The 72,089-nt window shown below is 45.7% G+C and overlaps 1 protein-coding gene across 4 annotated transcripts; it reads right to left on the bottom strand.

The window, feature by feature from the left end:
- Window positions 1-23,072: 23,072 nt before the first annotated feature.
- Window positions 23,073-29,829, bottom strand: diras2 (DIRAS family GTPase 2). Of its 4 annotated transcripts, none has more exons than XM_085984629.1 (2): window positions 29,407-29,829; window positions 23,073-24,940 (listed from the first exon to the last, which is right to left on the bottom strand). In XM_085984629.1, the coding sequence occupies exon 2, from the start codon at window positions 24,913-24,915 to the stop codon at window positions 24,319-24,321; it is 597 nt and encodes a 198-aa protein (XP_085840755.1). In that variant the 5' UTR covers window positions 24,916-24,940; window positions 29,407-29,829; the 3' UTR covers window positions 23,073-24,318. The 4 variants fall into 4 exon arrangements, with proteins under 4 accessions (XP_085840755.1, XP_085840767.1, XP_085840764.1 ...); XM_085984641.1 differs by lacking the exon at window positions 29,407-29,829 and adding an exon at window positions 26,880-26,904; XM_085984638.1 differs by lacking the exon at window positions 29,407-29,829 and adding an exon at window positions 26,095-26,859.
- Between the last annotated feature and the right edge of the window lie 42,260 nt (window positions 29,830-72,089).

Below are 72,089 nucleotides of genomic sequence, written 5' to 3'. Positions count from 1 at the left end.
GTACTGCATTCCATCTTCTGTAGGTTGTTAGCCTGGCCTATACACCTCACTGAAAGTGCCTGTGATTCTCCAGCAGTTTCCTGCAGCTGGACTGCAATGATCACCATTAATAAGTGCATTTAAGTGAATCAGTCAGGGTACTTGAAGACTAAGCATTTCTTGGCTGAAGTTACCATATTCAATCGATAAATGAGACACCTTCCAGAGACATTAATATGCTAAACAATATAGTTGTTCCTCAGATTATCAAATGATAGTGGTAATTTTACTACAATATCAGCATTGTTATATTGAGTTACATGACAAGTGAGCAGAATATTGTAATTTTTTTAACGTAAATAAAGTTTCACTATAACCAAATTCTGCTGTGCATATGTGTGCAATTTTTGATCAATAATTTGATGAGTGATGTTAGTTTTTGGTGCTATGCCATTCTGAAATTTTCCTTACAGCTGCACTGAATGTGCTTAAAATTATGCAGTTTCAGCCTATTTCTGCAGAATTGTTATAATGAACCTATGTTCAAGAGATGGTTTCATATTGATTTTGCTCTGTGATAGATGTAATATAGGCACAGCTGGCATGAGTCCACTTTCATTCCATTTTAAAAAATGTTCAGTGGTACAAGAAACTGTCTTTTGCTTTTTTTTAACTGACAGAAAAAAACATTGTCTGTTAGCTCTTTCCTGTCAGTAGAAAATACACTTGTTGCAGGAGGTTGACGAATCACATACCATGCCTGTGTTTTTAGAGTGTATGGGAGAGAAATTGGCTAACCCCCGAAAATCGGCGTGGGGATCGCGGTATGCAATTAACCCACGCCCGTTCATTACGTTGCAGGCAGCACATTAAATTGGTGCTGTTTTAAACGAGTGTTGCATGCAGCCAGCACTGTCCGCACTGTTCATTGGCTGCACGCATCAGCAGGGGGCCCAATATCGCAAGTGGTTAGTGCTACTTAAAGGCAGCCTGCACCTCCTAAAGGGGAAGTGCATTGTGGCTGCTTGAAGTAGTGGGAGTTTTTTCAAAAGTCAATCTGGGCTGTGCTACTTTGAGCAATAGCTAAACATGCGAGAAAGCGAGTAGCAAGGTTTCAGACAATGGATGTCTTGGTGGGAGAGGTGAAAAGAAGATAAGTCCTGTATCTGTATGGGGGAGGGGATGCAGGAGGCCCTCCAGGCATATGCTCAGGAGGCAGTGGGAACAAATAGTGGCGGAGGTCAATGTCAGGAATGTTGTCCAAGAACATGGATGCAGAGCAGGAAGAAGTTTAACTATCTGACACGAGTTGTCAAGGTGAGTGAGTTCACCTTCAAATGGCATACCTTTACCAACTGCACCACTAACCTCAGACACTCCTCAATTCACCACACCCCCATCACCCACCTACTAACAATCTCTATTAATCAGTACTCAACCCTAAAATTCATATGCTTTACCTCACCCTCACACATTTAGCACTGTTGCAAGTCTTGCACTCACAACTCACAGTCACACAGCTATTCAATCATGACAGCCACACAACCCAAACATATTGAAGGACACTCACTGACACATTTCCTTCTTTCTTGTAGGAGAAGGAGGCGCATAACAGTAGGCAGCAGGAAAGAACTGGAAGAGGACAAGCACTCCTGCATGTTTCAACCCTCATGGAGGAGGCAGTGCTGGCCATCAGGGGCATCACTGAGACTGTGACCACCGGTGGAGTTGGAGGGATTGATGATGAGGGTATGTGCATACCTAACCCTCCTTCTCTCAACCCACTTCTCTCTTGTCCCACAATCTCTTCTGACTCACAAACTGCAGGTGGTGTAAGCATGCACTTCTTACATTCTCCTCTCTCCTCACCACAACCCAACCCTTGTCCCTTTTTCATTTCAGATACCCAAGAACTGGAACCTTTCCAGTCAGTGGAGGAAGAGGAAGAAGACAGTGAAAATGAAGAGATACCGTTACTTGATATTACACTCACAGCCAGCAGGTGAGACTCTGGGCACAGGTGTGCAGGAGCCAGGGCGGGGGGAAAGGATAGCACAGGCGCCAGCTTGTCTGTGGGCAAGGTCGCACATTAGTCCTGCTGCAGAGGAGTCAGATGAGGACTTCAATGGGCCATGCTAGGCTGATGGGTGTACATACGGTGCACTAGAAAGCCTGCGCTCAATGTAAGGAGCAGGGAGGAGTCCAACACCAACTTGGCACAGGGTTTTGCACAGAGCTTGGAGCCCATCCTTTCCAACATGGAATAGGTGGTTATCTCTATCAGCACAACTGTGGAACCCACCATGATGCAGTATCTGATGGCTCGTGTCACAGCTTCCATTGCAGCACATAGAGCTTTCATCAAAGGTGTGAGGGCTGCACTCATTTTCTGGTGGTTTTTATTTTTATGTTGTTGGAAGGAAGATGATGTGATGGTCAGTGATAGAGGAAAGGTAAGTAGCGTGGGACTGTTGGTGATTGGGGAGGTGTGGTTAAGGTTACTTGTATTGCTTATGATTTATTTGATCATGTAGAGATGGGCATAAAGCAGCTGTATACATTGTAGCCTCATATTTTGTGTTCCTTCACTTCCTGTTGCAGTTCTTTCTCCTCCTCCTCCTTCTCTTCCTCATGCTCCTGCTCCACAGCTTCTCACCTGATAGATGGTGGCAAAGGCTGTTCCCTCATAATGGCGAGGCGGTGCAGCATGCAGCATACCACCACAAATCTTGATACCCACTCAGCTGAGTACCACAGGGCTCCTCCAGGGCAGTTCAGGCAGCTTGAGGACACCGATGGTGTGCTCTAGAATATTCCTTGTGGCAGCATGGCTCTCATTGTATGTCTGCTGTGCAGTTCAGGAAAATGGCTGAGTTCACATGAGGCACACGATGTGCATGGAGTCAATGGCACCAGTGGAGTCATGGGGAAGCCTGCAATCTGTGCAAACCCTCATGCTCGCTCTGCTTCCTTGTCTCTGGCAAGAGGGAATGAGATGAAGCTGTCTCTCTGTGTACAGAGAGCCTCAGTGACCTCCGTTATGCAGCAGTGTAGTGCAAATTGCGTGAAGTTGCTTATATCTGCAGAAGCAGCCTGGAAGGAGCCAGATGCATAATAGTTAAGAGCCACGGTCATCATGACAGCTACTGACAATGTTGTGCCTACCCTTCTTTGAGGTTGCAGTTGTGGTTGCAAGATTTGGCAAATTTCAGTCACAACTTTTTTTTGTGAAGTGAAGACGTACCGGGCCATATATTCCGCTCAGAGGCTTCCCGTGGACGGAAGCCCCCGAACTGCAAAAAAGAACCGCACCGACCTTAATGCTCTGGGCCCACGTAAACTTCCGATTTAATCCTGAGGACTCCTGGGCAGCATATGACATCACGCCGCCCAGGAGCGCAGCGTGCGTGGAGCCTAGGGCTTCGAGCGTAGGGGAGACCCGCCCACAAAAGTTATATTTTCATAAGCCACGCCCCCGATTTTTTTCAACTCTTCAGAAGCATTGGAAATTGAAAGTAACTGCAAAACTCAATGGTAAGTTGTTTCTTTATAGTTTTTTGAATCTTTTGTAAACTTTTAGAAACTTTTAAAGACTTTTGCATGGATTTGAAGAATCTTAAATAGTTTTAAAGAGATTTGAAGCAATTTAAAGAGTTTTAAAAGCCCTGAAAACATTTTTTTCATTCATTTTAATGAATCAGCAAAGTGAAATGGAAGGACTGAGCACAATTCGCATGATTAAGAGAGCTCAGAATTTCAGTGACGATGACATCAGTACACTCCTCAATGTGGTTGAGGCAAAGCACCCACGGATCCTTGGGAATGAGAAGTCCAGGGCGCCACACAAAGGACAGATGACAGCTTGGTCAGAAGTTGCCCAGGCTGTCAGCGCAAACTCCACCATTCCACAGACAGCGGAACAATGCCATTACTTTGACTCCTGCAGAACCGCCCTTACCTGCTCCCAGCACAGAAACAGTGCAGGCCCATGAGGCAGCAGCTCCGCCAGTCCTGATGCAAGCAAACGTTGCTTTTCAGCAGCAGCGGCAGCAGCAGCAACCCTGTCACGAGGCAATTGCTGAAGGGCAAGAGATGGCACACAGGGGCCTTTCAATTGGCAGCAGAGGGCTCCGGTCACAGAGATGGGGAAAGCGCAGGAGACAGTAGGCTGTCACCTTTTGCACAATCCACCTCCTTTGACTCACAGGCACAGATGCGAGGGGGCAAATCGTTCAATTCTTTAATGTTTTGTTTTATTTAAATGTTAAATGTTGTCATTGCTTTTTTTATTGAAATATATATTTGTGACTGAAAGTGTATGTAACCGTTTCATTTAAAAAGTACAGCCTCTAGTCACTTTGAAAAAAATTTCAACTTTTTTATTTGCAAAAATATTTAAAATGACAACTGTTTGAAAATTAGAAAATAGCTAGTTTCCATCTTGAATGTCTTTATTGCACTAAAAAAACAAAAATGTCACTTTAAACTGTTTACAAATTTTATTCAAAAGAATTATGTTTGCGAATGTTTGAAAAGTAGAAAATAGCTAGTTAACATTTAAAAGTTAAAAACTAAGAACATCAAAACAGAACCTCAAAAGTCTTTGATGCTGCAATAAAAGTTGACTGTTTCATTTTAAATTGTGTCTGTTCCTTTCTTTGCCTTGCTGGGGGAGGGGGAGTTACAAGTCGACACTATCATCACCTCGTGAAGGCGTTGGCTACTAGTAGTTCCCGAGCAGCTTTACTTTTGGCAGCACTTGGCTCCTCCCCATCAGGCCTGGCCTCAGGCACATTGGCATCATCCATGTTCTCCATTTCAGAAGGGAGCTCCTCTGCAGGGTTAAGGGTCAGTCCTTCCCTCAGGACAAAGTTATGCAAAGCACAAGAGGCCACCACAATCCTTGCCACTTTCAGAGGAGAATACTGCAAGGTCCCCCCTGACCTGTCCAGGCACCGGAAGCGTGATTTCAGAACTTCGATTGTCCTCTCCACCACTTGCCGTGTGGACACGTGTGCCTGGTTGTATCTCTCCTGAGCCTCATTATTGGTCTTGCGGTAGGGAGTCATCAGCCATGGTCTTAGCGGGTAGCCCTTGTCGCCCAATATCCATGAGGATCCTGGAGGCAATGTGCTGAGGGTGTCATATAAGTCCGAGTTACGGAGGATGAAGGAGTCATGAGCACTTCCCTGGTGATCTGCATTCACGTTTAAGATCCTGAGGTACGCATCACAGACTATTATGACATACAATGAATGAAACCCCTTCCTGTTGATGTATGTCACAGGTGCATCCAGTGGTACCTTCAATGCAACCTGGGTTCCATTGATGGCCCCAATCACTTTGGGGAATCCAGCAATGCTATAAAATGCAAAGGCCATCTCCTTTTGATGGCAAGTGGACAAGTTAAAGTCTATGAACTCTGAAGCCCTACGGAAAATGGCATCTGTGACCTGGTGAATGCAGGCCAACGCAGCACTCTGGGAGATGTTGGAAATGTCACCGGTGCCTGCCTGAAATGACCCACTTGCAAAGACGTTCAATGCTGTGGTTACCTTCATGTTCACTGATAAGGCAGTGCAGTTCTTCGAGTGTGTTTGAAGGTCCTCCATTAACATGTCACATAGTCGGCCGATTGCCTCTTTACTGAAGCGCAGCCTCCTCGCACACAACTCCTCCGACAGCATCTCAAATGACAGCCTCTCCCTGTACACTCTCTGGGGTGGGTAGTAGTTCCTCCTGATCAGGAGACGATGATGGTTCCTCAGTCTTCTTTGTTGTTCCCTGGCGTTTCCAATTCTCTGATGCACAATCGCACCGAAGATCAGGGCAACATCATTATGTTTCTCCCTCACAGGCTTCCTCTTTAAACAGATGAAGTACTTGTAAGGAAAAAATGGAAAGAGTTGTAAAAGTAATTTTAATAAAGTTAATGGCTAGAAAATCACATTGGGCTATGGTGGTGTAAGAATTCGCAATAATTTACAGTTCTGAAGATCAATTATTTTTGATTAAAGAATCCCTGGGCGTTGTGCTTTTAAATTTCCAGGGATAAAAATGGCTGTCGCACCACATGGCCGAAGACAAAGGACTTGGAAAGTAGTTTTCTGTGTCTGGAAGTAAGGTTCAATGGAGCTGCAAATAAAAGGGGTGTCCCCACCCCCCCCTGCAGCAGGACAATCGATGCCTGTACCACAGGACAATGCTTTGTTTACAAAGCAATTGAATGCTATTAGCATTTGTTTGTATATCGAGTGGATACATCTAAACTGCAGAAGAGACTTTTGTACCTTGAATGGGAAACGTTTAACAATTGAATGGGTCTAAATCACCTAGCATTCTGGACAACAGAGCAGTTGTATTTCCCTTTTGTTTCAGCCCAGGGAGCTCCGGAAGACACATTAACCCAGTCTAACCACTTTGAGTTAGCCAATCACAGCTTTCTCTTGTGTATTGGACCCTTTGGGCGGGGAATTTTGCACACAGCCCTTGCAGGGCAGAACGGCAGGACCTGACCAGGTATAAAGATAGCTGCTGAGAAGCTATCGCTCTCTCTTACTTCGTTGGACCACAGGTGAGCAGAGTGTTCTGACTCCTCAACAAGGCAACCTAGCAGGAGTTAAGGGGTGGTGATTTAAGGGAATATCTAAGATTGTTTAAATAACATTGTAGCCATTGTATCCCTCGTTTTCGCCATCTGTAACCCCCTGTTATATAGTTTTACTGTAATTACTGTGTTCGTGTGGTATAGTTTATTCTTTTGATTGTAGTTTATTTAGGTAATAAAACTTGATTTTTTTTCTCTCATCCAAACCACTTGTTCCATTTTAATATCATTAATTATAAGTTCCTCCACTCAGAACTAAAGGAGGGGTAGCGATTCGGACCCGCTGTTTTAAAATTGGTTTTATTGGAATTGGTCTGAGTGCAGGCAAAGGCTGCAAGACCAGGAAAATGACTTTAAACCAGTTTAAAGAAGCCCCCAACCCTTACAATGGTGAGTCAGGCAGGAGTGGAGGCAGTTTTTGATTTAATAGGTGGTCTGGATCTGGAGAAAGCATCAGCTCTTGTTTCTCTCGTTGTTTTCAGTATGTGGGTAGCCCTGCGGATGTTAGCAGCAGCGTGTAGGCTGACCTATCGGGGTATAGGTGGCTGGGTTAGGAAGGGTGTGAAGAGAGAGCAGGAGGAAAGGTTTAGGGAAGCAAAGGCAGCTTATAAGCTGGCCTGCGCCCTAAGGTTTGAGGAAGCAGATCATGGCCCCTGTAGGGCAGAGATAGAAAGCCTTAACATGGCTTTAAATGCATCAAAGGGGATGATTTGTCTGATCAGCCCAAAGGCAGGTCAGCTGGACTTTACTGGCAGCCCAAGTAGAACCATCCCACAGGCAGCACCCAGAACAGTGCTGGATTGGGAATTAGAAACCCCAAGACCGCAGCCCACAGCTCCGAGTCTTGAGGAGCTCTGGCAGCGAGGAGGGGTGGACAATGGGGTGGTAGAAGAACACCAGCAGGTCCCGCTAGGCAGGCGGGGACTAGGACCAGTGTACCCCCTCCAACAACGGAGGTACGGTCTGCCCGTGAGGAGTGAGCCTGAGAATAGGAATCCTCAGCCCACAGCAAGTTCGAGTTCACAGGCAAGCACTGTGGCTTGTGTGGGGGGAGGAGCCATTCATGTTCAGAGTAAGCTGTTTAAGCAGGGGAACAGGGAAGGAGAGTTCTGGGACCCCTGTAGAGCAGGCCCAGTAGCAGAAATCCAGGACAAGGGAGGCACACAGGGGATAGTTTTGGCCCCAGAAAAAAGGCAGGTCCAAAATTCCCCAGTTAAAGCCACCTGGGTGAGGGAACATGAGTTTGCTGACCATGCAAGTTTAAGTTCACCGCCTGTAAAGACAGGCACTGTGGCCTGTTTAAAGGGACCAGCTTCCCAGCCAGCCTCTAGAATGGTTCCCCCCATGATGTGGGGCCCTGGGGGGGGTGGTGCAGGGATAGCAATTCCTCTTGCAGGGGAGCTGGTGACAGGTTTTGGACATGTGGGAGAAGGTTCCCAGCCAGCAGCAATCTGCGACAGTGCCAGAGATTAGCCTGGTCGTCCGGAGACGGGCGGCATCTGTATTATAGCTATGTGTGTGAATATAGCGTGCTTTTAAGGTGTATTTTAAGTTTTGTTGATATAACTAGTTTTAAGTTTAAGTTTGAAGAGTTTAAGTTTACATGTGTGCCGAATGTTTGTATTTTTGGTCCGAGGTCGAGGGACCCGACCATGTCTCCACCTAAGGCAGCAGGTCAGTGAGACCTGGCTGCATGTCCCTTTTAAGTTTTTGCAGGAGATTGGAAAATGAAGCAGCAATGTTCGCCCAGCCCGAGCTGGGCATCGAATGAAGATACGGATATGGAATGTTGGGGATCACCTCGCCACTGGACGAATCCAGGAGGCCCTGCAGCGATATTCGGGAAAAAACGGACAGGATCCGGAGGAACTTGCCTACTCCTCCTACGGGGAGGAGATGGCCCCAGCTGGGTGGGGCACGGCCCCCAACCCAGCACTATCCTGACCGAAGTTCACTTGCGGGAGACCTCGCTGTTGAGGAGTCACGATGGGGAAGCGCGGGCGCCTTGTGATAGGGACGCATTCCCCGGGGGTGGGTGGTGATGACCCGGGAAAAATCGTATAGAGGAGGGGGAGACCCAAGAGTCGCGTGGGTGCGGTCGGGGGAGGGAGGATCTCACCCGGGGGCCCACGGGCAAAGAGGATAAGTGTGGCTGGGAAGGATGAGTGGGTGGCCGGATCAGTGTGGGGCCAGGGAGAGCCGCCACACAGGCACCCATCATTTTCTGCAGCCAGTCGAGGGAAGACGGGAGGGGGAGGGACTGGGAGTCATGAGATCCCATACTCCCCGGTCTCGGTCTGTGCCAAGGTAATTTTAAATGTGAGGGGTACCCCGCCTCCACAAAGGGACAAGGGAACGGTTCGGGGCTGGCGGAGCAGGCTGGTCGGTAAATCCATTCTGCCTGTTTTAAAGTTTAAGACGATCAAATGGGGGTGGAAGGTACTTTTACTGCCCGAGTGGGAGGAGCAATGCCCACTCGAATTTCGTGACCCATCATCGGCACGTAATGATCAGGGTTCATTTAAGCATGTTGTTTAATGATTTTTTGTATTTCGTGTTGCAGCCCCAAGTTGAGCAGTGGCGTTGGATCCTCTCCGTGCTTGGGACCAGTTTGTGACAACTCCAAGTTGAGCAGAGGCGTAGGACCCTCTCCGTGCTTGGGATCACTTTGATTACATTGTGTAACTAAGATTGCAAGATTTTGTAATAAGTTATGATGTAAAAAAAAGTGATTGTAAATTTGATTTACATTGTATAATTTTACAAGCGTGTAGGGGTATGAGACCCCTTATTGAAAACTGAAGTATCTGTAAGATGCCTACCGTACCATGGTTTTTTTCTTGAATTTAAGGGGAATAGATGGGATGGGGATCAGTGGCAGATAGCTATTAGGTAAATACAGGGGATGGTTGTTTGTGAGGGGTCAGAAATTATTGCTCATTTCTTCAAGAGGATACTACAAGTAAGCTGGAAGTATCCAAGGGCCGACTGTAAGAATTCGCAATAATTTACAGTTCTGAAGATCAATTATTTTTGATTAAAGAATCCCTGGGCGTTGTGCTTTTAAATTTCCAGGGATAAAAATGGCTGTCGCACCACATGGCCGAAGACAAAGGACTTGGAAAGTAGTTTTCTGTGTCTGGAAGTAAGGTTCAATGGAGCTGCAAATAAAAGGGGTGTCCCCACCCCCCCTGCAGCAGAACAATCGATGCCTGTACCACAGGACAATGCTTTATTTACAAAGCAATTGAATGCTATTAGCATTTGTTTGTATAGCGAGTGGATACATCTAAACTGCAGAAGAGACTTTTGTACCTTGAATGGGAAATGTTTAACAATTGAATGGGTTTAAATCACCTAGCATTCTGGACAATAGAGCAGTTGTATTTCCCTTTTGTTTCAGCCCAGGGAGCTCCGGAAGACACATTAACCCAGTCTAACCACTCTGAGTTAGCCAATCACAGCTTTCTCTTGTGTATTGGACCCTTTGGGCGGGGAATTTTGCACACAGCCCTTGCAGGGCAGAACAGCAGGACCTGACCAGGTATAAAGATAGCTGCTGAGAAGCTATCTCTCTCTCTTACTTCGCTGGACCACAGGTGAGCAGAGTGTTCTGACTCCTCAACAAGGCAACCTAACAGGAGTTAAGGGGTGGTGATTTAAGGGTATTGCTAAGATTGTTTAAATAACATTGTAGCCATTGTATCCCTCATTTTCACCGTCTGTAACCCCCTGTTATATAGTTTTACTGTAATTACTGTGTTCGTGTGGTATAGTTTATTCTTTTGATTGTAGTTTATTTAGGTAATAAAACTTGATTTTTTTCTCTCATCCAAACCACTTGTTCCGTTTTAATATCATTAATTATAAGTTCCTCCACTCAGAACTAAAGGAGGGGTAGCGATTCGGAACCACTGTTTTAAAATTGGTTTTATTGGAATTGGTCTGAGTGCAGGCAAAGGCTGCAAGACCAGGAAAATTACTTTAAACCAGCTTAAAGAAGCCCCCAACCCTTACAGTGGGAAACCTGCGGTATCGGATTGGGAACACGTCATACCCGCCTGATGAATAGCACGGCCCGAGATGATTTTCTAAGAACTTTAACATTTTCACAAAATCATACATCCAATTTTTAAAGGGCGTGGAAAAGTTGACATATAACTAATTGATATTTTCTGGCATCATTTTTAAAAACTTTAGTAAATGTTAAATAATTCATTTTTAAACAGTCATTTTCACATTTAAGAAAATGAAATCTAATTCAATAGAATGATTACCTTGTGTGGTGTATGTGCCTTTAAGAGCCCCAGGTGTGCTGTAATGCCGGTAATTGCCACTTGGGCTATATAAGCCTGTATATTGTGTATATCCATTAGAACCCCCCCCAAAACTTTGCTTAGTAAATACCTATGAACCAACTCCTGTCTTCAGTGTCTTCATCAACACACGGACACTACAGTGGCGATGAAGTGGAAACGGGCTTACCTGCAATTCGGCAGTACCTGAAGGACATCGATTCCTCGGGCGTCCAGAAGACTCAAGGAAGTGAGAGAAGCTGTGGTTTCACCAGCTGGCCAAGCTGGTGGCAGGTACTGCGCTAATCCTTCCTGGGCGTCAGGCTGGGGCTCCAGCGGCTGGCTCTACAGCTGAGACAGGCAGCAAAATCGGAGGCAATCAATAACGGACTGGGAGGGAGCACTCGGGAGACGGCCGGCGCGGCAAGCAGGTCAGCGTTCAGACTTCCGGCGGGAACGAGTCTCCAACAGTAAATAAAAAAAAAGAGAACGGAAACCGCAGTAAACAGCGTTGTTATCGGCAGCAGCGGCGGGAAGCGCCATATCTTTGCTACAGAAAAGAAAAAAAAAGCGCGGGAAGCACCATATCTTTTCTGAAATGCCTAAGTCTGGCAATATTGATGCTTTTGATAGCGAAATAGAGGATTGGACCACATACGTGGAAAGAGTAGAGGTATATTGCACTGCAAATGGAATAGAAGATGAAAAAAAAGCTTCAGTACTTCTGAACTTAATGGGCGCAAAGACATACGGGCTGTTACGAAATTTAATCACTCCAGCCAAACCAAAGGACAAGAATTTTAAAGAAATTGTTGATACCCTGCATGAGCACTTAAACCCAACACTGCTGCTGATAGTGGAATGATTCAAGTTCTTCAAGAGAAATCAACACAAGAATGAAAGTAACGCTGATTACCTAACCGAATTAAGAAAGCTATCAAAGTACTGCCGATTCGAGGCAGGACTATCAGATTATCTTCGAGACAAATTAGTTTGCGGTCTCTTAAGTGAAGGAACACAAAAAAGACTGCTTTCTGAAAAAGATTTAACATTGGACAAAGCTTTCAGTGTGGCTGTATCATACGAAGCAGCAGCAAAAGGAGCTGCAGAGATAAAACAAAAGACACAGGACTTCGGCACCCATGAAATGACACAGGGTTTCGAAAGATGTTATCGCTGCGGCAGATCCACCCATAACCAGAGGGACTGCTGGTTCAAGGACAAAGCATGCAGGCAATGCGGAAAGATTGGACACATTGCACGGGTATGCCGATCTGGACAAGATAAATCCACTGACAGAAAAAAAAAAATCAATAAAGAAAAGTACAGGAAGGTACAAATGATGACGGACAGTAGCTCCGAAGACCAGAAGAGCGATAGCGACTTCGAAAACAAGAGACTAAGCTGTCTCAAATTACATAATGTACTTGCCAAAGATGATTACCAAACCATTTGGGTTACCCTCACAATAGCAGGGTCCCCAGTTAAAATGGAGCTAGATACAGGATCAGCTCTAACCGTAATAAATCGACGGGATTACGAGAGGCTATTTTCGCATATACCTCTAAAAGACACATCCATTATCTTAAAAACATATACGGGGCAGAAAGTATAACCCAAAGGAAAAATAAGGGTGCCTGTTGTATACAACGGCAAAGAAATACAAAAGTTGTATTTATACATTCTACAAGATGGTGGTCCACCGTTGTTGGGACGTGAATGGATCAGGAAGATACGTTTAGACTGGCACTCCATTCAGGCACTGACGGTGGCCAGTAAGGAAAAAAACAATGATGACATCATACCTGAACGATTAAAAGACATCTTGGCCAACGCCAAAGAAGTGTTTCAAGAGAAACTAGGAACCTTGAAAGGCATCACCACCTCAATAAAAGTGGAAGATGCAGCAATTCCCCAATTTTTTAAGGCAAGACCGGTGCCATACGCAATACGTCCAGCAGTCGAGGCAGAGCTGGAGAATTTGGAAAAAGCAGGTGTATTATCCAAAATAGATTGGAGCGAATGGGCAACACCCATCGTTCCAGTCATGAAAAAAGCATTGAATAAAGGTAATTCTGAAGAACAGAGAAAAATTCGCATCTGTGGTGACTTCAAGATGACTGTAAACCCGGTCCTTCACACAGTACAGTATCCTCTTCTGAGGATAGAAGATATTTTTGCCTCACTATCCGGAGGGAAACGTTTCACCAAAATTGACTTGGCACAGGCATATCTACAGATGGAGGTTGAGGAGGCCTCTAAAAAGTATCTCACGATAAACACACACAAAGGCCTGTACCAGTACAATCGACTGGTTTTTGGAGTAGCATCAGCTCCAGCTATCTGGCAAAGAGCTATGGAGCAAGTCCTGCAAGGGATTCCGGGGACTCAATGCTACCTAGACGACATCCTTGTAACAGGAGAAAACGACAACGAGCACCTTGCCAATTTGGAGCAGGTGCTCACTAGGCTGAAAGAACGGGGCCTACGAGCAAATCGCCCCAAGTGCGAATTTTTCCAAAATCAGATATCATATTGTGGCCACATAATTAATAACGAAGGGTTGCATAAGTCACCTGAAAAAATTGAAGCGGTTATAAAAGCCCCAGCACCTGAAAATGTTTCACAATTAAGGTCGTTCCTGGGATTAATAAATTACTATCATAAATTTTTACTGAACTTATCAACTCTTCTATACCCTCTTAATGAATTTCTACAAACAGGAGTGATTTGGAAATGGAACGAAGACTGTAAACGTGCCTTCCATAAATGCAAAGACTTAATCACATCCGAAGAAGTTTTGGCTCATTACAACCCATCACTGCCAATCAGACTGGCGTGCGATGCATCCCCTTACGGCATAGGAGCAGTATTATCCCATAAATTCCCTGATGGCTCAGAACGGCCGATAGCTTTTGCGTCACGCTCATTAAACTCAGCTGAGCGTAACTATGCCCAAATCGACAGGGAAGCACTCAGCCCGGTATGGGGAGTGAAGAAATTCAACCATTACCTACACGGACAAAAATTTACCTTGTTGACTGAGCATCAACCCCTCATCTCCATATTCAACCCTAAAAAAGGTGTTCCCATTATGACAGCGCAAAGGCTACAGAGGTGGTCCCTTTTTCTAGGGGCACACCAATACAACATAGAATACAAAGGGTCAAAACAGCATGGGAATGCTGACGGTTTATCGCGCCTACCGTTGCCAATGGTAGAAGAGGCACCTACAGTAGACCCAGTAGAGATGTTCCACTCTACCATAGTGGAATGTCTACCAGTGACAAATTCTGCCATTGAAAGGGAGACGAGAAATGACCCGACTCTCTCACGGGTCTACAATTTAACAGTAAAGGGATGGCCAGCACATGGCGAACCACTGTTGCCAGCATTCTCGCAAAGAAGAGAACAGCTGTCAGTGTGCCGAGGAACCTTGATGTGTGGATCCAGAGTGGTGATTCCACCCAAACTCCAGGATAAAGTGCTAAAGGAGCTTCACGAGGGGCATCTGGGTGGAGTGAAAATGAAGAACCTAGCTAGGGCATTTGTATGGTGGCCAGGTATCGATGGAGACATCGAAGAAATGACCAAGAGCTGCCTAGGATGCCAGAAGGTCCAAAACGCTCCACCACAAGCCCCTCTACATCCATGGGAGTGGCCCTCATCTCCCTGGCAAAGGGTGCACATCGACTTTGCTGGTCCATTTATGGACTCAATGTTCTTAATCGCGGTTGATGCACACTCCAAGTGGCCGGAGGTAATAAAGATGTCCTCCACCACCACGGATAAAACCATCACAGTACTAAGGACCATATTTGCCAGGAATGGGCTGTCGGAACAGATATGTTCTGATAATGGACCGCAATTTGTGTCCAAAGAATTCAGAAAGTTCTTAAAAAACAATGGGGTTAAGCACTACACATCCGCCCCATACCATCCCGCCACCAATGGATTGGCTGAAAGGTTTGTCCAGACCTTCAAGAAGGCCATAAAGGCCATGGATAATGAAGACATAAAACTTCAGCACAAGGTGGATAACTTCTTATTTGCATACAGGAATGCAACACATATGGTTACCAACCAAACTCCCGCCATGATGTTCTTCAATAGAAACCTAAGATGCCGGCTGGATTTGGTCAAGCCCAACATCAGAAGGGACGTGGAGAACCGGCAGTTTCAAGGCATGAATGAAAGGCCAACTAGAACCTTCCAGATAGGTCAACAAGTTTTGGCCCGGGACTACCGTACCGAGAAATGGCAGCCTGGAACTATCTGCACACGACTAGGACCACTGATGTATACCGTGGACATCGGAGAAAGCATAATAAGGCGCCATGCTGACCAAATCATAAAGTCATCTGAAAAGGGACAACCTACACCACAACTCTATACATCTAACGATGAAGTAGAGATACTCATATCTACCTCCGATCCGGTGATACTGGAACCTGATGAACCCGACACTGGCATTCAAGCCGAATCAGCCTTGCCAGAAGAACCTACTACACCACCAGAAACTACTACACCCCCGAGGCGTTATCCGGCCCAAGTCAGGAAGCCTCCTGAGAGACTAACTTATAATTGATTAACTACAGCAATGTATATTATTTTGCTTATAACATGTAATTAATAATTACTTAAAATATGATGTACTGGTTAGCTAAAAGGGGAGGAATTGTGGTGTATGTGCCTTTAAGAGCCCCAGGTGTGCTGTAATGCCGGTAATTGCCACTCGGGCTATATAAGCCTGTATATTGTGTATATCCGTTAGAACCCCCCCCAGACTTTGCTTAGTAAATACCTATGAACCAACTCCTGTCTTCAGTGTCTTTATCAACACATGGACACTACACCTTGCACACAGCAAGAGTTGCTCTTTATATTAACTACACTACTCAAAACAAGATCCAAAGCCAATAAAGTTTTTAACAAATTAAAGTTGCTAAAAACTTACTTCAGGCTTTCTACAAAGAACTTTGCTCACTTTCACAATTAAAAATGTTCTGTTTCCAAGCCCACTGCTGAAAGAGTTCTTCTTCCTGCAGCTTCTTCTGGTAGAATGCAGGCTGTACGCCTGCTTTTACTAGGCGCAACTCTTTCGGACGTACCTGGACTGAAGCATTTGAGAAAAAATCGGAACTTTGAGCCGGTAGCGCTGCCTTTCCTGCGCATGTGTTTGAACTGTCAAGCGCTTTCTTGACAGATCGGAAATGCCAGTTTCCAGCGCATGCACTGTGCATGCCTGAAACCGGCATTTCCGATGTCCCTATGGGTGAGTACACAGCGCGTACCCACCCATACGGATCGTAATATCTGGGCCATCAAGTATTGGTCTTTGGTGAAGTTGAGGTAAGAGAATTTTTCCCTAAACCCTTGGCAGATATGGCCTCCGGCTGAGAACCCTTCATCCTCCCACTTCTAGCAGCTTGTCCTGCTCTGCTTGGCCTCTCTTCATTCTCCCAGTCATGCTCAATTCCCAGAGGAAGTCCTACCATTTCTGGAAGCAACTTGTTTTAGCACAAGCTTTTAAATCAACAAAAAGTACCTCAGCACCAGCCAGACCACTCCCTGCAGACTATTCAAACTTTAGCCAAGTATAGAAAAGCTCCAGAAATGCATACAATTGCACTAGCAGCCAGAAGAAATAATCCAACAACTAACCTGTAAGTAGTTCATGATCCCTGTAAATTGCACTGGTGTGGCATCCTGCATTTTGTTTAACGCATGTTCAGCTGTGCGAGGTTAAGGTAGGGTGTAGGCTGGAGCGTGGAATTCGAAAATGGCAGTGCTGGTGCCAAATCAGCATTGCACACTGATTGATGTCATAATCTGCCTAATCTGCATGCTGCCGGTGATTGTTAGATGTGCGCGAACAAATCCCTGTAACAAGATGGTGTCCGGCGCACTTCCCATCGGAAATGTGCACGTATCTCGGACCCCATTTTTGAGTGTTAGGAGGCTGCGTAGCACCTAAAAAATGGGTGCTACACAGCCCAATAGCTCCCCCTATGTGTGGAGCTCTGCTACCCCTCCAATAGCAAAATACCATTTTGGCATCGTTGGTACAATGGCAACACAGGTGCAACTGTTCATTTAATATTAAATTGTAGGTGGCTTTGCACTATGGCCACTATGAACTAGATTGAGTTTGCCCAAACACAATTTATTCAAGAATCTTACAGTGACAAGCCAAGGATACTTTCATTCCATCAATCTGCCCGGGATTATAATCCACATCGTAATGATAGATTGTTCTCACTTTCTTTACCACCCCAGTTCCTTACATTTCTATATTCTAATAGTGTTGTTAAATTAAAAAATTATCTATGAGGCACTTTTCAGAAACTTTTACTCATGAAACAGAAATGCACAAACAAAGTACCTGTCTAAAATGTCTTTTGCAATAAATTTGACCATGTCTATAGATGATCATAAAAATGTTTTAGGGTTATGATACATAAAATAATTGTCTTATTGCTCATGAGACAAGTTTCTCTCTCAGGGCCATACAGACCAAGGAAGTCATAAAGTCAAATGAGGTGGGATTGGGCTGTGTATGAAGCACAACATGTTCTGGAATATAATTATGCTGAGTAAGATTGTAGGTGCTAAAAGAAGCGGTGTTTAATTCTGTAATTTTATATGGTGAATTCCAAATGGAAAGCTTTACCAGCTTTGTGGAGGAAATAATATAACTAAGGAAAACAAAATTAAAATCCAGTCGAATGGTAAACAATCACGTGGGAATTTTTCCAGCCCTGGGGAGGCGGGTATGGAGGCGGGACTGCCGGGAAAATGGCAGAAACTGGGAGCGGGTACCCGCCTCCATGCCATCTTCCTGGGATGCGGGTCCTCAACTTGCACAGGGACCCATCTCCTCGAGGTGGGAAGGGGATTAGAGCCAATTAACTGCCTGTCCACTGTGGAGGCGAGTGATGGGTGCAAGTGTGGAGAGGTAAGTATGAAAGGTGAGTGTAAAGTGTTAGAAAAAGTTTACTGCAAGCTTCAAACTGTGGAGAGCCAGAGGTGCCTCATCTCAACGACAGAGATGACAGAATGGCTGCTGCATTCTCAGATTTTCGACAGATGAAACATCATATGCTGACGTCCTCTGTCACTGGCTTTCCCTTAATTGGCCAGCTAAGCCCGCAGGGCGGGCTTAACAAGGTCAATCAAGGGAAAATAGCATGGGTTGGCCGGACATCATTGGGGGGCGGGACTGAAACCTGACAACCAGCAGACCCGCTCCCAACGATGTCTGGATTTGTATGGATCATGGGTTAATGTGTAAAATAGCACCTCAGTTGTAAGCAACTACATCTAAAGTCCCAAATTTTCCTAAAGTTGTTGACTTCTTTAAAGGATTCCATGGGGGACAATTACCTTCTAGTACCTTGCTCATGAAACTGTTGCCTTAACCTTGTCATTGATTGTTAGTGGGCTATCTAATTGTGGAACACATCACATTCATGCATTATTTTGTCTTTACCTAGCATCCACACAGATTGAGTTATAGTAGAGGTTGCTGCACCGTGATAAGGAGTGGGAACCCTGGTCAATTTTCTTTAACCTAGAGCAACTAGTTTTAATGCCCAAACCAGTGTCCTGGATGAATCTCAGCACAGCCCAGTAATCAAACCTACAACTTTCATAACTCATACTATTCAATTCTGACCAGTTCTATTCCACAGATGATACAGAATCACAGCAACCATTGTGTTCTGTACAGTATTTGATCATCTATATCTGCCCTTATTCTTGTAATATGTTCTTAAGCTGGTATTTATTCAGCTCTTTTTTCAAAGGAATTCATCAATATAACATTAAAAATAACTTGCATTTATATCACGTCCTTAGGACATCCCGAAGTGCTGAACAACCAATGAATTACTTTTGAATTGCAATCAGTGTTGTTCTGTAAGCAAACACATCAGCCAATTTCCCATGAAATGATTGACCAGTTAATCCTTTTTTTAGTGGTGTGGGCAGAGGGAGGAATGTTGCCCAGGAGAATTTGAATAGTGCAATGATTCACCTGAATAGATAGGTGGGGCCTTGATTTAACATTTCATCTGAAATACAAAACCTCCAACAATGTTGCACTCTCTCAGCACAGCACTGAAGTATCAGCCTAGATTATGTTAAGTCCAAGAGTAGGGTTTGAATTCACAACTCCAAAGGTGAGAGTGGTACCACTGAACCAAGCTAACAGTGAACATCTTTTATTGGGTGTTTTTTAATTAATTATCGGGATGTGGTCATTGCTTGCAAGGCCGGCATTTATTCCTCATCACAAGTTGCCCTGAGAAGGTGGTGGTGCTGCATCTTTTCCTTTAACGGTTATGACAGTTTGATACAAATGAATGATTTGCTAGGCCAGTTCAGAGGGCAGTTAAGAGTCAGCCATGTTGGTGTGGGACTGGAGTGACATGTAGGACAGATTGGGTAAGGCCAGCAGGTTTCTTTCCCTAAAGGATATATTATACAATATAGAAACAGGCCATTTGGCCCAACAAGTCTGTGCTCCACACGAGCCTCCTCCCACTTTACTTCATCTAACCTTATCAACATAACCTCCTATTCCTTTCTCCCTCGTGTACTGATCTAACTTCCCCTTAAATGAATCTATGCTATTTGCCTCAAGTATTCCACATGATAATGAGTTCCACATTCTCACCACTCTCTGAGGAAAGAAGTTGTTCATGGATTTATTAGTGACTATTTTTAGTTTTGTACTCCCCACAAGTGGAAACGTCTTCTCTACGGCTACCCTATCAAACTCTTTCGTCATCTTAAAGACCTCTATCAGGCCACCCCTTAGCCTTCTCTTTTCTAGAGAAAAGAGCCCCAGCCTGTTCAATCTTTCCTGATAGGTATAACCTCTCAGTTCTGGTGTCATCCTTGTAAATCTTTTTTACACCTTCTCCAGTGCCTCTATATCCTTTTTATAATATAGAGACTGGATTTCTGCACAGTACTCTAAGTATGGTCTAACTAAGGTTCTAGGCAAGTTTAACATAACTTCTCTGCTTTTCAATTCTATCATTCTAGTATTGGACCCCAGTGCTTTGTTCACATTTTTAATGGCCTTATTAACCTGTGTCGCTACTTTTAATGATTTGTGTATCTGTACCCCTGGATCCCTCTGCTCCTCTACCCCATTTAGACTATTATTCTTCCTTTCAACATGCACCACCTCACGCGTATCTATATTGAAATTCATTTGCCAATTACATATGTATATTACATCCGCATGATTACCCTTGTCTGCTATTTCTGTTACTTCTTCAAAGAATTCAATAAGGTTGGTCAAGCAAACCCTTCCCTTTTGAATCTATGCTGACTATTCATTGTTATATTTTCGGTTTCTAATGTTTTTCTATTTCATCTTTGAGTAAAGATTCCATTATCTTTCCTACCACCAATGTTAAGCTAACTGCTCTATAGTTCCCTGGATTTATTCTATCTCCCTTTTTGAATATAGGAATAACATTAGCTGTCTGCCAGTCCTCGAGTACTATTTCCTTTCCTGTTGAATTTTTAAAAATATAATTAAGTGCATCTGCTATCTCTTCCTTACCTTCTTTGAGTATGTGTGAATGCAATCCATCTGGACCTGTTGTTTTATCCTCTCTAAGTTTGTCTACTTTATCAATTACCTCCTTCCTATCTATCTAAAAATGTCTTGATAGCCTTTTTGATCTCTTCTTCTAATGTCATGTCCACCTTGTTCATCTCTGGTAAAATCTGAGGCAAAGTAACTATTCAGTATTTCTGCCATTTCACTGTCATTACCTGTGAGTTTATCCTATGCACCCCATAGGGCCCTATTCCTTTCTTAATTTTCCTTTTGTTTTTATGTGTCTATAGAATACTTTACTATTTATATTCTTTCATAATTTCATATCATAATCGCTCTTTGCCTTCCTAATTTTTTTGACTTATTTCCTAACCTCTTTCAATCCCCTTTTGTCATCATTTCCTTTATTGTCTATGTACTTAATGTATGTCTTTTTCTTTAGTTTCAATTTACACTTATCTCTTTATTCATCCATGCTGTCTCAATGTTGGCTAGTTTGTTCTTGGTTTTTAGTGGAATATATTTCTCCTGAACTCTATTGATCACCTTTTTAAATATTTCCCATTGCTGTTTTATCTCTTTTATACTTATAAATTATCCAATTATACAATCTCAATCAAAATTAAATAACCTTATGTTATCTAAGCCTGTCTGTTATTTTAAATACCTGGATATGTCCCTTTGTAATATTCATTTTCCAAGTGACTACAATTTCAGATCTGTGAGTTTCTCTTCATATTTTAGACCTCTTAAGTCCCAGAATAACCTTTGTCAGTTTTGTCTGAACTCTCCTCAATGCAGTAGTGTCCTTTTGAAGTATAGGATCCAAAGCTGCAAATATTTTAAACAAAATCTCACCAATGATTTATACTAGTCTAAATAACCATTTTGACTTTCACTAAATGCACTACAGATGTATTCCCATATTTGTTTGGTCTTTGTTGATAATAACTTTACATTGAGTAGATACATTCAGTGAAAATAACTACAAACAAATCTTTATTCTTTTGTTTTTCCAACCTCACTCATCGTCACCCATTTAATGTTTACATATAATTTAAGGGTTGTGTTTTCTGTGCCAATGTATATTATCTTCCATTAACCACATCAAAATACATCTGTCATTTCTTACCCCATTTGCTTAAGTTATCAGTTTTCTCTGCATGTTATCAGTCTCAGGTGTGCTAGTCATCAGGTCGCATAGCTTGACATCATCAATAAGTTATATTTTACTTGAAACACTCTCTTATATATCAGGCATAACTTTCCCAAGTTATCATCATTGCTTCTAAAGCCATGTTGATTATTCTTTGCAACCCCAACCTCTTTAGGTGAGAACTGATGGCTGAAAAATGGTTGAGTATTTTCATACTTTGCAACAGACCTATGACCTATCTCATATTTGTTATATCCTAGTAAGTCCGTGTATGTATACACCCTTGCCTATTTCCTTATTAATCCATTTCTTTCAAGACTTAGGGTGGATCTCACTTTTTCTAGGTGCCCTGTGGACAGTAAATTCCATCAGTTTGTTCGTAACGCATTCTATACTGTCCTCTATGAACGCCATAGATTCCCTCGCTTGACTGGATCTGGAATTTCTCCAATCCCAATTTAATGCATTATGCAGATCCTGATCTTGCTACTGTTTATGTGGAATGTTAAAAATGAGATCATTTTAAGTAATACAGTAATTGCCTAAAAGCATAAGTTTTAACTTTCAGAATCCTTGAACAAATAAGACCTAGACAACTCTGTGGGATGTATTATTTCACCATTGACGATTAACACAAAGAGGACTGAGGATTACAGAGATGTTACGGAGATCTGTTCGATTGACACGGGAAGAGGAAGAGAGAATGAAGATGGGGGGAAGGGGTTGCAGTTCATGGTTGAGGTGGTCGTGCACAGATTATGGAAGGAGTGAGTTTGGTGAGCTGAATGGCTATTTCTGATTCTAGGCTTTTTATGTTCTCACCTTAATTGCGAGCATGTTAAGCCTGTGAAAACAATACACAAAGCAATTCAATGAAAAGCGAACTGTTCTGTTTAGTAGAGATGATTAACGGCTATTCTAAGTGGTGGGTTCTTGCAAAAGTCTGAGAGGGGTCTATACGTTAGCATAATACATTTAATACAGCGAATATATTGCCCAGGTTTCAGTCTGTGTACAACATTTAACTGCGGTAGCGGGTGTTTGTTTACAGACTTTAAACCGGAATAAAATATCCGATTTAACTAACGTAAACCTCCCGAGACCAGATGCTTGCAAACGTCACTGATGGATCACATGAGACCGAAGTGCCAGATCTATATGAGGCATCAGTGGAGTGGTGTTGAACTGAAAAGGCGACAGTTAGAGTGTACCCCTTCCACCAGAAACCGATTGGAAATGTCGGTAAGAATAATGCAAACTATCAGATCTCCTTTTATTGTCCCATATTAGTGCGCATTTTCCCATTCCACACCTTTTAGATACAGACATAGATTAGAGTGAGAATTGCAGAAAATAATTTATTGCACCTTTGTTCTATGACAACGATGATATGGAGGCTGTGCCCGTGGTCAGTCTTAAAGGAATTCTTTAAAAACACACACGCAACTCTGATAAACTCAACTATTTTATTGTCGATTTGAAATATACAGCGTAGAACTGTAAAATATAGAAACTTGTAGGCACAGATGACTTATGTACAGGCATTTAAATAACAATAATGAAATATACTTCGATGCTTCTGAACAGAATAAATACAATTGCTTTGTTTCCATACCATAGCAAATCGCTCCAGAAAAAAACGTACATTTCGGAATGGAGCGTTTGGAACAATAAGTCTGTACAAATTAACTAACTACCCTTCCCCTCAGTCGGATCAATGTTTTACTTAAATATATTTAAACTGCTGTGAGCTTTCTTCTAACTCTCATCGAAATACATTAGATGGAATTATTTGCTGCCTTTTGTTTTTTTAATTTGAGTGTTTCCCGTGTCATAATTCCTTTCTCATGTATTGAGCGTGCAAAACGATTTAGAGAGGTACAAACTTTTCCTTTATATATATGATGAATAGAAAGCATCTTGCAGTTTAAAACCCACGTTTCTATGTATTTATTTGTTGTTGATCGACTGAGGTTATGCTAAATGAACTGGCATATACAAGATCACTGTGCTATTTCAGTAACTTTACAGTTTAATTGTTTTCCCCACACCCCCCTTTAAGAAAAATTGAGAAAAAGTGATGCTGTGATGAGAAACAAGATTGAACCTCCTGCATTGTCGGCACTGATTTTAGAATATGTTTTTATTTAAAACCTCATGCAAGGTTAATGTATTCATTATATAAATAGCTTAAATCAATAGTCTGTTATTGTGACTTTAACTATACTGATTGAAACTATTTGTCCATCGATTTTTTTTAAATCTGCCTTATATACCATATTTTGGAATATCTGCTTGCATTAATAAGGTGCTACTTGTTGTGAATACGTCCCTATGCTTTAATAAATAAAAAGAACTGTGACTGAACGCGTCAAAATGAGTGTGCTTTTATTAGTTGCTTAGTACTAGAATATAAATATCCATGTTGCATTCAGATCATTTAAAGAAGGAACTTAGCTGTTTATTTATTACGAATACACACCTCCTCCATCATAGCAACCGATAGTTCTGTAATGGGACTCTATTTTTTAAACTTAATTTTGGCTTAATGAAAAAAGACAAGTTTTATCTTTGAGATAAACCCACGTGGTCGGCCGCTGGGTGCTTTCACCCGCGTGCCTTTCTGTGCGGAGTCTGAACGGTCTTTATTTATTTATCCGGAAGGTGTTTATTTTGTTGCTATTGGGTTGGCGACAGTTCACATAACGACACACTTCCCCTTGAGTTTCTCTGTCCTCTTTTGCTGCTTGGATTTCTTGCCGTCGATCTGCAGGCTGACGGCCCTGCGCTTCTCCAGATTCAGCAGTTCTTGGAAGAGCTCCTTGACGTTGTGGTTGGTCTTGGCCGAGGTCTCCATGAAGCCGCACTTCCAGCGCTTGGCCTGGGACTCGCCGTCGCTGGCCTGCACCTCCCTCAGGGTGTCATCGCACTTGTTGCCCACCAGCATGATGGGGATGCTCTCCACGTCCCCCTTGATCTGACACACTTGCTCGTAGATGGGCTTCAGCTCTTCCAGCGACTGCTTGCTTGTGATGGAGTAAACCAGGATGAAGGCGTGCCCCTTGGAGATGGAGAGGCGCTGCATGGCCGGGAACTGGTGGCTCCCCGTGGTGTCCGTGATCTGTAAAGTGCAGATGCTCTTGTCGCAGCTGATGACCTGGCGGTATGTGTCTTCGATCGTGGGGATGTAGCTCTCCCGGAAAGTCCCTTTGACAAACCTCAGTACCAGCGAGCTCTTGCCCACGCCCCCCGCTCCAAACACCACAACCCTGTAATCGTTGCTCTGTTCCGGCATCTTGTAGACAGGCTCAGACTATCACCTGCAGTCAAAGGGAAAGAAAATATTACACATGCTCAGGTCATTCCTCCATCGCACTTTAAAAAAAAAAAAATGCAGTGCCCATTTTATCCAACGTCAAGATTCATAGCCACAACTATTTACAAAATAACAGCTGGTATAACGGATTTGTGTAGTGCACAGTTACATTCTCCCAATCTGGCAGAGCGCGCCTGCAGAAGGGTAAAGAGAAAAGCTGTACCGGCGCAAGACCGACTGGTCGGAGCTCTGAATAATAACAGTGCCTCGTAGTCGGTGCACGTTCTCAGTTGTCAGTCTTAGCCTCCAAGCCACGGGTCACCGTAAACAGAAATCGCCGCAGATCGTGCGCCGCCCTGTTGCCCTTGTCAAAAGACCCCAATCACCCAACACACACGTACCCACCGCTCCCAACGAGACAGCCGCTGCACACTGCAAGCTATCTTTAAATAGTAAAAACACAACTACCTTACGAAACAATAACATGGACTATAATGTGCCGATCGCTGGTGTCGAGCCGCGCTGCGTTCAGTCTTGAGAACTCATCGTGGCTGAAGGTTGCACCGGATCGATTGCGAAGGAGCCGCTTTCTGCTCACTGTGAAAGGGCTGGAGGGAGTTTCTGGCTGATATTTAAGGCACCAGAGACGCGCTCTATGCAGGGATGTTATTACGTATCTGGTTTGTTTGGAGAGCTGTGTGTGATCAGGGAGACGGGGATCTGACTATCGTCATCAGTAATTTGCACTGCTACATCTTCCTGCCGGTCTTCAGAATGCTGCAACAAGGGTCGTGGCTGTGTTGAGTCTGAGCCAGGGCTGCTAATAAACGCAGCACGTTCAAATCCGCACCGTCAGCACTAAAAATAAACTCGTCCATCCAAAACTTAACGGTATGCGATACCAGAGTGTTCGGCCAACACAAATCGTTGCCTTTGTCTTCTTGGCCAAATTTTGCGAATAAAAAAAAGCTGTAATAGAAATTAAGCAATTGGGGGGGGGGGGAGGGGGCGGGGAGACTGCGTATACCGGTAATCTGAAATTAAAACAGAAAATGCTAGATATAGGCAGTCAACATCTGACTAGAGGTTAAGGTTTCCGGTTGAAACATCTGCTCCCCAATTGTTAACCTGCCCTTTCCCCTTTAGATGATGACAAACCTGCTGTCTATTTTCAGGATTCTCCGTTTTCACATTCACTGGAGGTTTCTTTACTACTTTCTCAAACCAAATGACTGGCGATCGTGCAGGTTTGACATCAAGTCCCAGTCACCTTTGCCTGTCAGCACTAACAAGGTTTTATATTTACTGTATTTGAATAACCTGCAGTTCATCCATTTCCACGGGTCATCATCGCCACCAATTACAGGGCGTCACTGCAGCTCCCCGAGGCCGGCCTATGTACAACAGCCACGGGCTGTTTAAGCTGTGTAACAGTATGAAAAATATCATTGTTACTTTGAACAGAAAAACGCCGCATGTTTGGCATGTTTAATGTTGCATCTAATCTCACGCTTCCGTAATCCTTCAGTATCCTGCGAATAACTATCTTTTTCGCCGTCTCTTTCAGTCAATCCCACCTCTTTGGGGGATCCATTAACGACCAATCCAAACCTAAATTAAACATTCGACTAATTTAAACAAGACCGCGTGGGGCCATTTTATAATCTATTTTAAATAAGCATTCATGCCAAAGAATATGATTTGCCATTGAAATCACATATGCTTTTCTTTCTACACATAGTAAGGATAATACACTATATTGCACCATTTACTGTCTTGCAGGGATACCGAAATCGCTTTGATCAGTCAACAAATTGGATACATAAGCACGGTCTAAAAATGTTAATATGAACAGTTAATGCAGGGCAGCTACCCCTCCCACAGACAATAGAACCATCACCAGTTGGCTCCTGATTACTAAAGGTAAATTATTACTCACTAACCTGCCACATTTAATCTGGATTACTTTTCAAATACAAAACCAAAGCGCAAATGAACAACATCTGCATTTATGACACTCACGGAACACGGGGGGGGGGGGGGGGGGGGGAGTGTCAAAACACTGGTTTCTTTTGTTTAGAAAGTTCGATTATTGTATTCAGTCAGATATTTCAGAAGACCAAAATGAAGACAGTGCCAAACCGAAGAATGTAAAGGAAGGACACGTCTAGAAATTCAAATACACTTTTTACATTTTTGCGTGTATCGTATATAATTTGTATACATCTAATCGCCGTCTCGATAATTAGTTGGTATTTTGGGAGAATTGTTCTAAATTACACATCCGCCCCCAAACATTGCTAGAGAAATATAAACTCCATAAATGCCAGACAGTTTAAAAACAGTACACGAATCTATAGGGAGGGATCGAGACCCGACTTTTGTAATCGCCTTTCTACGGGTAGTGTAGACAGACATGACGTTTTTTTCTTTGCCTATATTAGGTGCGCATAACGCAAAAACAGTGCCAGCTATTCATAACCCACTAGCTCAGCGTTTAAAGCAATTTTCTAGCATCGTTCTGAATACTTTTGTTGTCACGCTGATCCTGCCACAAAGGATTAGGACCCCAAATAGGGCTGATTACCCCAGCAACTTTATAGCCTCCCCCTCCCCAAGGCATTTCAGGAACAACCAAGAAATCAACCTTTTGGAATCACAAATAACAACATGATATAAATAACTCAATATTGTCAGAAATGCTGACAGAGGTCAAACGGAGGATAGTTAAATATATATTTCTATCTGATTTTAGGAGGACTAGGTTATTTACTGTTACTCATTTATCAAACATTTTAGAGAAAGTTCAGCCGTCTCTTGTGATGGGAGGCAGACGAAAAGTTGCATTCGCTTTGGGTTCCAGTTAGTTATACCTTAAATATAAAAGAGGGGGGAAACAGCTATCATTAGAACCCCAAACCACGAATGAAGACATTTGTTCCCCAAATTCTAAGTGAATCCGATTTAAGACAGAGAGAAGCGGAAAGTTGCTCACAATGAGCATCATGGTCCTGGCTCACCCTTACTTTCCTCTGATGGGAAGTGAAGGGTCCTCGCCTGGGAAGGATAGGCTGCGCTGTGTGAAGTTCGCTGGGTTATTGTAACGCGATTGCAAGTGATATTTTATGCTTTGAGCGCAATAATGCAATTTTTAAAATTAGACTTAAATCCAGGCAAATTACTGTGGATTCCATTAAATCAACTAGCCAGTACTCAGGTAATCCAGACTTGCGAGTATTTTGAAGGTTGAAAATTCTGCCAATGGCTCAGCGTGTTAAAGACAGCTCACGGCTTTAATTGACCTCCGACAATAAGATACAACACTGACAATATGGCCAATAGCGATATTCCTGTTTACAGGTCGGTGATAAATCTCAGTCACATAACGCCGATATGGACGTACAGATGTGGACGTACAAATGTTTATTAATCAATGGAATTATTTTTTTCAAACCATCCAAACGGATGGGACAGAAGTTGGAGATAGTGTCATTCCTCAGTTCATTAGCCAGTTTACTTCTCAGCACTTAGCCCTTTAATTATTTGCCCCCTTCTTTCTCCCAGCACAGCCTGAAAGGAGCAGTACCGTTTTGTACACTATTGAGTTTAGCGGGTGCAGTGACCAGGCCATAATCTCCAACCATGCAATATCTATACACACACATTTTCTTAACCGGCTATGATATCAGTAATTCTCCATACCAGGAGTTTCCAATCAATAGCCCAGTGCAGTCTATGATTGATTTAGGCTAGATCTTTAGATCCATCACTTCTCTCGAAAGTGAGATAAGAATTATAGAACGGCAGAAATGAACAGCGCAGAAGGAGGCCATTCGGTCCGCCAGGACTGCGCCGGCTCTTCATGATAACAATCTATATTTGAAATGTAGTTTTAAGGGGCGAAATTATTGCCACATTGGGACATAGTGATCATTTCCAGCATTCAACATTTCAAAGCTTTTGGCATAAGTTTCTCGTCACTAAAACCCAATATTAAAAATCTTGTATGGTGTGCACCTATTTGCTAAAAGGTGAAATTCAAGCGTTACACACTGAGCCACATTTGCAAACTAGCGGATTATTTTGGCGACAATTGAAACGCTTTTTCTGTTAGAATAAGATAATGATATATTTGATTTCATTTAAAATGAAGGTCCGATCAGCCGTCTCTTTAAAATTAAACCAAGGGCACACCCATTCCCGAGATCCAGGAAATGCTGGGACCCACTTCACCTCCTGGGTTATACAATCAAGGCGTAGTCACCGGGTGTGCTCTGAGCCGAGAGATGCGACCATCCTTTCACGGGAAGTAAGTCATCTCGAATTTATTTGAAATATAAATCCAAAATTGCGAGTCTGTTCCTTATTAAAGGCAAGGTCGATATTATGCTCATATAAATTTGAATCATTTATCTATATTCATGTGCCCGCTATTCATTTACCAAGCATGGGAACTGATGAACACTTTACCTTCGGAAGGGATCCTCTTATTAAACTGGAAAGGATGATTGGAAGGTCCACATGCCGCCGCGATGAAAAGCTCGGGTCCAGTTTTTCGAGTGGATTGCTCTCAGCAATGATGAAGGAAACCGCGTCAGTCTGTGCCGCACTGTGCGATGAGATGCCTCCTGTAAGTGTGAGCACTGGCTGTGTTGTGCGGAGGGAATGAACCGGCGCCCTGCTCTCGGCCCAGGACTCGGATTAGATCACCTCCTGTTTTTGCTGGCGACAGATGGCACGTGATTCCTTTCACAATAAGAGTCGCTGGTACTCTCATCCCACCTTTATCCCCAGCAAAATTGTACTTTCTGCTAAGTGAACAATGGAGATCTTCTGAGAAAATGTGGTTACAAGGAGTTTGGACTACTGATATTGATCCTGGCAACAGCTTGACAATTCTAAAAAATTTTTTTCCAGCAATCTTATCCCCTGCTCAATGGGCCGACTCGTGCTGGGGTACTGGTGGGCTGGCACTGGCTACAATCCAATCCTTGCACAAGCCACCATTCTTTTTGTGTGAACATTCTTAGTGATTGTTGACTTTAGAGGGCATCCAAGGCGAGCCCAATCCTGTCCCCACCCACCCGTACGCGCTGTTCAGCAGGGGGTCACTGAGTTAGTACTCGGGAGAGGGGACCCTTGCAGTTTTCCTTCATGGTTAATGCTTGATCCGCAGTCACTCTCCAGTAAAATTACAATGCAGATTTTCCAATTTAATACGACAAATCCCCGACGCATCATCCATAATTGTAATCATTTTCACAAAAGCAATAAGTATTCAAGGGTTTAAGGGATGATTGTCAGATGCACACTGTTTTATATATATATATATATATATATAAATCTGTAAGCTATGATCTTGGGATGGAGAGCATATGCAAAAAAGTGCTCCTGGTACCACCTTTCAAAAATGACAGTAGGTCCCTTATCAACATGATACATTCATTTATTTACTGATGATTTAGTTGTTATTACTACCGAGTAACCTATTGGGACCTGAGCTCTTGCCCAGAGATGTTCATACAAAAAAAAAATCACATGCACATAAGAAAAGGATAACTACAATTATAATGATCACTAATTAACACAGTTTTAGACTGCAGCTTACTCCTATCGAGTTTCCCATTGTATGACCATCTGTTGAAGGACTGTTAGAGTAGAGCTCTCTGGACATTATTGGAAAATAAGTTATGTAATGCTGTTTGTAAGTAAATGTTTTCATAATCTGCCTTTAGATTTAGCGCATAAGGGTAAATTCATCAATCCTACATTCCGAGTGGGAAGCGCTATTTGAAGGGACCACAGGTCAAAGATAGGACTGAAAAAAGCACCAATTCTCTGGTCAACACTCCCTTTGAGCGTTGCTTCCTACTGGGAGCATAGGATCAGTGACTTGATTCCGTAATATTATCCTTATTACTGTGTGAATAAGTAAAGTTTAAAATGTTATGACAGATTGTGAAGTTGGGTAACTTGGAATATAGGTTAGTGTGGGAGATTAACATTTTTAGCACAATTTAGTAACCCCAATATACTTTCAAATCAAATCTAGAATTGTTATATCAGGATTGCATTTTGCATTTCTAACTTTAAAATACTGTGAAGAATGTTTCATTTATATTCATGATCCATAATTGCATTAAAATAAATAATTTAGTATAGTAATGCACAAATGCTTCTGGTTAAAGTTTGGATGATCACCAATTCCAAATCACTAAGACTAGTGGCTCATTGTGTGACTGCTCTAAATGTTACCATCTTAATGCTGTGTTCTAAAATTAGAAAATAAATAAAAATACATATTCATTAACGTAGGCAAAATTGAAAATTGTGCTGTGTCCCCAAAAAGACTATTAGCTATTCATCAGATGTGCTTCGGATTTGGGGAGAGAAAATTAGCTTTACATTTATCTCTAACTTACCACAAAGAATACTGTAAACCTTTCATTTAAACAAGTACCACAGATATTCATTAAAATTATTTCAATGAGCATTTTGAAAACTTTTACAGCTTCAGAGCAATGGTCCATTCTAGCATTAGTGGCTATATTGATCAATTGTAAAATAGTGGTACCGTGACTTCATTGTTTATCCGCATCTGTCATTTAGTTTTATTATCTGAGATTTCGAGACTCAAAACATAGTATTACATGGAGCCAAAGGCATGAGTCTCAAAGTCTTAAAAATGCTATAAATTCCAAGTAACCTGGTTGTTTGTGTGCATCTCAGTAATTACTTTCACATTTTTGTGTCATTAATGTATTGTGATATCAAAATAACTTTTTATGGATAATAATAGCTGTCCTATAAAATAATGAAAAAACTGATGTACCTTCAGTGTGTTTTCATAAAGGAAAAGTAGCATTACAATAAATGTAATACAGTTTCATATTTTTTTTTATCTGTAAGGGGAAATCATTGATTTCACTCGTAAGCTATTCAGATCTCACTTGTCTATTATGAGATGTTGATAGCCAGTGAATAAAATGCCTAATCCACTGTTACTAAGTGTACATTCTCCATATGCAGAACAGCTCATAAGCAAATGCATTATTTACAAACACAAACCTCCATTTTAAACTGTGGTATGAACCTGATATGTTTGTCAATAACTATTGGACCATGCTGATAGTTTGTTTATGAAGGTTATGGACATTTTTAACATTCATTGTAGAATTAATGAGTGAGCTGTTGTTTTGGATGGTCGCCCATGTCTACAACTCTGTTTAGTCATCTTTCCTTCTTGGTGAATGTGATTGAATGTGATTCATTGACATTGAATGAAAAGGATATTATGGATTTTAAAGACAACAAACCTGTAGTTCATGGATTTGAATAATAGAAAAAAAGACTTGCATTTATATAGCGCCTTTCATGACCACCGGGCGTCTCAAAGCACTTTACAGCCACTGAAGGACTTTTGGAGTGTAGTCACTTTGTAATGTCGGAAATGTGGCAGCCTAATTTGCGCACAGCAAGTTCCCACAAACAGCAATGTGATAATGACCAGATAATCTGTTACTGTTATGTTGATTGAGGGATAAATACTGGCCAGGATACCAGGGATAACTCCCCTGCTCTTCTTCAAAATAGTGCCATGAGTTCTTTTACATCTACCTGAGAGAGCAGACAGGACCTTGGTTTAATGTCTCATCCAAAAGACAGCACCTCTGACAGTGCAGCACTCCACTGGAGCGTCAGCCTAGATTTTTGTGGTCAAGTCCCTGGAGTGGGATTTGAACCCACAACCTTCTAACTCAGTAAGTAGAGCGTGCTACCCACTGAGCCACAGCTGATGCTGACATTTTTTAATAATAAAAAATGGCCATTATCCCTTGTAAAATGTATTTAGTAGAACTGCAGTCATTGCCTGCCATTGCCAAATGAAGTCAGTATCTTAAATGTGTAGTCTTCATAAGATTATATTTAACTATAAATTTAAATTAATATTTCCCACAATTAAATAATATGTCTGTATTAATTAATTTTTAGAATATTAATTCGAAAAGTGTAATGTTTACATGTTGCTATTTCACATTAGCTCTTTTATGGCAGCTGATTGCTCCCACTGTGGTTAAGACTCGATTCTGTTTTGTGTGTAGTCATGCAGTTCTGTCAAGACATATATCACTTTTTCCATATTCTGTAGGGTCTGTCTGACTGCTCATGTCTATGGGACAATCAGAAATCCCTCGCTTGGTGATAGGGAGTTTCCATAAGTGCAGTGATTTCTGTGATTTGTTTATCCATTTGCTGGAGAATAAATAAGTCAATCTTTTGCTTTCCTACAAGGTAAGAAAGAACATGCATTCATATAGTGCCTTTCATAACATCCAAAAGCACTTTGCAGTCAATGAAGTACTTTTGTAGTATAGTCACTGTTGTAATGTAAGCAAATGCAGCAGAACATTTGTGTACAGCAAGGTCCCACAATTAGCAATGAGATAACTGATAACATAATCTGATGTGGTGATCTTAGTTGAGGACACCAGGAGAACTTTCCTGCTCTTCTTTGAATAATACCATAGGATCATTTAAATCTATCTGACTGGGCAGATAAGGCCTCATCTAAAAGCCAGCACATCCAACAATGCAGCACTCCCTCTGTGCTGAAGTATTAGCATAGATTATGTGCTTAAATCTCCGGAGTAGGATTTGAACCCATCATTTTGCATGGCAACAAGTTGAGCTCTGCATGACTTCAGTCTGAGCTTCCACTGCAGCACTCTACTTGTGCCGCAATGGAATCTGAGATATGGCCATCAGAAGCTGCATTATGGTTGGGTCCACAATTGCACTAATGGATTTGCCCAGCACTTCCACACTGGAAAGGATGGGCTCCAAGCTCAGCGCAAAGCCCTGTGCAAGGTTGGCGCTGGACTCCTCCATGCTCCTTGACATTGCGTTCAGGCTCTCTGGCAGGCCTGCTAATGCGGCAAACATTTCATTTTGCATTCTCATCAGCATTCTTCTGTAGGCCACCCCATCAAATCCTCATCTGAGTCCTCTGCAACAGAACTTGTGTGCAACTGCACCCTCTGGTGAGCTGGCACCTGTGCTATCCTTACCCCCTGCCCTGGCAGCAGCTCACTCATGCCCAGTGATTCACCATGTGCAGATCCCACCTCTAAAGCTACCTTCTAAACTCTGCGCAGTGCCTGTATTTGAGCCGGTGGCTGCAAGTGTGAAATTGAGTGATGGTGGTGTGTCTTCAGCATCACTGCCTTCTTCCTCTTGCAGTTCCTTCTCCTCCACCACTGCCTGGCTATGTTGGATTTCTTGGCTTTTTGAAAGGAGAAAGCCACAAGGATAGTGTTGAGGTGAGGAGAGGGCAGAAAAAGCAAGAGGTGCATGCCTACACCATCTGTAGTTTGTAAATCAGAAGAGATTGTGGGATGAGGGGATTGATGGTCACGTCAATGATCTCCAGCACTGTCTCATTCAAAAATGGGTAAGGTTATGCAGGCGCGCCTGTCTCCCTGCCAGTAGCCCCTGCTGCCTGCGGTTGTGAGCCACCTTGTCCTGCAAGAGAGAGGAAAGTGTGTCACTGAATCGGGAGCAGTGTGTTTGGATGATGTGCCTGTCATGGTTGAATAGCTGGCAGTGTGTGCAAGCTGGGAGATGTGGGTGTGAGGCAGTGCTAAGTATGTGAGGGTGAGGTGAAGCTATGCATGTAAGGTATGAGTCATGATTGATAGAGATATTTGGTAGGTGAGTGAAGCAGGTGTGATAAATTGAGCAGTGTCTGAGGCTAGTAGTTCAGTTGTAAGTACATGGTATTTGAAGATGAATTCACTGACCTTGACAACTCATGTGAGGTCATTGAACTTCTTGTGGCACAGCATTCAGGTCCTCGGGGCTACACTGCTGGCATTGACCACGATGGCTATCTGCTCCCATTGCCTTTTCCACATTTGCCTGGAGGGCCTCCTGGCCCCCTGTGGAAACAGGACTTCTCTCTTCCTGTCCACCTCCTGAACCAAGGTCTGCAGTGCTGCATCCAGGATTCTTGGAGTATACTCTCTCTCCTGTTGTGCCACTGTACTTCTTACTGCTCATACTCTATTCCCTAGCCAGTTGAATCACTTGCTGTAGTCATAATGCTCTTCCCTTTTAAGAGGTGCAGGCTGGCTTTAAGAAATGCAGGCTGACTTTAATTGGTGCTAGCCTCGCATGAACTTGGACCCCCTACTCAGCAGCGTGTTCAGTGCTGGGTGGCACACCACAATCACTGTAATTAGCAGGCAGCACGAAGTTTGAACTCCCGGGCCTCATTTCCATATCCAGGCCCCAACTCCCACCCGAAGCAGTCAAAATAGCAGATGGGGGTCCGATGACACCCTCGGAGCCCCAGCTTCATTTTTAAAGAAGACCCCACCAGCTTGGGCGGGTGTCCATGCCGCCTGCAGTTTAAAATTTCAGGTCGTCTGATCGGGGCGGGAAAGGAGTGAGTGAGTTCCAACACTCCATTTTAATTCTCCCCCGGCTGCTTTCCACCAGGTGGGGGGAGTTACAACTGGGGCTGGTGTGTCAGGTCACGTCAGATTTCCAGGCAGGTGTCAAGACTGGAATCTTTTTTGAATGCTGAAGGATGAATTGCTGTCAATGGACGTGGTGTGCTCAACCCATCTACAAGGGACAGGTATAGCCATTTATAGCTCAATTTTGGATAACAAATGGAAAGTAATATCATCCAACAACTACCTTTCGGATGGTATGACTAAAACTTCCCTGTTTTACCTATCGCACACCAATGTAAACATAGAAACATGGAACAGGAGATAGGAACAGGAGTAGTCCATTCGGCCCCTCGAGTCCGCTCCGCCATTTAATGAGATCATGGCTGATCATCCAAATTCAGTACCCTGTCCCTGCTTTCTCCCCATATCCCTTGATTCCTTTAGCCTCAAGAAATATATCTAACTCCTTCTTGAATATATTTAATGAATTGGCCTCTACTGCCTTCTGTGGTAGAGAATTCCACAGGTTCACCACTCTCTGGGTGAAGAAATTCCTCCTCAGCTCAGTCCTAAATGGCTTACCCCTTATCCTTAGACTGTGACCCCTGGTTCTGGACTCCCCCGCCATCGGGAACGTCCTTCCTGCATCTAGTCTGCCTAGTCCTGTTAGATACATTGTTACATTGTTGGCAACATGAGATTATGGACCAATATTAGAGAAGCCGCGGAGGAGTTAGCTCCCACTCGTGCTATCTGTACTTAATTCTCAGTTCAGTCATATTGGGACTATGATAGTATACAGGAGGTTATGCCCATCACAGGCATCACTATTACCCCAGCTAACCCATTTCATTGTGTCTTGGGACTTCCTGTGGAAATGCCATTAAAATCTAGAATGGGACATTTATTCAATTTTCTGTTGTTGGTAGTGTGCCTTTTCCTTCCAGTTCTCTTCGGACAGTTAGTGGTACCATCAATATGAAAGCAATGATTATGGAAGTATTTGAAGCTTGGTGAAGTCAAGCGTAGGTCCCTTGCAGTCAGAATTAGGGGAATTTATAATGGGGAACAAAGAAATGGCGGACTAATTAAATAGATACTTTGGTTCTGTCTTCACAAAGGAGGACACAAATAACCTCCCAGAGAGGAGGTAGAGAGAAAACGGGGAATTATAGACCGGTAAGCCTGACATCAGTAGTGGGGAAAATGCTAGAGTCCATTATAAAAGATGTAATAGCAGAGCACTTGGAAAACAGTGACAGGATCGGACAAAGTCAACATGGATTTACAAATGGTAAATCGTGCTTGACTAATCTACTGAAATTTTTTGAGGATGTACTGGTAGAATAGATAAGGGAGAACCAGTGGATGTGGTGTATTTGGACTTTCAGAAAGCTTTCGATAAGGTCCCGCATAAGAGATTAGAGTGTAAAGTTAAGGCACATGGGATTGGGCGCAAGGTACTGACTTGGATAGAGAACTGGTTGGCAGACAGGAAACAAAGAGTTGGAATAAACGGGTCTTTTTCCGAGTGGCAGGCAGTGACTAGTGGGGTACCGCAGGGATCGGTCCTAGGACCCCAGCTATTCACAATATATATTAATGATCTAGACGAGGGAACTAGATGTAATATCTCCAAGTTTGCAGATGACACAAAGCTGGGTGGGCGTGTGTGCTGTGAGAAGGATGCTGAGAAACTCCAGTATGATTTGGACAGGTTGGGTGATTGGGCAGATGCATGGCAGATGCAGTACAATGTGGATAAATGCAAGGTTATCCACTTTGGTGGCAAAAACAGGAAGGCAGATTATTATCTGAACAGCAATAGATTGGGAGAAGGGGAAGTGCAACGAGACCTGGGTGTCCTTGTGCACCAGTCGCTGAAGGTAAGCATGCAGGTGCAGCAGGCGGTTAAGAAGGGAAATGGTATGTTGACCTTCGTAGCGAGAGGGTTCAAGTACAAGAACAAGGATGTCTTGCTGCAGTTGTACAGGGCCTTGGTGAGACCACACCTTGAGTATTGTGTGCAGTTTTGGTCACCTTATCTGAGGAAGGATGTTCTTACCATGGAGGGAGTGCAGCGAAGATTCACCAGACTGATACCTGGGATGGCAGGAATGACGTATGAGGAGAGATTGGATCGATTGGGCTTATACTCGCTGGGGTTTAGAAGAATGAGAGGGGACCTCATTGAAACTTATAAAATTCTAACAGGACTAGACAGACTAGATGCAGGAAGGATGTTCCCGATGGCGGGGGAGTCCAGAACCAGGGGTCACAGTCTAAAGATAAAGGGGTAAGCCATTTAGGACAGAGATGAGGAGAAATTTCTTCACCCAGAGAGTGGTGAACCTGTGGAATTCTCTACCACAGAAGGCAGTATAGGTCAATTCATTAAATATATTGAAGAAGGAGTTAGATATATTTCTTAAGGCTAAAGGGATCAAGGGATATGGGGAGAAGGCAGGGACAGGGTACTGAGTTTGGATGATCAGCCATGATCTCATTGAATGGCGGAGCAGGCTCGAGGGGCCGAATGGACTACTCCTGCTCCTATCTTCTATGTTTCTATGTTTCTAAGCTGATGGGTCAGCATCATGGCTGCAGGAAGATTAGAAAATTAGATAAAATCGACGAACAGTAATATGTGACGGGAAAGAGACAAGTGCAGCTGTGTTAGTGCTAAGAAAGGCCCCATCCCCATAGAATGGTTACAGAATGGTTACAGCATGGAAGACGGTCATTCGGCCCGTCGAGCCCATGCCAGCTCTCTGCAAGAACACTTCAGCTAGCCTCACTCCCCTGTCCTTTCCCCGTAGCCCTGCAAATTTTTTTCCTTCAGGTACTTATCCCTTTTTTGAGCCAGGTCTCTGTTATTGCCACGACATCATATTCCCATGTGACTATTTGCGCCTGCAGCTTACCAACCTTGTGAGGTGATGCATTTTGGCAGAAGGGAGAGGCGATATACACTCAATGGCACAATTTTAAAGAGTGTGCAGGGACAGAGGGATCTGGGAGTTAATGTGCATAGGTCCCTGAAGGTGGCAGGGCATATTGAAAGAGTCGTTAGCAAAGCATATGTGAACTTAGACTTCATAAATAGAGGTATTGAGTACAAAAGTAGAGAAGTTATGCACTGGTTAGGCCACAACTGGAGTATTGCATCCAGTTCTGGTCACCACACTTTAGAAAGGATGTGAAGGCCCTTGAGAGAGCAGATTTACCAGAATGGTTCCGGGGATGGGGATCTTAGCTACAAAGACAGGTTGGGGAAGCTGGATTTGTTTTCATTACAGCAAAGGAGGTTGAGGGGTGATTTGATAGAGGTGTACAAGATTATGACGGGTTTGGATAGGCTAGACGGGGAAAGGCTGTTCCCACTAGTTCATGGTACAAGGACTAGGTGTCACAGGTTTAAGGTTTTGGGCAAGAGATACAGGGGGGATGTGAGGAAAACATTTTTATGTGAGGACCTGTAACTCGCTGCCGATGGAAGTGGTGGAAACGGAGACACTCAGGCCTAGAAATTCAGTATCGCCACGTTTGGAGCGTTATAGTCGAGCGTGCGCTAAATTTAGCGCCCAGCGTAAATTATCGCCACCTTCAGCAAAATTGACCTGCTTCGCCCCAAGAGGTGCTTGGAGCGCTAAAGCAGGCGCTGCACGACTGTCCTAAGGCGCTAAACCAGAGAAGCGAGGCGCTACCACTGAGGGCGGGCGCAGCGCAGGTGCGGCCAGTTAGCGATTGCAGGCAGACATGCTGGCGCCGGTCAGCTCTTAAAGGGGGAGGGTCAATTTGGATTGCAGCCACGCCCTGCACATTGGAGCCCTGATTCTCGGCCTGGACAGACCTGCTGCCATATTCTAATGCCTAGGACCATGGAGAGGGCCAGGGAGTGAGCGCAGCGGTTCAATGAGGGGGCCCTGCAGGTTCTGGTTGGCGCAGTGGAGCACAGGTGATCTATCCTGTTTCCGGACAGTGGCGGGAAGCCACTGCCCAAGGAATATCGAAAAGCTTGGAGGGAGGTGGCTCACAGAGTGACCTCCAGCAGCATGGTACCTAGGACCCCTGTGCAATGTAGGAAGAAGTTCAACGACCTCACTTGGGTTGTCAGGGTGAGTACCCTTTTCAGTATCCTCTTCATCCCTGCATGTGCACCTCACTTTATGGCCAAAGGGTCCTGAAAACCCCAATGCCCAGCCCTCATCCAACACCTATGGGCCTTTCATGAAACTCACATGCACATTCACCACTTTACACACTGTAAGGGCTATTCGACCATGGGAGGCAGTGCAGCCAAGATCAGGGCTTCACACTGTAAGAGCTATTCGACCATGGGAGGCAGTGCAGCCAAGATCAGGGCTTCACACTGTAAGGGCTATTCGACCATGGGAGGCAGTGCAGCCAAGATCAGGGCTTCACACTGTAAGGGCTATTCCACCATGGGAGGCAGTGCAGCCAAGATCAGGGCTTCACACTGTACTCAGAGCCCGTCCTTTCTCTTGCAGGGCAAGCTGGCCCACAATAGGAGGCAGCAGCAACGGACCGGGGGAGGCCGGCCTGACCTTAAAGACCTCAGTGATCTGGAGCAGTGAGTGGAGCAGATTATGGCAGGCCGGATGATTGGCCCCGTCGCCACTGGAGATGCCGACCCCATTCTGGACAGCAATGGCAAGGTCATCACCTTTTTGACCTCTCTCCTTCCACTTGTGCCTCACACCAGCATCCTTTGCTACTATTGAACCAATACAGTGCATTGCAGCACTCATGCCTCCCTCGCTGCCGCCCTGTCCTCACGCTAAAGCAACTCTTGTACCTCCCTGCTTTCAGATGCTGATTCGCCAGGTGAGGAGGCGGGCCCTCAAGCTGTCACTGTGAGTGATTCTGAAGGCGAGGAGGAAGAGGAAGCCAGACCATCAGTGTCACGCTCAGCCGAGGCAGCCCGTGGCCATACTGGGGACACGTCTTCCCTGGAGGGGAGCAGGGGGGAAGGGTCTGAGGAGGGTGAAGCTCCGGGGCCCAGTGGGCTGCAGCAACGCGGGGGGGGCGGGTAGGGAAGCTCAGCGGCCTTCTCCCTGGAGGGAGAGTCTGGCCTCCAGTCCTGCTACAGTGAGCGCAGAAGAGGTGCGGCTCCTCGCTGAAATGGGTGCCCAGGCGGAGCAGAGGCACACTGAGCTCATGGCTGCAGTGGCAAGGATGCCCAACTCCATAGAGTCACTGGCAAGGAGTGTCCAGGACTTCGGGGCAGCACAGGCAAGGAGTCTGCAGGACTTCGGTGCAGCACAGAGCACAGGCGTGTTGTATCCGTGTGTTAATGGAGACACGGAATGCAGGAGTTGGTTTACTGAACAAAGTCTGGAGGTGAACTAAAAGATACAAGACGCTATGCAGGCTTATATACCCGAGTGGTCACTACCGGTATTACAGTACACAGGGGCTCTTAAAGGTACATACACTACAATTCCTCCCCTTTTAGATAATTAGTACATAACATTTTAAGTAATCATTAATTAACATGTTTACAAGAACAATAATCTGCACATTTGCTGCAGTTAATCAATTATAAGTCAGTCTCTCTGGAGGCTTCCTGACTCGGTCCGGATAACGCCTCGGTGGTGTAGTAGTTTTCGGTGGTGTAGTAGGTTCTTTTGGCAAGGTCGATTCGGCTTGAATGCCAGTGTCGGGTTCATCTGGTTCCAGTATCACCGGATCGGAGGTAGATACTATGGGTATCTCTGCTTCATCATTAGGCGTATAGAGTTGTGGTGTAGGTTGTCCCTTTTCGGATGATTCTATGATCTGGTCAGCATGGCGCCTTATTATGCTTTCTCCAATGTCCACGGTATACATCAGTGGTCCTAGTCGTGTGCAAATAGTTCCAGGCTGCCATTTCTCGGTACGGTAGTCCCGGGCCAAAACTTGTTGACCTATCTGGAAGGTTCTAGTTGGCCTTTCATTCATGCCTTGAAATTGCCGGTTCTCTACGTCCCTTCTGATGTTTGGCTTGATCAAATCCAGCCGGCATCTTAGTCTTCTATTGAAAAACATCATGGCGGGAGTTTGGTTTGTAACCACATGTGTTGCATTCCTGTACGCAAACAAGAAGTTATCTACCTTATGTTGTAGTTTTATGTCTTCATTACCCATGGCCTTTATGGCCTTCTTGAAGGTCTGGACAAACCTTTCAGCAAATCCATTGGTGGCGGGATGGTATGGGGCGGACGTGTAGTGCTTAACCCCATTGTTTTTTAAGAACTTCCTGAATTCTTCGGACATAAATTGCGGTCCATTATCAGAACAGATCTGTTCAGGCAGCCCATTCCTGGCAAATATGGTCCTTAATACTGTGATGGTTTTTTCCGTGGTGGTGGAGGACATCTTTATTACCTCCAACAACTTGGAGTGTGCATCAACCGCGATTAAGAACATTGAGTCCATAAATGGACCAGCAAAGTCGAAATGTACCCTTTGTCATGGAGATGAGAGCCACTCCCATGGATGTAGAGGGGCTTGTGGTGGGGCGTTTTGGACCTTCTGGCATCCTAGACAGCTCTTGGTCATTTCTTCGATGTCTCCATCGATTCCTGGCCACCACACAAACGCTCTGGCTAGGTTCTTCATTTTCACTCCACCCAGATGCCCCTCGTGAAGCTCCTTTAGCACCTTATCCTGGAGTTTGGGTGGAATCACCACTCTGGATCCACACATCAAGGTTCCTCGGCACACTGACAGCTGTTCTCTTCTTTGCGAGAAGGCTGGCAACAGTGGTTCGCCATGTGCTGGCCATCCCTTCACCGTTAAATCGTAGACTCGTGAGAGAGTCGGGTCATTTCTCGTTTCCTTTTCAATGGTAGAATTTGTTACTGGTAGACATTCCGCTATGGTTGAGTGGGACATCTCCACTGGGTCCACTGTAGGTGCCTCTTCGACTGTTGGCAACGGTAGGCGTGATAAACCGTCAGCATTCCCATGCTGTTTTGATCCTTTGTATTCTATGTCATATTGGTGTGCCCCTAGGAAGAGGGACCACCTCTGTAGCCTTTGCGCTGTCATAATGGGAACGCCCTTTTTAGGGTTGAATATGGAGATGAGGGGTTGATGGTCAGTCAACAAGGTAAATTTTTGTCCGTGTAGGTAATGGTTGAATTTCTTCACTCCCCACACCAGGCTGAGTGCTTCCCTGTCGATCTGGGCATAGTTACGCTCAGCTGAATTCAATGAGCGTGACGCAAAAGCTATCGGCCGCTCCGAGCCATCAGGGAATCTATGCAATAATACCGCTCCTACACCGTAAGGGGATGCATCGCACGCCAGTCTGATTGGCAGTGATGGGTTGTAATGAGCCAACACTTCCTTGGACGTGATCAAGCCTTTGCATTTATGGAAGGCACGTTTACAGTCTTCGCTCCATTTCCAAATTACTCCCGTTTGTAGCAGTGCGTTAAGAGGGTGCAGAACAGTTGACAAGTTCGGTAAAAATTTATGATAGTAATTTATCAATCCCAGGAACGACCATAATTGTGAGACATTTTCAGATGCTGGGGCTTTTATGACCGCTTCAATTTTTTCAGGTGACTTATGCAACCCTTCTTCGTTAATTATTTGGCCACAATATGATATTTGTTCCTGGAAAAATTCGCACTTGGGGCGATTTGCTCGTAGGCCCCGTTCTCTCAGCCTAGTGAGCACCTGCTCCAAATTGGCAAGGTGCTCGTTGTCGTTTTCTCCTGTTACAAGGATGTCGTCTAGGTAGCATTGAGTCCCCGGAATCCCTTGCAGGACTTGCTCCATAGCTCTTTGCCAGATAGCTGGAGCTGATGCTACTCCGAAAACCAGTCGATTGTACTGGTACAGGCCTTTGTGTGTGTTTATCGTGAGATACTTTTTAGAGGCCTCCTCAACCTCCATCTGTAGATATGCCTGTGCCAAGTTAATTTTGGTGAAACGTTTCCCTCCGGATAGTGAGGCGAAAATATCTTCTATCCTCGGAAGAGGATACTGTACCATGTGAAGGACCGGGTTTACAGTCACCTTGAAGTCCCCACAGATGCGAATTTTTCTCTGTTCTTCAGATTTATCATTATTCAACGTTTTCTTCATGACCGGTACGATGGGTGTTGCCCACTTGCTCCAATCTACCTTGGATAACACGCCTGCCTTTTCCAAATTCTCCAGCTCTGCCTCGACTGCTGGACGAATTGTGTATGGCACCGGCCTTGCCTTAAAAAACTTGGGAATTGCCGCATCTTCCACTTTTATTGAGGCGGTGACGCCTTTCAAGGTTCCTAGTTCCTGTTGAAACACTTCTTTGGCGTTGGCCAAGATGTCTTTTAATCATTCAGGTATGACGTCATCATCATTTTTTTTCTTACTGGTCACCGTCAGTGCCTGAATGGAGTGCCAGTCTAAACGTATCTTCCTGATCCATTCACGTCCCAACAGCGGTGGACCACCATCTTGCAGAACGTATAAATACAACTTCTGTATTTCCTTGCCGTTGTATACAACAGGCACCCTTATTTTCCCTCTGGGGTATACTTTCTGCCCCGTATATGTCTTCAAGATAATGGATGTGTCTTTCAAAGCTATATGCGGAAATAGCCGCTCGTAATCCCGTCGACTTATGACGGTCAGAGCTGATCCTGTATCTAGCTCCATTTTAACTGGGGACCCCGCTATCGTGAGGGTAACCCAAATGGTCTGGTAATCTTCTTTGGCAATTATATTATGTAATTTGAGACAGCTTAGTCTCTTGTTTCCGGAGTCGCTATCGCTCTTCTGGTCTTCAGAGCTACTGTCCGTCATCATTTGTACCTTTCTGTACTTTTCCTTATTGATTTTTTTTCTGTCAGTGGATTTTTTGTTTCCAGATCGGCATACACGTGCAATGTGTCCCATCTTTCCGCATTGCCTGCATGCTTTGTCCTTGAACCAGCAGTCCCTCTGGTCATGGGTGGATCTGCCGCAGCGATAACATCTCTCGAAACCCCGTGTCATTTCATGGGTGCCGAAGTCCTGTGGCTTTTGCTGTATCTCTGCAGCTCCTCTTGCTGCTGCTTCGTATGATACAGCCACACTGAAAGCCTTGTCCAGTGTCAAATCTTTCTCAGAAAGTAGCCTTTTTTGTGTTCCTTCACTTAGGAGACCGCAGACGAATTTGTCTCATAGAGAATCTGCCAGTCCTGCCCTGAATTGGCAGTGCTTTGACAGCTTTCTTAATTCGGTGAGGTAATCAGCGTTACTTTCATTCTTGTGCTGATTCCTCCTGAAGAATTTGAATCGTTCCGCTATCAGCAGCGGTGTTGGGTTTAAGTGCTCCTGTAGGGTATCAAAAATCTCCTTAAAATTCTTGTCCATCGGTTTGGCTGGAGTGATTAAGTTTCGTAACAGCCCTTATGTCCTTGCACCCATCAGATTTAGAAGTACCGATGCCTTTTTATCATCCTCTACTTCATTCGCTGTGCAATATACCTCCACTCTTTCCACATATGTGGTCCAATCCTCTATATTACTATCGAAAGCAGTAATATTGCCAGTCTTAGGCATCCTGAAAATCAAAAATGGCGCCTCCCGCGCTTTCCTTTCTTCCCTGCCGAGAAAAAATGGCACCTCCCGCGCTTTCCCGCCGCTGTCGCTGCTGACAACGCTGTTCTCCGCGGTTTTTATTTACACAGATATTTTTAATAGTTGGAGACTCGTTCCCGCCGGACTCTCTGGGACTTTTCCCTCCCTCTGCTTGGTCCGAACGCCGACCTGCTTTGCAGCACCGGCCGTCTCCCGAGTGCTCCACCCTCCGTCTCTGTTTGCCTCCACCTTCCGACTAGCTGCTCGGCCCTGCTGCAGAGCCACCCGATCGAGCCCCAGCCCGCCGCCCAGGAAGGATTAGTGCAGTACCTGCCACCAGCCCGGCTAGCTGGTGAAACCAGTTTTTTTTTCTCGTTTTTTTTTCTTCGACCTTCGTCTGAGGAATCGATCTCCTTGAGGTGCTGCCGAATTGCAGGTAAGTCTGTTTCCAATTCGTCACCACTGTTGTATCCGTGTGTTAATGGAGACACGGAATGCAGGAGTTGGTTTAACAGGTGTTTACTGAACAAAGTCTGGAGGTGAACTAAAAGATACAAGACGCTATACAGGCTTATATACCCGAGTGGTCACTACCGGTATTACAGTACACAGGGGCTCTTAAAGGTACATACACTACAAGGCGGCTTCCACGCAAGTGCTTAGTGGTGCAATGCAGTCAGTGGCTGGTCTGATGCAGACACAGATTGAGGCCACACAAGCACTGACTGCTGCCACCCTCGCTGCATCGGGCACGAATCGCCGGGGCCTTCTCCGCGCCGCAGAAGGCCAGCAGTCTGTGTTTCAGCAGATTGCTCTGCATGCTGCAGTGCTGCCCCGTGGGAGTGCCAGTGTGTCGTCCGACCAGGGAGTGCCTGTCCTCTGTCAGGATGGCAGCATTCCTGCTGCCAACACTGTCACTCCTCCACTGCAGCTGCCACCACCCGAAGGACAGACTGCTGCCGCCCATGCAGAGTTGGAGCAGTCAGCAGCTCGGCCCTCCAGGCCCAGAGCTGGTCCAGGCCATCCCCCAAGGGGACCTGCCGACTCAGTTTCTGACACTCAGCAGCCTTCCCCCAGCCTTGCTGCATCCACTGGGGTCCCATTGCGGAGGAGCTGCAGGGTGGGAAGGGGCCAATCTCGCAAGCGAAGCAGATCACCCTCGCAGGCCAAAAAGTAGGAGGTGTGGCAAAATGCTGTTAATTTTTTTCGTGAAGGCCGAGGATCATGGTCATTTTTGGTTAACTCTTTTATTCATTGCCTCCAGGTTGTGAGAGCCAGTTATGTGTCTGACTTTTTTTGGGGGGTTTCTCTGTATTTCTTTGTCATGCGGGAAGGGCACACAGTTTGTTAAATAAATAATTGTCTTTATTCAGATTGTGCATGTTTGCTCTTTGAACTATTTGTTGCCTTGACCGGCTCAGGGTTTGCGGAACCGTTCCATTCATGTCCTTTCAATAGCACAAGCCATTCCCTCAGAGGGGGCCTAGAACCAACTTGCAATAAACCGCTGACGGACGGCCCTTGCACTTTGTGCCTCCCTCCCATCTTGGTGCTCCTCCTCCTCCTCCTCTGGTGGTGCTCCAATGTCTGCTGGCAGTGGCTGAGTCCTGAGGATAGCCAGGTTATGCAGCATGCAGCACACTACAACGAAATGGGAGACTCGCTCAGGCGAGTACTGAAGGGCTCTCCCGGAATGGTCCAGAAAGTGGAACCGTTGCTTTAACAGGCCGATTGTGTGCTCAATGATGTTCCTGGTCGCTTGATGGCTGTCATTGTATCGTTCTTCAGCAGGGGTGCTGGGCGCACAGAGTGGGGTCATCAGCCAGGGGCGCAGAGGATAGCCCTTGTCCCCGAGAAGCCAGCCTCCTGGGTGAGCCGTTGCTTCAAAAATGTCTGCCACAGAAGTCTGGCGCAGGATGAAGGCATCGTGGCTGCTGCCTGGAAAGCGGGCATTGACAGCTAGTATCAGCTGTCTGTGGTCACACACCAACTGCACGTTCAACGAATGGAACGCCTTCCAGTTGCGGTAATCCTCGGCATTCTCTTGAGGCACCCGCAAAGCCACATGCGTGCAGCCAATGGCGCCCTGGACCATGGGGAAGCCCGCTATTCTTGCAAATCCCATTGCGCGCTCTTGCTGCTTGTCCAGGGTCATGGGGAAGGAAATGTACTGACGTCTCCTTTTGAAGAGAGCATTCATGACTTGGTGGCTGCAGCAATGCACCGCAAACTGGGAGACATTGGCAAGGATTGGAAGGAGCCGGTGGCATAGAAGTTGAGAGCCACTGTCACCTTCACTGCCACCGACAGAGACATCCTGCTCCTCAGCTGAGGCTGCAGATCTGTCTGAAGCAGGTGGTAGAGCTCAGTGACCACCTCCCTGCTGAATCGAAGCCTCCGAATACACTGCTCCTCAGACATGTTGAGGTAGGCGAACTGCTGGCGGTATACCCTGGGAGGGTAAGGTCTCCTGTGCCGACGCCTGTTGGCCCTCCTCCATCTGGCCATGATTGGCACTCTCTCTCGGCGTCTCTGAGCCCTCTCAATGCAATGGAGAAACCCAACGTTTCCACCCATTGCAGCCTCCATAGTATGTGGCCACTCAAGGCTATGCCACTGAAAAATCAATCCAACTGCAAAGTTCTGGGCTGAAGCCAGAAGTACCTGTGCGAGCGCTGAGTCAATGCAGAAAGCTCTCTCCCTTTGTCTCTCTGCAAATCTCTCTCTCTCTCACACAGAAGGAGTGGTCCAAAATGGCTACCACTAAGAAGCCATGAAGAGCCCCCTTTAAATAGCGCCCCCCCCAACCCCACAGCGACTGGGAGCCATTCCAGTCAACCAGTCGCTGGGAGCGCCAGGTGAAAAGAAGGGGGGGGCGCCACTGAAATTCCGGTTCGGGGCGCAGCAAGGGCGTTGCACCATGAAATGATGTAAGGATCTGCGCGCGCAGCTGAGCGGCCGTTGCGGTTTTGCGCCGCCGCTAAATGTCCGTTCAATTTCACGAGAGGCGCAGGTCTCGCCGCGCCCGGACGCTAGCCGCTTCGCGCCCTACTTATCGCCCTCTTAAGGCACTAACGGCTGGCACTAACAACTGAATTTCTCCCCCTCATGGCATAAAAATTCAGTATTGCCTAGTCCTACGTTCGCTGATTTTAGCGCCCCGAAAAAGTTAGTGCCCCCGCGGCTGATTTTCCCAGGTAGCACCCCAAGAGGGAGGAGGGGCGCTACTGGAAGCGCCCCGCGTCCCTCTTGGGGCACTGTGAGCTAAAACCGTGGTGCTACGGCATGTTGCGCTGCGGTACTGCAGGCCTTCCTCTCCTTCTTAAAGGGGAGGGGTTTGACGCAGCACATCCCTGCGCCCTGCTGGGCCACCAGGGATTGGGAGTGACGGGAAACATGCCTCATGGAGAGCAGCTGGCACCCCACGGGGGGCTTCACGGGGACCGGGGACAGCAACGGGGGCAGGTGCTGGCAGGCGGCCAGCAACAAAAATGGCCGCCCACCACCTCCCCTTTAACTAGCACCGCCTTGGCCACAGGTAGGCTCTCCTGACCCTGTCGGACATAGCGTCCAGCGGTAAGTCGGAGGGGCATCACCCAATATTACAGCCGGGGCAAGAGCGGGGTGATGACGTCATCGCCGGTGGCGCGGAGCCGCGTGGCGCTAATGGTTAGCGCCGCCGTTAACCTCCCGCTGAATTTTGCGGGAGGCGTTAGCAGCATTGCGCCCAGGTGCTAGTTGATTTGCGCCCTGTTAGCCCCCTATGACTCTATGGGGGAAAAATTTGGTTGCTTTGTGCCTCTCATTAGCACCCTAAGAGCCTAGAGCCCGGGCTTGGCGCCGCCAACGCCTCCCGTGAAATTCAGCGGGAGGTTAGCGGTGGCACTAACCGTTAGCATCCCACGGTGCTGCACCGCCGGTGATTACATCATCGCCGTGCGCAGCACCCCGCTTGCGCCCTGGCCGCGATCTTCGGGAGCGCCCCCTGACTTACTGCCGGACGCTATGTCCGACGGGGTCAGGGGGGCCTACCTGCGGCCGGGGAGGTGCTATTTAAAGATGAGGAGCCGGGCGGCCATTTTTATTGCTGGCCACCTGCCAGCACCTGCCTCCGCCCCTGTCCCCGGCCTTCTGAGGACCCCCCTCCCGCGGAGTGCCGGCTGCGCTCCATGAGCCTGGCACTTCTCTTGAGTGCCAGGCTCTTTTGCCGGCACTCTGACTCCCGTTGGCCCAGCTGGGCCCCGGGTCGCGCTGCGCAAGGCCCTTCCCCTTTAAGAAGGGGAGGAAGGCCTGCAATACCGTGGTGCCACGTGCCACGATATTCCCTCGCAGCGCCCCAAGAGGGAGGTGGGGCGCTTCCAGTAGTGCTCCGCTTCACTCTTGGGGTGCTACCAGTCAATTTCGGCCGTGGGGGGGGGCGCTAATTTTTAATTTCTTTCCTAGCGCCCTAAAATCTGCCTGCAGGACCTCATCCCTCTTTCTGCCTATGTCGTTGATACCGATATGGACCACGATCTCTGTCTGTTCACTCTCCCCCCTCAGAATGTTCTGCAGCCCCTCGGTGACATCCTTAACCCTGGCACCAGGGAGGCAACATACCATTCTGGAGTCATGTCTGCAGCCGCAGAAACGCCAGTCTGCTCCTCTAACTATCGAATCTCCTACCACTATTGCTTTCCCTATCTTCCTCCTCCCCCACTGTACAGCTGAGCCACCCATGGTGCTCTGGACTTGGCTCTGGCTGTACTCCCCAGAGGAACCATCGCCCTCACCAGTACTCAGAACAGAATACTGGTTGGAGAGCGAGATGCACTCAGGGTATTCCTGCACTACCTGCCTGGTCCTCCTTGTGTGTCTGATGGTCACCCATTCTCTCTCTGCCTGCGCTCTCCTTAGTTGCGGGGTGACCATCTCCTGAAACGTGCTATCCACAAAGCACTCAGCTTCACAGATGCACCGCAGTGACGCCAGCTGCTGCTCAAGCTCTGAAGCCCGGAGCTCGAGCTCCTCCAGCCGATGACACTTCCTGCAAACGTGGTTGTCCAGGACATGGGAACGGTCCTGGAATTCCTACATGGCACAGCATGCGCATTCTGCGGGACTGAGCTGCCCTGCCATGCCTCTATTTATTCGACTATTACAGAAACTTAAGACTAAGATGTATCTAATTCAAGTTATTAATATAATATATTATTAACAGTTACTAATTTAATATAGTATTAACAGTTACTTATCTCCAAGCTTCTGCTTTATCCCTAACTAGCTATTTAACCCCGGCCCCTAACTTGAAGAGGAGAAAAAAATGGTGTGACCTTTACCAACCAATCAGTTACCAGCTATCCTGTGACATCACGCCTTGTGGGTTTTTTTTTTGACTCTCTGCCTCTCCCTTTATGCTGCCGCCGCCTCCGCCTCCGTTGCCGCCGCTTCCGCTCAGGTCTGCGCTCTGTCTTGGGCCTTCTCCGCCTCTCCCTTTATGCTGCCGCCGCCTCCACTGCCACCGCTCCCGCTCAGGTCCGCGCTGTGTCCTGGGCCTTCTCCGCCTCTCCCTTTATGCTGCCGCCACCTCCGCCTCCGCTGCCACCGCTCCCGCTCAGGTCCGCGCTCTGTCCTCTATACAATGAAATGGGTGGGGGAGGGATAAATTCACCAAATTGGAAAGAATTGTGTATTTTTGAGTATCTCAAGCTAAATTTATGTTCATATGATCTTCCTTTCTGAATTATTGCATACAAGGAGTGTTGGTTACACCAGTCTCACTGTTCTCAGTTGACCTTTGGGTCTGCTCAAGATCTGGATTTGGTGAAACTGGGGTCTTGGTGGTGTAGTGTATGTACCCGTCTACCTTTAAGGAAACTATTGTATGTAACCGTTCACCTTTAAGAGAACTACTTTAGGTGTGGCACTACTTGTTTGGCTTCTGTATACTGTAATACCGACAGTGACCACACCAGTATATAAGTGTTGTGGCAGGATTGCTGGGGCAGATTCGCCCTGACCTTCGAATAGTAAAGACCTGTTTGTTTGTTACTCCTGAAGTCTGTGTCGTTATTAACAGTACAACCCACAGACTTTACAGTGGCGACGAGTCCGATCGTACCCTGCGGCAAGACTACCAAAGCAACTAAAGAGCGTCGAAGAGAGGCAACCGCCCTCGTCGTTATGCTGGGAGAAAACACGAGGCTGCAGCAATAGAAAGGAGGAAGACTTTAGCAACAAAAGCTTCCAGCAGCAACAGGCACTGACTACCCTTCTACCATGGTGCGGAGTGAGCCGATCAGCAGGAAACAAGGCGGCCGCGGAGACTGTGAGTAGGGGAAAGTGTAACGAAATCCGGAGGATAAGGACTGTGCACTCGACCACGGTCGAGGGGGAGCAGAGCTGGTCAGGAAGTCGGGTCCAACGGCATCGTGAGATAGCCGGACCGCGATCGGCGGGAAAAGCCGGGCAGCGACCGAAGCCACGAAGCGCTGAGACCGGGAGCAGGCACGGGAAGAGAGAAACTCAGCCGCAGCCGGGGAGGGAAGCACCGGACTGCGTGAGGGCTGGGAGGCGAATGGGAGCCGAGCGTGTGGGAGAGGCAGAGCCGACCAAAGGAGGCTGCGCGAGAGCCAGTCCAGCGGCTGAACTGTTCTCCACCAACGGGGTACCCAGCGCCGGTAGAGCCGAACGTGTGGGAGAGAGACGGAGCCGAGCAAGGGGAGAGGGACTGCGTGAGAGCCAGTCCAGCGGCTGAACTGTTCTCCACCAACGGGGTACCCAGCGCCGGTAGAGCCGAACATGTGGGAGAGAGAGACAGAGCCGAGCAAGGGGAGAGAGACTGCGTGAGAGCCAGTCCAGCGGCTGAACTGTTATCCGTGAACGGGGTGTAACCAGCGCCGGTAGAGCCGTGCGAGCGGGAGAGAGAGACAGAGCCGAGCAAGGGGAGAGAGACTGCGCGAGAGCCAGTCCAGCGGCTGAACTGTTATCCGTGAACGGGATGTACCCAGCGCCGGTAGAGCCGTGCGAGTGGGAGAGAAAGACAGAGCCGAGTAAGGGGAGCTGTGCGGAAGCCAGCCAGCGGCTGAACCTGTCCACTGTGGGGAAAGCGTACCCCTTCCACCAGGGAAGAAACGCGGGAAGCCGCCATTAGGCGGAGAAGACGACAGAAGCGGGAAACTGCCATTGAAGTGGGCGGAGAGAGAAGGAAAGAGCGGGAAACCGCCATTTTCGCGGGAAAAACCGCCATCTTAGAAATAAACAAATAAATAAGAATACTTAAAGAAATACTTGTGCTGCTCCCAAGGAAAGAAAGATGCCTAAGCGAGGGAATATTAACGATTTTAATTCTGAGATAGAAGACTGGGCCACGTACGTGGAACGCATAGAGATTTATTGTGATGCCAACAAAATAGAGGAAGACGACAAGGCGATAACATTGCTAAACTCGATGGGGGCAAAAACATACGGGCTCTTGAAACATCTAATAGCACCAGATAAACCGGCGGATCAGACTTTCGAAGAGATTGTGGCTGTGCTGAAGGACCACTTGAACCCCACACCGTTGATGCTGGCTGAACGTTTCAAATTCTATGCAAGAACGCAGAGGAAAGACGAAAGTAACGCGGAATACTTGGTCGAACTGAGTAGGCTGGCGAAATACTGCCAGTTCGGAGGGAATCTGACAGAGGCACTGCGAGACAAGTTCGTATGTGGATTGTCCAAAGAAGGGACGCAAAAGCGACTACTGGAAGAGAACGACCTCACACTAGACAGGGCTGTTCTTATAGCTGCATCGCACGAAGCCGCAGCGAAAGGAACGGCAGAAATGCAGCTGAAGGCGGCGGCACTCGGGGTGGACCAAATTACCTCGAATACAACAAAATGCTATCGTTGTGGGAAGACAACGCACGACCAGAATCAATGCTGGTTTAAGAACCAAGAATGTAGGAAATGTGGCAAACTGGGTCACATCGCAAAGGTATGCCGGTCAGGGAAGAAGACCAACAACCAAAGGAAGCCACCACAAGAAAAGTACAGCAAGGTACACAAGGTGGCTGAGAAGAGTTCAGACGAACAGAATTCAGACTCAGACCCAAACAACCAGGAGCTGGGTAGTCTGAGAATTCACAATGTGGGGAGGGAAGCTGATCTACAAACTATCTGGGTCATGCTAAGAATAGCTGGAGTCCAAGTAAGAATGGAGTTGGACACTGGATCAGCTCTATCAGTCATCAATCGAAGGGACTACCACCGGCTATTCTCTCACATACCCTTAAGGAATACCAAGTTCGTATTACAGACATACACGGGGCATAAAGTATACCCCATGGGGAAGATAAGAGTCAAGGTGAGAGAGAGGGGTAAAGAACACCCAAGAATGAACTTGTACGTATTACCTGAGGGAGGACCACCACTTCTAGGACGGGAGTGGATTAAGAAAATAGACATGGAATGGCACTATCTAAATGCCATCACGAGTGAGGACTCGGTACGAGCAATCAGTTCAGATTCTGGAACGGATGACGATAAGACTAACTCAAATATGGAAGACAAGGCTGAAATGGACTTGCCGACTATGGTGGAGAAAACGAAGACAGGCATAAAGGCTTATGCTACCGAGAAGGATAAAGCTTCAGAGCAGAACTCCAGGTTGACAAGAGAATTCTGAGCCTGTCCAAGTTAAGGACTTATCCACAACGGAAGAACACAGAGCCCGGACTCAAACGTATCGCAAAATACAACAACAATTAGAACAGTTGAGTTACCGTCTCGTACAAGAGATGAAAACAATGGAACAATTCTGGGACACCGAATGGGAGAACCTGGAAAGACAACAGAGGCAGCTAGCTCAAGCTGAGAGCGACCATAGGGCCATCATGGCTAAGTATCGATCACATCTCCCTGATGCTGTTCAAGAGTTAGAATATTTGCAGAACGAAACAAATGAAGAGGAATCTTCAGGCAGCCAGGATTTTATCTCAGTTCCTCTCTACGACTCCTTACAAGCAGAGTGTAAGAAGTTGAAAGAACAGTATGAACAGACCCAGGCTACAATTCTGGAGGGGGTTAACTCGGCAACCTCCGAAAAGCTAGTTTTAGTGAAAGCATATGAGCAACTAAAGGTTGAACATGAGCAAGAAGTCCAAAGGATGCAGGAAATGTTTGAGGAGCTCCAGGCCAAGACAGACTCATCGGTAGAGATTCCATCCATCGATGAAAAATTGGAGGTGGAAGACATGGCAGAACATGGAATCCAAGAGGTTCAAGAACTCATAAAAGTACTGAAGGAAACCCAAGACAAATATGAGGCGGAAATGACCAGGGTTCAACAACTTGAAGAACATAGTCAACTGGGAATCCGGGCAGTGGAAGGAAAGGCAACTGGAAGAGAAACAGAGACTGGAAGAATGGCCCCTGAAGTGGAGCTAGAGAGCATCAAGGCGCAACTTCTTCGAGCGCTTAAAACCCAAGCACCAGAGGGAAAGGTGGATGAAATAGAGAAGAAGCTGATCCACAGTGTCCCCGGGGAAGAGTTAACGACCAGCCAACTCCTTCACAGGCGGAGTGACAAGACTCCACAAGGGGAACACGAGCTTCAGGCTTCAAAGGGAAGGAATTCGGAGCTTCCAAAAGGGATGGAGATAGCTGAGGTGGCAACACAGCTTTTACAAGGATGCCAAAAGGATGCTGAATTACGTCAAATTGAACAGAAGAATGGGGAAACAGCTACTCCAGTAGAAGGAGAAAATAGCCGGATAACGCAATCCCCGATGGAAGGGAAGGTATTGAACTCACAAATGAGGACAGTAGTGAAGGAATGGCAGACAACCCAGGAAGAGCGTGATGAATATGAATGTATGAGGAAGTCTTTTCAAGAAAGATGTCTAGGGAAGGAACCACAGTCGGCTAACATCCAGATGGGTAAGGAGGAAGTAGAAGGCCCTCTCGCTGGCCTAACTCAGGACGACCCCGAATATTACCATGACCTGTTGAGTGACACTGAATATTACGAGGATCTGGTCTGCCCAGTTTGTGAGGAAAACTCCCAAAGTGCTGAAATCAGGATGAAACACTTAAGGTCTAAGGAACATAGAGAGTTGGTGGCGCTACAGCTGGCAGCCGAGAAAGGAGCCCCGAGAGTCTCAAAAAGGCAGAAAAGAAAAAGAAGAGGCAGAAGACAATAACTATCTAAAATATTATCACTTCTACCAGCTCAGGAGGGGACCTACGAAAGGAGCTAAATTAGTTGAAAAGTGGGAAATTATCAAGACAGCCAGTGGGTTATAAAAGTCGGCACTGCCGGTTCAACAGGACGAAAGTTCAAGCTGTTACGTCAAGGAAAAGGCTATGGAGGAGTCACACTATCCATGTGAACCGGCTACACCAAAGAGATGTTGTTCGGACCAAGTCAAGATCGGAGACTGAATCTGTGAACTGTTCCCGCAGAGACTGACTTTGTGAACTGTTTCCCACCGAGATTATATCTGTAAAGTGTTTTATATGAAGTTGAAGATATGTATGTTAATGGGACTCTGTAAGTAATAAGCTAAAAAGGGAGGATTGTAGTGTATGTACCCGTCTACCTTTAAGGAAACTATTGTATGTAACCGTTCACCTTTAAGAGAACTACTTTAGGTGTGGCACTACTTGTTTGGCTTCTGTATACTGTAATATTGACAGTGACCACACCAGTATATAAGTGTTGTGGCAGGATTGCTGGGGCAGATTCGCCCTGACCTTCGAATAGTAAAGACCTGTTTGTTTGTTACTCCTGAAGTCTGTGTCGTTATTAACAGTACAACCCACAGACTTTACAGGTGGGTGCTCTATTTTAATCTTCCCCTCCCCCATTTAATTGTATGGAAAGATATGGAGCATAAGGGAGGGTTGTACTATGCACTATCTTGGCTGCACAAGCCCCTTTCCCTCCGCATATCGTATTACCTTTTCTTCTAATGTTTATCCACCTGCAGGCATGATGACTTGTCTGCCCCAAATATTTGTTCTCCCTTATTGGACTAATCTTTTGGGGACTTGAAAATCTTGCGTAAAACCTTTCCTAGTACAAACTCTATGGGCTGGATTTTGCAACGGGGGCGGGTTGGAGGTGGGAAACCCACATTCGGGCTTGTTGTCCCGCCTCCATGGAGATGTGGCCAACCCACTGGATTTTCCTCTGATTGACCTTGTTGAGCCCGCCCTGTGGGCTCAGCAGGCCAATTAAGGGCCACCCGGCAACAGGTGACATCAGAGATTGACATTTCATCTGTCAAAAGCTTTTGGCACATGAAATATCAGTGTTTAACAGCTGTTTGAAGCTGTCAAGCACTGAAAAACTGCTAATTCAGCCTCAGTCCTTTCTCAGGATAACTTTAAAATCATTTTGCTGTAGAAACAAAGAAGCTGATTTTTTTTTAAAAATCGGAGCTTCTGTGGTTCTTGCATCCGACTCCCGACACCGGAATGCAGGACTCCTGTAAAGGTAAGTAAAAGTAAGTTAAACTTATTTAAACACTTGCAAAACACTTACCTTTGCACTCCTGCACCCCTCGCTCACCTGAACACTGGGCATCTCGACCCCTCCAAGACCTCAGACCCACGTCCCGCCTCGAAAACTTTTCGTGGTTTGGAGCTGTCGGGAAGCCCACAAACCTGCAATAAAAATCGCGAATAGGCAAAAAACTACCTGTTAACTACCTGTTAACAGGCAGTTTAATTGCCTTTAATCCCTTCCCGCCTCTGGGAGTCGGGTTCCAGCACTTGTCGGGAACCCGACTCCTATGAAATTGACATGGAGGCGGGTTGGAGGCGGGATGGGGTCGGGACCCCCGGATCTCCGATTTTTATCACCCGCACGCCTCCAACCCGACTCCAGGGGCTTAGGAAAATCCAGCCCATTATCTTCCTGGTCCTAATTACTACTACCTATACTTAGCCTGCATTGGTCTCATGATTTTCTTTGGTTTAATCTTGTTGAGACTTTCACCTGTTATCTTAATTCATGGTCTTGACTGGCTTAATAATGCCTCAAGTTTCTGACATTAGCTTATACTAAGGATCGAGATATTACTTTTATTATTGGGGCATCGAAATGGATTAATTCAGTGTTACTGATGCAAATTGTAAAAATTTGACAACAACGCTCATTCCATTTATTGTACCTATATTTAAAATGCAGTCCTTTTCTTGTAGTTGTGGGGAGTAATATTTTTCAAGTACAAGTAATCTGCCTGTAAGTGTCTGAAATGTTGTTTGAAAGAGGAAATCCAGCTGTCTGAGAAGCTACAATTTCTTTCCAAATGACATGGAGGGCTCAAAAGCAAGGCAGTCTTTACTTGACATTTGTTTTGTTTAACTGCATCAGAATTAGGTTAGTAGCCAACACTAATATCAATGAAGTGCTGAAGGATAAGTGGAGTTGACAACCAGGAATGCAGAGACTGACAGAAGACACGCAGAGCATATGCTGACTGCAGCCATGGGATGCACTGCCCCAGGGTTATATACAAATATACAAAAAAAGGACAGGAAAAGACCAAGGCCTAGAAATACGTTTGCCCCTGAAAATGGGCACGGGGATTAGCAATACTCTAGCAACCCGCGCCCATTCAGAGGAATGTAGGCAGCACGCGAACTTCAAGTTGCCTGCTCATTTCCATGATTGTGACGTTCAGCCCAGCGCTGAATGCACTGTTGAGCAGCTGAACACTCAGCAGGGGGCCCAAGTTCGTGCGAGGCTAGCACCAATTAAAGCTAGCCTGCACTACTTAAAGACAGTCTGCACCTCTTAAAGGGGAGTTGCACTCTGCCTGCAGCAGAACATTGAACTGGTTGAGGAAGACAGTGGAAGGGACTATTAACGATGGCACAACAGGAGTGAAAGCGTGCACCAAGATTTTCCGATGCACCACTGGTGGCCTTGGTGCAGGAGATCAATAGGAGGAGAGAGGTCCTCTTTCCACAGGGGGCCAGGAAACCCTCCAGGCAACAGTGCAAAGTTCAGTGGGAGCAGATAGCCACTGTGGCGAATGCTAGTAGTGCAGGCCCTAAGAGCTGGACGCAGTGCAGGAAGAAGTTTAATGACCTCACATGAGTGGTCAAGGTCAGTGAATTCATCTTCAAATGCCATATCCCACCATCTGCACCACTAGTCGTTACATTGCTCAATTCACAACACCCCCATCACTCACCTACCAACAATCTCTATCAATCACAATTCATACCTCACATTCACATGCTCCATCTCACCTTTACATACTTACCACTGCTGCAAGCTTCATCTGAGTGCTACAGTGGAAGCTCAGACTGAAGTCATGCAAGCTCAGACTGCTCTCATGAAGGCTCAGCTTGCTGCCACACAAGCTCAGACTGCTGCCATCATGGCTGAGTTTACCAGTGTAGAAAGGGGCTTACAGGGTGTCACAGCAGTCCAGCAATCTGTCCTCCAAAAGATGGCTAGGAATGCTGAGGCGCCACCCTGGGGGAGTGGCAGTGGCTCCATAGAACATGCACCTGCTGTCCTCTCTCAGGATGACAGCATTCGTCCTCCAACTACTACCACTCCACCAGTGTCCTTGCTTTTGCCTGTCAGCCAGCCAGCCCAGACTGCTGCCGCCCATGCCAAGGTGGTGCAGTCTTCAGCTGGGCTTTCTAGGCCCAGAGGTGCTCGAGGTCATCCTGCAAGGGCATCGGCAGCCTCCCCCACTGAAGGTCAGCAGCCTTCCACCAGCCATGCTGCAGCCACTGGGGTAGCACTGCATAGGAGCACTAGGCACATTGAAGACAGGTACTGAGGGAATGTACAAAGGTGATTAGATGACTTTGTTACATTATATTGGATGGATTGATGGATAAAGTTGGATTGGAATTTTTCTTTTGTGGTGGCTTTTATTTCAGCATTGTGGCCAAGAGGACACTGTGATGGTCAGTAACAGAGGGAAGGTAAGGTGTGGGACTATTGTTGAATGGGAAATTGGGGTTGCGTTTACTCGTACCGCAGTCGGATGAGTCGATCACGGACAGCCCGGGCAGAAAGTGGCTGTCTGGTATGTCTCCTCCCTTCCACTTCCTCCTCCTCCTCTTCTGCTTCCTCCTCCTCTTTCTCTTCCTCCTCCTCCTCCTCAGCTGGTCACCATATGCCGGGTGGCAAAGGCTGGGCCCTCATGATGGTGAGGTTATGGAGCAAGCAGCAGACCACAGTGAATCTTGAGACATGTTTTGGTGGGTACTGCAAGGTACCTCCAGAGTGGTCCAGGCAGCGGGGTGCCAATGGTCTGCTCTACCAGATTCTGTGTGGCAGCATGGCTCTCATTGTACGCATGCTGCCCATGTGTGGTTGGGTTGCAGAGCGGAGTCATGAGCCAGGTGGTCAGCAGATAGCCCTCCTTGCCAAGTAGCCAGCCTCTGGTTTGTCTTGGTGGCTCAAAGCCTGAGGGAACAGCGGACTGGCGCAGAATGAAAGCACCATGACTGCTGCCAGGATACAGGAAACTCTTTTTTATTTGGCACCGACAGGACAGGCGTGGTGCCGGTTGATCAAAAAGTCCGGATTACAGAGAGGTATACTTACCAAGGTACGAGAGCCCCGTACACGGCCACAGGTGCAGGAGCCCCGGTCACACAGCCCTTGTGCAGGAGTCCCGGTTACACGGCCACAGATCCAGGAGTCGCTGTTGCACGGCCACAGGTGCAGGAACCCCGGTTACACGGCCACAGATCCAGGAACCCCAGTTACACGGCCACGGATCCAGGAACCCCGGTTACACGGCCATTAATATATAGTAAAACTTACCTGAACCTACCCCTGAATTTTGCTGGTTAAAAGAGAGTTTCCTGTATAAGGCATTCACCATCAGCATGTGCTGAGCATGGTCGCACACCAACTGCACCTCCAGTTAGTAATAACCTTTGCAGTTGCAGTACATCTCAGCATTTAGATGAAGTGCCTGCAAAGCCATGTGCATGCAGTCGATGGCGCCCTGCACCATGGTGATGCCTGCTATCCTAGCAAAGCCACATGCACTCGCCATCATCTGCTTCTCTCTGGTCAGAGAGAAGACAGTGAATTCTCTCTCCTGGCATAAGGAGCATCTGTCACCTCTCATATGTGGCAGTGGATGGCGAACTGTGACATGTTACAGATGTCGTCTGCTCCAGCCTGGAAGGATCCAACGTGAAGAAATTCAGGGCCACAGTCAGCTTCACAGCCACTGGCAGTGCTGTCCTTGCCCTGGAGTGAGGGTCCTTTGCAAATCACAAACGCCTCACACACAGCTCCTGGCTCAGGTTGAGGTAAGAGAATCGCTCCCGGAAGACCTTAGTTGGATAAGCCCTCCTGCTGAGAGCCTTTCTGCCCCTCCTCTTCCTCCCTCTGCGCCACCGGTTAGCACCCAAAGAGGTCACTTAGTGGGTTTAGCGCCACTGGCCACGCCTCCTGTGAAATTTAGAGGGGCACTAATGGCGGCGTTAGCCTGTAGAGCTGCGCCGCCACCGATGACGTCATCGGTGTGCGCAGCGCCCCGCTACCGCCCCGATTGCGATATTTGGTAGTGCCCCCCGCTGTAACGATTGAGACTGGTTCAGGGGGGCCTACCTGCAGCGGTAGATGTGCTATTTAAAGGAGAGGTGCGGGGCGGCCGTTTTTTTGCTGGCCGCCTGCCAGCACCTCTCCACGCTGCCGTCCCCGGCCTTCTGAGCCCCCACCCTCCCACGTTGTGCCGGCTGTGTCCCAAGAGCCCGGCACTTCTCCTCAGTGCCGGGCTCTTTTGCCGGCACTCGCGATCTCGGATCGCACTGCAGCAGGCCCCTCCCCTTTAAGAAGGGGAGGAAGGCCTGCAGTACCGCAGCACGCCGTGCCGCAGCGTGTGGTGCTGCGGCACGTTGCACTGCGATTTTCAGTTGCAGCGCCCCAAGAGGGATGCGGGGCGCCTCGAGCAGCGTCCCGCTTCCGTTTGGGGCGCTGAAACTGAATTTCTCGCTGGCGCTCGCGGCTCCTTCTGGGGCGGTACTTCCGGCGCCCAGGCGAGACTGGCACCCCAAACAGGGCGCCACCGAATTTCTAGGCCCTAATCTTTGTTACATCCATATGCTTAAGATGTAAAGTATATGCCATGCAGAATTTTACCTTTTGTTTTCAAGGATTAATGATCCACCCACAATTTTAATCTTTCTACACTGTATGCGTTTTAGTGATGAAGCACAATGGTGAAGTACAGTGACATAAGTATTAATTATATAAGTGAAATTGTCACCATTGTGTGTTACTCCAACCCACGCAATCACTTTTAGTACAGTTCCCCATTACACTTATCACATTCCACAAGAAGCAGTCCTTGATGGATCTACTCTCATGCGTCACTCATGTACATTTACGTGATGAGTGGATGCATTTTTTTTCACCAGCCAATTTACCTGCTTTCTAAATCATCTCCAGCTTTTAAAGTGAAAAGCACTATCTATATTCATTTCATCACATTATGTCCTTGGGACCTGCTAGAATTTTTTTTAATGATTTTCTCTAATAACCACTTTGAAAAGGCCAAATTAGAGATTTTTTGGTTTAAAAGTAGATCCAGCTGACATGTCAGGAAGATTTACAATTACCTAAAGAAGAGAAAACCTGTGTCTTTCTGACTCATCTGATACTCTGTACACCTCGGCTTTAATCATCACCCCCGAAGCAGCCGGCCGCCTGATGCACGCCTCCTGCAGCTGTCGGTGCTTTCGCCCAGCGCTGCTGCAGGGAGCGGAAGTCAATTTTGAGTCTGGGGTGCTACCGGGGCGATGCACATGGCGATGACGTCACAATCTCCAGGCGAAGGAGATCGAGGCACAATGCCGTAGTGCCGTCGCAAAACTCCCACTGAATATGGCGTGAGTCAATGTCAGTGCCGTGCCCGGTCGCAAAGCCATTTGGTCCCATTAGTGCCCCCCGGGAGGCGCAAAGGCACCCAATTTCGCCCCCATGGTCTCTTTTTGTGACAATGCATTTTGAATGTTGATCTTTATATGTTACATATTTCCATATTTCCTAGTGATATGATATAGAGTGACAAAAATATGAATTATATATAATGAAATGTCCCCACTGCAGTCTATACATGTGTATATGATAGATTTTCAGCCATTCATAGTTGATGGGTAGAAAATCTAGCCCTATGAAGATTAGATTTATACTTGTGCCTGTCTCAGGTGACATTGATGCAGCACTTTTGTAATCCTTCATATTTTTAGTTTCTAGCCTTTTAGTTAGAATTTTTTGGGCCTGGAAATTGGAACACAATATTTTAGATTGTGTCTTGATTTGAATATGAGGCTATTTTGTGAAACTTCTGTTAAGCTTGATATTGGAGAAGTAATAGTGTTAATAACAAAAGGATTACATGAGGAATGATTAATTCAGGAGCTTTCTCCCTCCCTTTATTAAACACCTCAAATGCTTCTGTGCCGATTCATACTGGACTGTTTAAAGGCCCAGATGAAATGACTCGTTGGCACTTTCAGTCTTTTGCTGCTGCATAATAATACATATTTCACAATATATTATTTATGAGTCAACATGTGGAAGACCTTGAAATAAAATACACCTTTTAGTGTAAAAAGCAAAATAATGCAAACACTGCAAATCTGAAATACAGAGGAAAGGGAAACAAGGATAAAAGCAAAAGATAGGAAGGAGAAAAACAAAAGTGGCAGTCAGAGAAATCAACGGTTTAAATCAAACATGGCCACAGTAAATAATAATTCTAATAGGTCTAAGAGCATTAGAAAAACAAGCCTGACGGCTTTGTGTCTTAATGCGAGGAGCATTTGTAATAAGGTGGATGAATTGGCTGCATAAATAAAAGTAAACAAATACGATTTGGTTGGGATTACTGAAACGTGGCTCAAGGAAGGCCAGGACTGGGAACTCAACATCCAGGGGTATTCGATATTCAGGAAAGATAGGCAAAAAGGAAAGGGAGGAGGGGTAGCATTACTGGTTAAAGAAGGGATTAACACAATTGTAACGAAGGATATTAGCTCTGATGAGGTGGAATCTGTATGGGTAGAACTGAGAAATACTAAGGGGAAAAAAACATTAGTGGGAGTGGTTTATAGACCTCCAAATAGTAAGGCGGAGGTTGGGGATGGCATTAAAAGAGAAATTAAAGAAGCGTGCAATAAGGGCATAGCAGTCATCATGGGTGACTTTAATCTACATATAAATTGGGCCAACCAAATGAGTAACAATACTGTGGAGGAGGAATTCCTGGAGTGTTTACGGGATGGTTTCCTGGACCAATATGTCGAGGAGCCAACCAGAGATCAGGCCATCTTAGATTGGGTATTATGTAACGAGAAAGGATTAATTAGCAATCTTGTTGTAAGAGGCCCCTTGGGTCGGAGCGATCACAATATGATCGAATTCTTCATTAAGATGGAGAATGAAGTCGTTGACTCGGAGACAAGGGTCTTCAATTTAAATAAAGGAAACTATGATGGTCTGAGGAGCGAGTTGGGTAGGATTGATTGGGGAATGGCACTCAAAGGGTTGACGGTGGATAGGCAATGGCAAACATTCAAAGACCGAATGGATGAACTACAGAATTTGTTCATCCCAGTTTGGCATAAAAATAAAACAAAAAAGGTGACCCAACCGTGGCTAACAAGGGAAATTAGGGATAGCATAAGATCCAAGGAGAGGGCATATAAGTTGGCCAGAAAAAGCAATAATCCTGAGGATTGGGAGCAGTTTAGGATTCAACAAAGGAGGACAAAGGGATTAATTAAGAAAGGGAAAATAGAATATGAGAGTAAGCTTGCAGAGAACATAAAAACTGACTGTAAAAGCTTTTATAGATATGTGAAGAGAAAAAGATTGGTGAAGTCAAGCGTAGGTCCCTTGCTGTCAGAATCGGGGGAATTTATAATGGGGAACAAAGAAATGGCAGTCCAACTAAATACATATTTTGGTTCTGTCTTCACAAAGGAGGACACAAATAACCTCCCAGAGATGCCGGGGAACATAGGGTCTGATGAAAGGGTGGAACTGAAAGAAATCAGTATTTGTAGGGAAATGGTGTTAGGAAAATTGATGGGACTGAAGGCCGATAAATCCCCAGGGCCTGATAATCTACATCCCAGGGTACTTAAGGAAGTGGCCCTAGAAATAGTAGATGCATTGCTGGTCATCTTCCAGAACTCGATAGACTCTGGAACGGTACCCATGGATTGGCGGGTAGCTAATGTTACCCCACTATTCAAAAAAGGTGGTAGAGAAAAGGCGGGGAATTATAGACCGGTAAGCTTGACATCGGTAGTGGGGAAAATGCTGGAGTCCATTATAAAAGATGTAATAGCAGAGCACTTGGAAAGCAGTGACTGGATCGGACAAAGTCAACATGGATTTACAAAAGGTAAATCATGCTTGACTAATCTACTGGAATTTTTTGAGGATGTAACTGGTAAAATAGATAAGGGAGAACCAGTGGATGTGGTGTATTTGGACTTTCAGAAGGCTTTCGATAAGGTCCCGCATAAGAGGTTAGTGTGCAAAATTAAGGCACATGGGATTGGGGGCAAGGTATTGACTTGGATAGAGAACTGGTTGGCGGACAGAAAGCAAAGAGTTGGAATAAACGGGTCATTTTCTGAGTGGCAGGCAGTGACTAGTGGGGTACCGCAAGGATCGGTCCTAGGACCCCAGCTGTTCACAATATATATTAATGATCTGGATGAGGGAATTGGATGTAATATCTCCAAATTTGCAGACGACACAAAGCTGGGTGGGAGGGTATGCTGTGAGGAGGATGTCGTGAAACTCCAGCACGATTTGGACAGGTTGGGTGATTGGACAGAAATATGGCAAATGCACTATAATGTGGATAAATGTGAGGTTATCCACTTTGGTGGCAAAAACAGGAAGGCAAATTATTATTTGAATGGTAATAGATTGGGAGAAGGGGAAGTGCAAAGAGACCTGGGTGTTCTTGTACACCAGTCGCTGAAGGTAAGCATGCAGGTGCAGCAGGCGGTTAAGAAGGCAAATGGTATGTTGGCCTTCGTAGCAAGAGGGTTCGAGTACAAGAACAAGGATGTCTTGCTGCAGTTGTACAGGGCCTTGGTGAGACCACACCTTGAGTATTGTGTGCAGTTTTGGTCACCTTACCTGAGGAAGGACGTTCTTGCCATGGAGGGAGTGCAGCGAAGATTCACCAGGCTGATACCTGGGATGGCAGGAATGATGTATGAGGAGAGATTGTGTCGATTGGGCTTATACTCACTGGAGTTTAGAAGATTGAGAGGGGATCTCATCGAAACCTATAAAATTCTGTCAGGCCTGGACAGACTAGATGCAGGAAGGATGTTTCTGATGGCCGGGGAGTCCAGAACCAGGGGTCATAGTCTAAGGATAAGGGGTAAGCCTTTTAGGACTGAAATGAGGAGGAATTTCTTCACCCAAAGAGTGGTGAACCTGTGGAATTCTCTGCCACAGAGGGCGGTGGAGGCCAGTTCATTAAGTATATTCAAGAAAGAGTTGGATATATTTCTTAAGGCTAAAGGGATCAAGGGATATGGGGAGAAGGCAGGGACCGGGTACTGAATTTGGATGATCAGCCATAATCTCATTGAATGGCGGAGCAGGCTTGAAGGGCCGAATGGCCTACTCCTGCTCCTATCTTCTATGTTTCTATGTTTCTATGTAAAAAGCTGGAAACACACAGCAGGTCAGTTGACGTCCATGCTGAGAACAGTCTGCATTTTAGGTGCAGACCCTTCTTCGGAATTTAAAAATAAAAGATGAACAGGCATCTTAATACAATCAGCAAAACAGGGGTGGAGGGGCAGAATATACATACGTATATATAAACAAACAGACAAACAAAGAGAGAGGAAGCATCAGTGGAATGATATAATAGATCATCTCAGTAATAGACAGAAGTACTGAAGAAAAAAAAGGCATTAGAGAAGCAAAGGCCATATAAGCAGCTAAACAATGGGGTACGGTAGCCCAGTGGGTATGTCACTGGACTATTAATCCGGAGACCTGAGTTCATAATCCCACCATGGGAGCTGGGGAATTTAAATTCAAATACAGGAAACTTTGTGCTATCCGGACAAACCAGCGCTAATGTTGAAACATATGGAGATTTTGAGCTCCGTATCTGGCAACAAACCCTGTTGCTTAGCAACAGCTTCTAAACAGTCGGCCGTACCTTGCAAGAGTCTCTGTAGCATCTCTGTAGCTTAGCAACAGCTTCAGCGAGACCTTGCAGAGCTTGACTGTTGAGAAAAAGCAACGAAAAGAAAAAAAACCTAACGAAACGGCTCCTGATTTTTGCCAGTCACTTGAGCTTGCCAGACATTTAGCCTCCGGATAACACAAAGTTTCCTGTAATCAAATAAATCTGGAATGAAAGGCTTGTATCAGTAATGGAGACCATGAAACTACTGGATTGTCGTAAAAACTGGTTCACTAATGTCCTTTAGGGAAGGAAATCTGCCGTCCTTACCTGGTCTGGGCTGTATGTGACTCCAGACAGACAGCAATGTGGTTGACTCTTAACTGCCGTCTGAAATGGCCTAGCAAGCCACTCAGTTGTATAAGGTGGCTCACCACCACCTTCTCGAGGGCAATTAGGGATGGGCAATGAATGCTGGCATTTCCAGCGACGCCTACATCCCAGGAATGAATAAAAAAAATTGTGAGGTCTGACGAAAATGTGAGAAAATGAGAAAGATGAAAAATATAGAAAATCTGTGGAGTGGGGTCAGGAATGATATTAAAACATATTTGAGTTTAAATTAAATTTGAAATTTAAACAGATTTTTTGGTATACCTAAGGATTATTATTCTTTATGGAGGACTTGAAGAGATCAAAACCAAAGACTACAACTGTACATCTTTAGCACTGTAACTCCTAATCCAAATATATTAATCATTTTATAAAGTAGCAAACACATTTTATGTAAGCTTAAACAAATGGGCCGGAATTTTGCCTACCTGGGTGGGTCCAGTGCGGCTGGTGTCCATGGCGGATCACGACCCTGCTGATGACTCCATCCCGCCCTCCTGCCCTCCCGCCCTTGTAAGTGAACTTAATGTAATGGGGCCTATTAAGCCCGTCCAGTGTGTTACCCATCCCAATGAGATGGAGTGGGTCTGGTGACATCATTCATGACGCGTTTTCAGTCGGGATCCTTAAAGGGACCATGGCCACATTACATTTGAAGTTTTATCTAACATAGCGCTGTCAGTGCACTGCATCATTGGAGTGCTGCAAACACTGACAATGACTGCACAGAAGCAGAGGGCTGCACCCAAGTTCTCCGATGACTCCCTCCATATGCTTATGGAGGGAGTCAGAGCACGCAGGGAGGTCCTCTTCCCTTCCGATGGGTGGAAGAGACCTCCCCAGGAGACCAACACAGCCTGGTTGCAGATTGCAGAGCAGGTCACAAGCAGGGATGTGTTCAGGAGGACCTGGGTGCAGTACCGCATACGTTTCAATGATCTCATTAGATCAGGAAATGTTAGTACAAAGCCACACTCAACTGCATCCTGCTTTGCCTCTCATCACATCCCCATCACTCTGCCCTCCCTACCCTACTCCTGCACATCCTTACTCACACCAGCATACCTTGCTCATCCACCCATCCCTCTCTCTCTAGCTACATTATCACATCCCCATCTCACTAGCCACCCCTCACACTCACCCTCATCCTAGTGTGATCTTACCAACTAACAACACACAAGGGTCGCCACTTGGGTGTTTTATACAATGTTTATGGAAAATTTCTGTTAATGTGGTGTCAGACATAAAAATCTTTACTTTCAACACTTTGCGTTCTTGGACAGATTTTTGTGCACCTTTGGAAGTGGCTTAGTGAGTTGCAGTGAATGGTGAGACATAACGGTAACTTCGCAATGGTGATAAGTGTGAAGAGAATGGCTTGGTCATTGTAGGGATGCTTTATGGTGTTGGTGTGGGATGGTGCCAACCTGGCACATCATGTGTCAGCCATATGGGTGTACAGCGTAAAATTAACTAAATCTGGCCATGATGAGGCCATCCCTGGCCTCCTGGGTAGTAATGTGGTTAGGTGCTGATGCTCTATGTCCTGTGCAGCATCAGGCGATCGCAGAGAATGTTGGTGTTGTTGTTGGTGCTGCTGGTGTGCCTGGTGCTGCTGGTGTTGGGGCTGATCGTGGTCCAATTCTGAGGACCAAGGTAAGACAGTATAAATGGCACCCATGTTGATGGAATAGATGGCAGGTGAAGAACAGATGACAGAAGCATTCTGTCAATGGTGAGAGAGTTCTTCCAATGGGGTGACACTGGATGGAGACTTTGCTGGAAACACTTGCAGCCTGCAGAATCTGTGCTGGAAATGGACACTCTGCCTGAGGAAAGTGATCATCTGTCAGGTGGGAGCTTTCACTGAACATTTCACACTGTCAAGTAATCAGCTGGAGCAATGGCCACGGAACTCCCGCCTCAGGTTGACAGACGTGGTTCCCAAGCTGCGTGAATCTTGCAGGGAAATTGAAAAAGTAAGTGAAAAAAGGCTCTTAAGTGGCTGTAAGCTACCTGATAATCATCTCAATTGGGTCCCCCGTTGCTGTTGTTGGATCGGCTCCGTGATGACAGACGCGCCAGGGGGAAAGGCTCGTGGGAGCAAGATGACAGCGGGTCTAACAACTTTCCCACCACCAATCGTGCTCACTACCACCCCAGAAAATTCCGGCCATAATTTAACTCTCTGGAAAGCAGGTTTCCCAGCTTGAAAGGTTTGATTCTAATAGTGAATGCCAGACCATAATACATGTGCTTTGCAGAACACTTTGTGAACCATGCCTGCACATCTTCACGAGTTAGAGCAACCCAGCACTGTCCAACCTAGAGTTCAGCACACCACAGCCATTTTCTTCAAGTTTTGAAGTGGTTTTAAATGTTTTAATTTAGGTCATTTCTACCAGTGCGGATTGCAATTAATCTACAAATCAATTCACCATAACAAGGGATGAAAAGGATACATTTGAAATAGCAAAGAAACTGTAATGGATCTCTGATATTTTTTCATCTTGGAAAAGAGAAAAAGGAGAGAATAGATGAATTCCTGTAAAACTAATTTAGATGGTCAAAGCCTTAAAAGTTGTGATAAAGTTAAGACGTGTTGTCCCATTCACTGACAGAAGAAACATATGAATTCAAGCAATGGATGCAAGATAGTTCAGTGTTTATCCTACATTACCTACATTATCTTTAGGATTTCCACAAATTAACAACAAATAAGCTCATCATTAACTCAATTAACTTCTCCAAATGCAATGTCACTTACACCATCTCCTTATCCTCTGAATTTCATAAACTGTTGAAAATATCTAATAATTAAACAATAATAACTGGAGTACCAATTGACCACCCCATTCCAATCCCAATGGATCTTTTTCTCTTGGGCCTAAAGTAAGTTAGCAGGCTTTATGAAGTAGACCCCCCACCGACCCCCACCCTTTCAATCAAAACATAGATACTAAAACTTTACGATAGATTTTCCTGGCCTTGTTCCTGGAAAATGTAATCTCCCCAGGCACAAAGGTCAGGAAAAAAGGGCAGAGGCCAAACAAAACATTATCCTGGGATTTTTGGGGCTTCCGCAGGGCAAGTGGGAAGCACTGGGCCAATGGTTGCACTCAGTGTTGGCCCATCACTATGATGCTAATGAGACAGGTACGGGGCATTACTGGCCTCCTGATTCATTTCCTGGGTGCCCCAACAGGGAAACATGGTGCAGTGGCCTTCCCTGTTAACTGGAGGGTCCAAGATAGGATGAAGACAGACAAGTAGCTGTCTTTCTTTAATTTGTACCTCCCCTCAGATGTTTTAAGGCAACCAGGACCTTCTGGTTGCTGATGTCAACACACACCTGCAGGCCTGAGAGACACCCAAATGTTGTGTCCTTCCTACTAACACGAGGCCTGCCAGGGGGTGGACCTGTGCTGAGGGTGTACCTGAGCCATGTTAATGATCCAGCACAAGATATATTGGCAGTCCTTTCCAGTGCCAAGGCAGTGAGGATTCAGGAAAACTGACCTGAAAAAGTTGATTAAAACTTATCACAATTTAGTTGTACTTCCAAAGATAAAAAAAACTTTTGTTTAATGTTTCTGATCAATTTTCCCAAATGGCACACACATTATTTGTATAAAAGCAGCAGTATTTGGTGATATAACAACAGAAAATGCTGGAAACACTCAGCAGGTCAGGCAGCATCCGTGGAGAGAGAAAAACAGAGTTAACGTTTCAGGTCAATGACCCTTCGTCAGAACTAGAAAAAGTTAGAGATGTAACAAATTTTTAAGCAAGCGTAGGGGCAGGGAAAGGAAGGAGGGGAGGAAAGAACAAAAGGGAAGGTCTGTGATAAGATGGAAGGCAGGAGAGATTAAAAGACAAAAGGGGTGATGGTGCAAGGCAAAAGGAGATGGTAACGGGACAAGTTAAGAAACAAAAGATGACTCTAAATGAGGTGTAAATGGCAATGGCAGAATCATCAACAGCTGCCATGTGAAAAAATAACGAAATAAAAGTAAAAATAATAGGGGCTGAGGTTATGGTCTGGAATTGTTGAACTCGATGTTGAGTCCAGAGGCTGTAAAGTGCCTAATTGGAAGATGAGGTGCTGTTCCTTGAGCTTATGTTGGAACAGTGTAAGAGGCCGTGGATGGAGAGATCAGAGTGGGAGTGGAGCGGAGAATTAAAGTGACAGGTGACCGGAAGCTCGGGGTCATGCTTACGGACTGAACGGAGGTGTTCCGCAAAGCGGTCTCCCAATCTGCGTTTGGTCTCCCCAGTGTAGAGGAGACCGCATCGTGAGCAGCAAATACAGTATACTAAATTGCAAGAAGTACAAGTAAATCGCTGTTTCACCTGGAAGGAGTGTTTGGGACCCTGGACAGTGGGAAGGGAGGAGGTAAAAGTTCTGATGAAGGGCCACAGACCTAAAACGTTAACTCTGTTTTTCTCTCTCCACGGACGCTGCCTGACCTGCTAAGTGTTTCCAGCATTTTCTGTTGTTGTTTCAGATTTCCAGCATCCTCAGTATTTTGCTATAGTATTTGGTGATATATTTAGAAGATTGAAGCCGTTGTCTTCGGTCCCATCCACAAACTCCGTTCCCTAGCTATCGACTCAATCCCTCTTCCTAGCCACTGTCTGAGGCGGAACCAGACAGTTCGCAAACTTTCTGTTCTCTTGGTGTCCCACAAGGATTTGTGTTGGGGCCCCAACTATTCATCGTATTTATTAATGACTTGGATGATGGGATAGAAAGCCACATATCCAAGTTTGCTGATGACATAAAGAGAGGCAGCATTGTCAGCAGTGTAGATGGAAGCATAACATTACAAAGGGATATCGACAGATTAAGTGAATGGGCAAAACTATGGCAAATGGATTTCAATGTAGGCAAATGTGAGGTCATCCACTTGAGACCTAAAAGGGATAGAACAGATTACTTTCTAAATGGTGAAAAGCTAGACACAGTGGAGGTCCAAAGAGACTTGGGGATCCAGGTACATAGATCATTAAAATGTCATGAACAGGTACAGAAAATAATCAAAAAGGCTATTTGAATGCTGGCCTTTATATCTAGAGGACTAGAATACAGGGGGGCAGAAGTTATGCTACAGCTGTACAAAGCCCTGGTAAGGCCACAGCTGGAGTACTGTGAGCAGTTCTGGGCACCACACCTTAGAAAGGATATACAGTATTGGCCTTGGAGGGAGTGCGGCATAGATTTACCAGAATGATACCTGGACTCCAAGGGTTAAATTACAAGGAGAGATTACACAAACTAGGGTTGTATTCCTTGGAATTTAGAAGGTTAAGTGTTGATCGAAGTTTTCAAGATATTAAGGGGAACTGATAGGGTAGATAGAGAGAAACTATTTCTGCTGGTTGAGGAGTCTAGGACCAGGGGGCATAGTCTAAAAATTAAAGCCAGACCTTACAGGAGTGAAATTAGGAAACACTTCTACACTCAAAGGATGGCAAAAGTTTGGAACTCTCTTCCACAAATGGCAATTGATGCTAGATCAATTGTTAATTTTAAATCTGAGATTGATAGAGTTTTGTTAACCAATGGTATTAACGGATATGGGGC

This window comes from Somniosus microcephalus, chromosome 1, assembly GCF_052327205.1.
Source record: "Somniosus microcephalus isolate GS21.2 chromosome 1, FLI_Smic_1.0, whole genome shotgun sequence".
NCBI lineage: Eukaryota > Metazoa > Chordata > Chondrichthyes > Squaliformes > Somniosidae > Somniosus > Somniosus microcephalus.
Note: the sequence above shows the minus strand (reverse complement) of the source record. Positions and strands in the feature narration are given on the sequence as shown.

Coding starts and splice junctions, on each gene's coding strand:
- diras2 (XM_085984629.1), bottom strand. CDS start 24,915: ATGCCGGAACAGAGCAACGATTACAGGGTTGTGGTGTTTGGAGCGGGG.